Source organism: Sycon ciliatum, chromosome 3 (assembly GCF_964019385.1).
Source record: "Sycon ciliatum chromosome 3, ocSycCili1.1, whole genome shotgun sequence".
NCBI classification, from domain to species: domain Eukaryota; kingdom Metazoa; phylum Porifera; class Calcarea; order Leucosolenida; family Sycettidae; genus Sycon; species Sycon ciliatum.
The window spans coordinates 37,166,106-37,224,478 of NC_088645.1; the positions used below are offsets into that span (position 1 = coordinate 37,166,106).

A 58,373-nucleotide genomic window follows, 5' to 3' on the forward strand; every position below is an offset into this window, starting at 1 on the left:
CGAGATGCGTGAACTGACTAGCTCTGTCCGCATTGCAGAATAGAGGGAATAACCCGGCGCAGGTCATTTGCGAATGTATTGCCATATTCAGCGAAACCAGTGCCTGCAGACACAGTAGCAAAGCAGAACAAAGACAGAGAGACTTTAGTCGTTATGCACGTTGCTATGCACATTGCTATGCACATTGCTACGCGCGTTGCTATGCACTACGCTATGCACTACGCTATGCACTACGCTATGCACTACGCTACTGGCCTACGGTACAGGCCAGTGAGGTACACGACATTGTTTATGCCACATGTGCCTGGTACTACTCACACGATAACACAAGGCACACACACACGCACACACGCACACGCACACAAACACACACAAAAGCTCGCACACGCACACGGACTTGCACACACACACATGCACGTAAACACACACACACATACATACACACATGCACGCGCGCGCACGGACTTGCACACACACACACACACACACACACATACACACATGCACGCGCGCACGGACTTGCACACACACACACACACATGCACGTAAACGCACGTGCACACATACACTTACTCACACACACACATTCACCCACACAGACGTGCATGCACACCCCCAACCCCCCCCCCCCCCCCCCCCACACACACACATTCACCCCCCCCCCCCCCTCCACATACACACATTCACCCCCCCCCCCCCCCACACACACACATTCACCCCCCCCCCCCCACACACACATAATGGCACAGTATGCAGCCACCGTTTTCTTTTTTCTTTACTCTATTTCACGCACTTACGGCTTTCTTCATTCAGCTCTATTTCACGCACTTACCTAGGGTACCCTGTAAAAAGACTCACAGTCTGTGGGGATTGCCCTAGTAAAATAATAAATACTACTACTACTACTACTACACACACATTCACCCCCACCCACACACACACACACATTCACCCCCCCCCCCACACACACACACATTCACCCCCCCCCCCCCCCCCCCACACACACACATTCACCCCCCCCCCCCACACACACACACATTCACCCCCCCCCCCCCCCCACACACACACACATCCCCCCCCCCCACACACAAACATGCCCATGTCTATCCTACGCTCTGAGTCAGCAAGCTTACCGTGCAGTAGGTTGCTATGGAGACGCACGTCTGCTCCCCAATGTTGCGACACATAGCTAGGTTGATGGAGGCCAGCTGAGCTCCAAGTTTCTCACAGAGCTGCACGGAGCAACACAATACAATAGAACTCCTCTTTTATACAGGTGTAAGGATCTCGGCACACACAAGAAGTCGGATCGATAAGGTTCTGAATTACTCTTGAAAGAAGGCTTCAAGAGGCACTGCCCGCACCCCTCTTATACGGGCATGTTTGGACAGGGCACTGCCCGCACCCCTCTTATCCGGGCATGTTTGAACAGGGCACTGCCCACACTCCCCATTATCCGGGCAGGCTGGGACACGGCACTGCCTGAACTAGGAGCAGCCCACAGCTCGGAACACAGGGACACGAAGGAAAGAATTGAATGGTTGCTTGGTTGCGTTTCGTAGATGCGTTTTGCGCTATGGTGTCAGGTCATTGAATGCCTCAGTACCCCGTCAGTCGTTTGCCTTGTCGCATAATATGATCCGGTTACATTAGTAGACCGCTAGTCAACATTTTGTCTTTTCCCACACACAAGAATTGAACGAGTTGTTTGTTGGTATCGTAGTTTGCTGATTCCCCAGTGGCATGAAACTCAGATCAACAACTACTACGACTTTTTTTGCACAAAGAGTGTCTCACAACGATCACACGATCATACAGGATATCCATGTTGATTCCACCTCCACTCAGCCCCTGCATCTATGGGTCACATGATGTCGGCCATGTTGATTCCACCTCCAGTCAACCACTGCATCTATGGGTCACATGACGTCATGTTTGGACATGGCACTGCCCACATCCCTCTTATCCGGGCACACGCAAATGCACCCACACATGCAGTCAACCACTGCATCTATGGGTCACATGACGTCGGCCATGTTGATTCCACCTCCACTCAACCCCTGCATCTATGGGTCACATGACATCGGCCATGTTATTTCCCCTGCACTCAACCCCTGCATCTATGGGTCACATGACGTCGGCCATGTTGGTCCCACTGTCCACATGAAATGATCACTATTCTACAGAAATTTAGTCACATGACAATGATGTGAAGCTACTCTATTTCCCACAGTGCCGCAGTATTGCCAATTGCGATTGCACTCGCTAGAAGTTATGTACTGCCACAAGCTTCTTGGCCACACTTGGCGCTGCCTTCAGGGTAAATGCAGCACATTGCTTAGCGGTATGTTCAGTCCTCTTAATGCCAGCCGTGCCAGTCAGGGAAATCGAGCACTTAAATTTCCAGTCACTAAGACATCCGCTGGCACACATTCTGCCTCATTCCAATGTGTATCACTGTGGAACAGGCTCCAGCCCGACATCAGGAAAATCCCACAGTACGACCGATTCATGCGATCCCTCCCAGCACATGCTGCTTTTCAGTAATGCCACTGCCCGCTGTATTATTATTTCCTTTACTGGCCTAACTGGCTTTTACAATGTAATACTTTACTACCCACTCTACTCAGTGTCATTACCTTCGTTGGCCTTTTATAATTTATTCTCCTTTTTAGTCGATATCATGTAATTAGGCAAATTTGCCTGTTTGTTCTTCGACTCTAAATAAACAAAAAAAAAAAAAGTGCCCACACATTTCATGGTTCACTTTATACTCAGTTATAGGCGATTCAGACTACGGTCAAAATCACGTCTGAACTTGAGTTTCCATGGTGATGCAGGCGTGTTTCAAAATGTTATGTACAATCGCCGATCAAACACGTCTGAGCCATGGAAACGTGGTCACAGTTGGTCGTAGTCTGAATAGCCTATTAGACTAAGCCTTCTGCATCCATAGGAACGCCACCACCTTGCAAAGAACAAAAGGTGCACATACAGCGCCTAAAGTGGTGGGAGGCGAGTAGATCAGACCCACCACCAAGTGGTCGAAGATAGAAAATCCCATTCGCTGCATCCGGGTTTCCCCCGCACAGTACAGTGAAAACAGGTACTCATCGAGTGCAGGGGTCGACATGCTTATCACGACGTACGAACTGAACGGCGGCGTCGGCGATCGGCGATCCGCTCAAGTCCAGATGCTCAAGCTGTGTGAGCGCGGACGAGTTGACTCCTTGCATCAAATAGTGGTCAGGAACAGTGCTGCAGTTGTGCAGACGTTGCAATGTGGCTCTCCTCTCTTGGTCCTGGAAGATCTCACCAACAGCCGATCCAGACAGGAAGAAGCAGAAAGCCATGTCCAGCACCGAAATGTTACAGCATTTGATTACCTGTAGTTACACATATACGCAGCGGGTACGCATTCGTACACACATGCATGCGTGCACACGCAAATGCACCCACACATGCATGTACGCATACACACATTAACGTGAACAAACAGACATGCACAAATGTGAACAAACAAGGAACATGACATTGCACGCACAAAACACACACACACACACACACACACACACACACACAAGGGCACATATACAGACTGCACGTCTTGAACCAAATATTATAATTCTGTACCATGACAAAAACACTTCCCCTCCCTCCACCTCCTCCCCCTCTCTCCCACACCACGCCACCCCTCAACTCTCTCTCCCCATGAAAAGCGCAGAAGGTGACATAGACAACATAAATGAACTACAGTAAAAGCTGGTTAGGAAGAACACTGATAAGACAAATGTTTGCTTACGAAGAACTAGTATTCGTAACTCCATTGGATAAATCACTGTGTATTCATTGGGTATAACATACGGATAAGAAGAACTCCCGTTATTGCGAACAAATATCATCGGTCCCTTGATGTTCGTCCTAAAAGAGGTTTGACTGTAAATACGATTACAATCGTGTACTTACTTCATTCAGGCCCTCACCATTGTAGCTGTTCACACTATTCAACACCAAACTACAGGCAACACACAAGCAGAGGATGGAACAGCAAACACCACATTAGCACTAACATGCCTTTTTCTGCATGACATCATCACTATCATGTATGACATCATGGTCATTATGTATGACATCATGATGATTGTGTGTATTTTGTATGACATCATCATTCGTTTTCCCCATGCGTGAACATTCTTTCTTGGGATCTTGTTGTTCTGAATCTCCGCTTTCCGCCTTTGACTATCAAAATGTATCCACCCGTGGATGCTGTGTTTGTGGCTACGGTATATTACATTTTTCACGGTGCGTGCTAAGTAGGCCAGAGGGAGGACAGTACATGCCTTTGCACAAAGACAGTCGGCAGTGTATTCCGGCGTCACAAAGCATCACCGTCACCACGACAACAGCAACGGACCGTTGTTATAGTAACATGCAAGGCCCATTACATTCGACGAGGAGAAGAGAATTCCGTTGGTTTGACAACGTGGACCAAAATCAAATTTTAAAAGAAACAACAACAAAACCAGCAGCAACAATTTTCGTCGTAGTTACTTCGCCCACAAGTTTCTATCTCTTGTTGGCCAATGGCCCACGTGAGAGTAGAGCTATAATTATAACAACAGCACCACCACCACCACCACCACCCGCAGCAGCAGCAGCAGCAGCAGCAGCAGCAACAACACCAGCAGCACAACCACAGACCAAGAACAACAGCAGCATCAGCGGCACCACCCGCAGCAGCACCACTAACACCACCAGCACCAACACCACCACCACCAGCACCACCAGCACCACCACCACGATGACCTCTACCACCCGCAGCAGCAGCAGCAACAACACCAGCAGCACAACCACTGACCAAGAACAACAGCAGCATCAGCACACTGTTCACAGTTTTCTGCCGCGGTCACGATAAGACTAGCATCTTACCGCTCTAAATTCGGACAGTGAGTGCTCAGTGCATGGAGCGATGGCCTGCTGATCTTTGCCGCTTTGGAGACATTGAGCGAGATCTGAGCAGTTCGAAGAAGACACACGGGAGGCAAATGAGCATTACAAAAACCAACAGCAAAGCACAGGAGAAGTCCAAACCGCAGTGTTTTCCTGACTTCCGTCTGCCTATGACACACACGCAGCACTTTCCTCCTGGACCGTTGCCTTGTGGCTGCGCAGGCATTGGACCTGGAACCGCAAGACATCATCCCGCATGAGTACCCTAACTGAAAAGTACGAACTCTGGAAGTGAGCTGCAGGACTTATCGCACATTCTCCTAGACGGTACACACATGCTTTGGCAGGGGCGTAGCAGCCGGTCCGGCTTGGGCCGGACCACTTTTTTTTTCAACACAATGCCAAAAGTGCCCAGAATGCAGGATTTTGCGTCCCAATTTAAAAAAATTCCACGGGAGACCCCCCCCTTCGGCCGGACCACCTTAAACGGAAGTGCTACGCGCCTGTCTGGCCAAAAGGAGTGTGCAGGCCGGGCATTAAAGTGTAAATCGAGAAGGTGGTTCTCGACCCGCCCTGTAAGTGAACCCAGCTGAGAATATTTATATTCGTATCTTACTCAATCTGCGGACAGAACTGTTTCGTCCTTTGTGGACTCATCAGTGCAGCACAGAGAAAATGAGGCCGAACCTGATAGCAATGAAAAATAAAATTTCCAAAGCCAGATTTAAGCCAGGCCCGAACGTACCTTGCCAGAGTACTCAAACTGACAAGTCAGTGAGCTCTGCATAACGCAAACAGCAAAGGAACGTTATTATTTTAAATGAGAGAGAGAAACCGGACATCGCGCACAACGTACCAGGTCTTTGCCGAGTGCTTGTGCAATAATGGCGATCGTTGCGTCGTCCAGGTTGTGAATGTTCTGCACATCCAGTACGGCAATGCGTCTGTTCCTCTCCACCAGCAACGGCACCAAAGACGCAAAGATGAACCTGCTGTTCTTTAGCGACACGGACGTCAGTGTTTCTGGGCAGTTGATGGCCGACAGGAATGTACCTGCAGCAACAGACGCACACAACAACAACATTGCACTTGGCCCAGAACGTGATTGCATTTCAGCGATTTATAAGTCGCAACCCAATTTTCCAGCTTGAGCCATATCGTTTCAGCATGTTCACATGAGTAGGGTGTCACACTCGATTGTAAGTGGCATCCGCTGCATTGCCATTGAAGTTTAGTTTAGTGAAAAAATAAGAGAGACACGGAGGTAGGGAGAGTGAAAGAGAGAGAGAGAGGGAGAGAGAGAGAGACCGAGACAGAGACAGCGAGAGACAGAAAGACCCAGAGAAAGACACAGAGAGACAGAGGCAGAGACAGACAGAGAAATAGTGAAATGTACCTCTGACAAGTTGCGACATTCCCTTCAGTGTCAGGTCGGCAAGACTTTGCTGGTGCATCAGAAGGCCTTTAAGGCCAGCATCTAAAACATGTGAAACACGCACCCGCAGAAACACAAGGGCACACACACACACACACACACACACACACACACACACACACACACACACACACACATACACACACATACACACACATACACACACATACACATACACACCATGTACCATGTACCATGTATACGCCCGTCGCAAGAGTAGCACGCAAATCTGCAAATGCACCGGATGTGCACCCACAGATTTTCTCTTTATAGCAACGATAGCGGATCTGATTCTGATTGAAACAGATCAAGACAAGCGCCAGATAACTGTCTAATCCACACAACTGGCGAAGCCATGTGAATCGACCCCCCATTGTACACCTGGTCTATACCACACGGAGTACATCGGAATAGGACGGCCAAGACAGTTACCTATGCACACCCTACACTTGCTGAGGTAACCAGTATAGACAGCACGCTGCTTTGATAAAAGCAGACACTAGATGCACTGGCACCTTGAAGTGAAATTGGAGTTATTTTACCAACCAGCCTCGGCAACTGGGTACTGGGAACCCAGGGCCAACAGACGTACCAACAACCTCAGCCATGAAAGCTATATAGTAACGACACACTGGATAGTGGAGCTGAAACTAGTCCAACTTCCAAAATGCTTTGGCAAGAGGGTAGCCTTCCGACACACACACACACACGTTTATAGGTACATGTACTTGAAGTACACAATGTGTCCCATTCACATCATCTTTTAGCACTGCAGCTGTGAGCAAGCACATCCAGACTAGACTTGCTTGCAGAATCCTACTCTTGCTCTCAGCCTTTGGGTCCCAATACAATAACACCTGTACATGGGGAATCCTTAAGACAACGAGGTTATACAATCATGCAGGCACTTTGCTCTACTAGTATCGAGCTCCCTTTGGGTGAGGTAAGTGGAGAAATTTCTACTCCCTCGGCACTTTCTGTGGAAATAATGTTAGCGACGCCATGCGTCGTATCTCTTCCGCTGGACCTCCCGTGAATCCTGGTCAAACCTTATGAGATCCAGAGTTAGACATGTTTCAAAGTTACGGGCACCGCCCGCATGAACGAGTTAAGGGCATACACGATACTAGAAAAGCAGCAGCTTTCGACCTGTTCATGATTGATTCGTGGGCGACGCTGTAGTGCGATGCTGTAGTGCGATGGTGTAGTGCGCCAGAGAGCGTATGCGATGGAGCTTGAACTAAAAGGTTTTAGTGTTCTTGGACAGTGTATTCTCCTTTGCGCTTTGGGTGTGTTCTTCAAGTGTCCCACTCTCTACTCTGAACATATTTTTTAAATGCAAAATAGGGTAAACATTATCAGTGTGCTCTATGTTCAGGGTCATTTCTTTGTCGAGCAATCACCCACCCTCAAGCAGAGCAAGCATTCACTTGTTCATTCCCGTATTGCGTGACCCATTACCCACAAGATGAAAGGAGAGCTTTCGACCAGGCGTTCGGAGAATCACACCAGCTAGAAAGGTTGATAGCAGTAGAAAGGCTCCTTTTTATAAGTTTTAGTTCCATGCCATCATGTTCGGAGCGATTAGCTCAAATCCACCCCACCGGTGTGTTGATGAAATCCAGTCGAATGGGCACAGCACAACTGCATTTATAGTTACCACGTGGGCAATGCTCCGTGCACAGAACGGCTTCTCGGCGGGTAGGGTAATTTCAGAATTGTCACGGGCGACACCCCTGACCTCCCCCCCCCCCCCCCCCCCCCTCTCCTGCCGGTCTACCTCTGACGGCGGTGCTACGCGCCTGCTACACCATTTGCCTCATGCGAGTAATGTGGCTGTACTACGCCTCCGTCTTTGGACGGCAATCTGTCACGCACCCCAAACTCAGCACCTAGCCCTAATCTGAATCGAAATTATACTAGATCATGCCATACCCGACACATTAGGACAAGACGTAACGCGTATCTTCACCAGGTTGCGCGCTTTGCAGCCCAGAGCAGCCAAGACGTCATCGGTGATCTGCGCAAGGAGCGTACACATACGCACACACAGACACACGTGCGCGCGTGCACACACACAGACAATATTGGTGAACTTCATGTGCATTTCATACCCATCACACACTGTGCAGACCTGGCATTTTGATCAAAGCCTGTATTATATAATAATAATCTTTATTTCAGGATTACCCAAAGGCTGATGCCTATCAGGGGGGGGGGGGATCTCCTATTTATATAATAATAGTTACAGTTCGCATGTCACTCATGGAAGGATCCATGGGCTTCTGTCAACGAAATCCAGGCAGAAGAGCCAACAAAAGGCATCTCATTATTGTTAGAACGTATCGCAGTAAGAACAACTACGCAAGCGCAGCACATTTTTCCACAAGCATTAGCCATCTTTTCTTGTCTATAGCCAGTTCAAAACAGTCAGAAATATCAATATTGGCCACGGCTTTACATATCCTATTTGTGTATGTATACAATGAACATTGGAGTTGGGAAAAGAGAAAATGTGCAAAATGAGTTCGGAAACAGAGAGATACTGTACAAAAGATACAGTGAAAGAACCGTGAAACAGTGTACATGTAAATCAATGACTGTGTGTCTGTATAGTGACTATTATAGTATCACGGATTCGAGATGCTGAGTACGTGTATTTTTTACTACACAAGAGAGATTGGAAGCTTTGTCACAACTGTGAGTTTCACGTATTACTACGATCATCAGGCAACTATAATTATATGGGGTGTATTTTTTATTACATTTTATTTTATACGAAAGTCCGCTGTATTCTCGAATATGTGCGAGAAGTGATGGCGGCGCCAGGCTGCTCTGCTGGCCATAAAAGGTCTCGGCGTCTACGCCCACAAAGCGTGCCATAATCATCATAGGGATTATGCGATTACATCATCAGTTGGCATGCAATTACATCATCAGTTGGCATGCAATTACATCATCAGTTGGCATGCAATTACATCATCAGTTGGCATGCTTTGGCAAAGTCGCAGAACAGCGATGCTCTGGCCCCTCACTCTGTATACGTGTGCACAGCGCCCCGTAAGCGGCTCCGCTAGTACCCATAAAGAGCGGTTGCGGAGTTCTGCTGACCCTTCATTATGGCTTCCTTTGCAAAACGTAACGTCTATACAGTCAGACCTCGCATAACCAACCGCACACACTCGTTTTCCAGAACAAAATCCGGATAGGCGAGGGAACCGGATAATCGGACACACATACTGTATGTGTATGTGTGCATGGCATATGCTGTAAATCTGTACCCTGCGATTTTCTTCCGGATGGCGAGGGATCCGGATAAACGAGGACCGGATAAGCGAGGACCGGATAAACGAGGACCGGATAAGCGGCGACGTCTGACTGTACTGTGTTTTCATGTGCACCCAGCTGATACCTCGGTTATCCGGACCCCAAAGTCTTAGTAACGGCCATTACCCTCTACTGGGCGTCCTTGGGGAAAGTCTGGGCGAGTTTTAGTGGAAATATTACTACTCTTTTGTCACTTTGTGTGGAAGTAGCGGCGTCACGTGCCATATCTACTGCATGTAAGTGATTCGGAATTGCGGACATTTCTAAATTACGGGCAGTGCCCGGTCCCGGATCGCCCGGATAAGCGAGGTACGAGTGTACTACTATCGTGGACATGGACATCCAGTTGATTGACCGGGGCCGGCGCCCTCAGCGCGTACAGAACGTTTGCAGGCAGTGCACATGTTGATCCAATGCGACCAGCACGCGGCAGCGCATAGATGATATGTGTGGACGGTATGCGTGCTCATGGCTGCATGGCCAGCGCCCTGGGGCCGCTAGACGTGCGACCTGATTTCCATGTCCACGACAGTAGTATAAGGCGTCGCAAAAAAGGGCACGCGTAATGAGGCCTAAACAGAGGGGCATCTGAGGTGCGTGCTGACCCCATAAATCAACTGTTGCTTCCATGGGTCCAGGCCAGGGTGTGATTTGCAAGGCACCGACTTACCTGCGAGCAACGATCAAGTACAACTGTGCGAAGGTGGGAATCAAGCAGGTGCACGGTAGCCAGCGGTAAAACGGCGCTTGTGAGTAGCTGGTGCGATGCCATACGCTCCAGCAGCACCTCCTTCTGGGTAACGGTCAGCCACTGCAGGTTCGAGGCGGGCAACTTCGCCATGTTCCTGGCGATGCATCGCAGGCAAAGGTCCTCCAGTAGGCGCACCATTGTCAGTCCGGGTGTACCGGTCGGGACAGTCCAACTCCGACTAGCTTTCAGCTAACTCTGGTGAAACATTCACTGCTTAGGTTCTAATGAACGATTCCACTGCTCATACGAATAAAATTAATAGTGCTGCAGGATTCGTCGACATCATCAGAAGAGCAAGGCTTCTAGATCTACATGATTGTACATGTACTTGCTTGCTGATCAGGTAATCATTTTCATTCTCCTGGCTAGCAAGAGCCGGCCACCCCAGCTGCCGCTCAGCTCGCGAAGAATGGTTGTACGTGTCCGCGTCCGTTGTTGTATTTTGGAATCGTAGACTGCGTCTTGCAAGAATTAGATAAAAGCAACATTATGCGCCCTGACTGCGTGATCGATCGACAGAGCGTCGAAGCGATAGCTAGCTAGCGCGTGAAGATGACGACTGACGGCTGAAATAGTAAACCCGAATCATGACTTCATGAGAGAATTCATGACTCATCATTGACATCACTGGCCAGCCATAGCCAGCCTGTTGAAAAGGCATGAGTCCAAATCCGTCCACAAAGGGCACGCGCCTAAATAATTTATGCCACCCAGAATTATTTCCGTAATACTACTAGTGACAATTCGTTGTTTCGGGTCACTCGACCGACCGTCTTTTTTCACCCGACCGCAACATGTTTTTTCTTGATTGTGCATGCAAATGTACGTACATGACTAGGCTAATTATACACAAGGACATTTATAGGCTATGCATGCGCATGTACACACGCGACCCTAAATGGCCTAATAATAGCAGTCCACAATGCCAATGGTCCAGACGTCGATCTCAGAGTCAGAACGACAGAAGCAGCCAAATGACAGGCTGCAGCGCTTGTATTGGTGACGACGTTGTATTCTCCGATCCGCGATCGGTCCTGACACAACATCAGCTCCGCCACCGCGTCGCTGACAGAAAGTTTTGGTGAGAGCTGCTGCTTCGCCAACAAACAAAAAAATTCCCCCCAAAAAAGCGGCGTGCCAAGCTAGCAAGCTTGCAAGGCCCATCGAGCACTCGGAAACTGTGATAGCATGCATGAGCAAACAGATTAAATTTATTTTTAGCACTTTTTCAGGTAAAAAAGCTCAAAAAGGGCGATATTCACCAAAAACCGCAATAAAGGGCGACAGAAACGGGCTTTTCCAAAAAGGGCGAAAAAGGGCGAAAAAAGAGCGAGCACCTTTGGGAAAGGGCTACCTGGCCTGGGGCCGCGTGTATACGTACGCGTGGTTTCTCCATTAGGGAGGTTTAGTCCCACGTAATCCGTGGGTACTTTACGTGTGTGTACCACGTGATACTCAGTGACCCACGTACAGACGTTTTCTGATTCACGACATACCGTGTATGGAGGCTCACCCACGTTCCGCCAGAACGTGGGTGAAAATCAGAATGGAGAGCATTTTGCGAGCTGTGAGGGTGCTCAGCTGAAGAAATTTCCGGAGCACGAAATCAAAATATTGGATGAGCTTCTTAGGGGCCGTTTACATGAGGAAAATAAGCCCGGGCTTATTCGCCTCGGGCTTATTTTTCAACCGTTTACATGACGGTTGTACGGGCCTGAGTTCAGGTGAGTGACTGCGAGTTCTGCGCGCATTTTATTTTTCAAATCGCACATGAACGCAGTGGTAAATGTTCGTGTCTGATGAAATTTGGATCAAGAAATGCCGGCTCAGGTTTCTACTGCCTTTCCAATTGTCACTTATTTTTCGAGAAGGTTAAGGATGGGCTAGGACCTTCCACTGGACAAAAACTAGAAGAAAACATACCAAGAAATTAATAAAAGAGACGCACTGTCCACGGCCACATTCTCTCAGGTTCACGAGGCAAATCGAAAAATACGGAAAAACTCGCTTATAAGCCCTTCTTGACCGTTTAGGCCGATTCCACACTACGCCGAAAGTGGCTTTGCCTTGAAGGCATAAAGTGGCTTATAAAGTGAAGCTGCATTCACACCTACAAGTGTCAATCACGGGACTTTGCTTTGAAGGTTAGACTGTGAGGCTTTCCTGTGCTTGATCTAGCAACGGCGGTAGTGGAGAGGCTCTTTGTTGGGCCAAATCCTCGAATATCACCCATTTTCGCGTGCCCAATCTTGATATTTGACCACGCTAGCGCGCGCTGTGTAGGCGGATTCCAGATCATAGGTCGAATATTTGTCAACCTCGCCAACAGGCATTCCGGTGGCAGTTTTCGTTGTGTATGTCTCGTACAGTCCTTTCGCCTTCGTTTTCATGTTGTCGATTTTGGAATGGACGATCGACGCAGTATATTGCCTCCTCCCGGAGCTGTTCAGCAAACAAATTCAGCTTGATGGCGATCTCCTCCGGCGTAGCTCCTGCGAACTGTACCGGCCGGAGGTCGCCTCAAATATCCGCTCCAAAGCTCGATCAGCTTGCCCTCAAGCTCCTGGCTCAACATGACCCTAGGCATTGTTGACAGCTCACAACTCACCACAACTGAAACACATACATGTACGACAGGGAACACATTCGGAAAAAAATCGAAAGGCTGAAGAAAAGTCAGAAAGTGTCCTGAAAAGGTAAAAAGTTGCCTTGAAAGAGGGTGCTGGTGTTGCTTTGTAGACAACAAGCACTTTTCACTTTCGCGCGTTTCTCAAAGTGATCGCCATGGCAACTTGCCTGAAAAGTGCCTGAAAAATGGCTTTTTAGGCAGGATTTGGTGTAGTGTGGAATCGGCCTTACGTGACAAAATAAGCCCTGGGGGTTGGATAAGCTCGGGGGTCAAGGGTAGGGCTAGTTCAGCTCGGGGCGAGCTGAATAAGCCCGCCTGACCATGTAAACGCCCGCTCTAAAATGACTGGGTGACAGATCAAGGCGGGCTTATCGTAAGCCTAGGGTTGAATAAGCCCGGGCTTATTGTTCTCATGTAAACGGCCCCTTAGGCCCGGGTAGCTTCGTCTTTGACCAGGTTTGGGCCTTTCGCTTCATGCTTTTGTTTGTTCCGTGTGACTAAACACAACATTGCAACGTGGATGCCCTTCATCCACTTTACGTGGAGCACCCACGTACGCGTTTCCGTTACGTGGGAACTAAACCTCCCTATTCTCTATGTACAGCGTGAATACATAGCGGAACCGAGCATACATGTAATTCAGCATATTTGTTGGCATAATTGTGGCATAATCAAAAGCATAATTTGACGATTGGCCGAGCATAGTCCGCCAATGGCTAGTGCAATCCGGCTCACCACTGCAGCAGCACCCTTGCCGCATCCTCCGGTGGAAGAGAGAACAAAGGGGAGAAAAGTGGCCCAGGACCGCTTCACTTCTCGGACTCTCCGATCGTATCGACGTCGTTTCACTTGCTCGTCGTGTCGTAACCTGTACGTCTATACTGATAGGATACTGCAAAGTGTCCGCGAGGAGTATTTTCGTAATCCCCGCGGCGATGCGAGCCTCGGGGACTCGAAAAATAATCTCCGCGGAACCGTGCAATATCCTATACATCTACATAAAAACATTAGAATGGGGCCCCAGGCCCAGGTACAGTGTATAAACAAATCTACAATGATTATGCAGCACTACGTAGGTGCAGGTGGGCGGGCGCTAATTCTGGTAGCGTCAGATATTGGAAGAAAGCTTGCGCGGGCTGAGGCGCTAGGACTACAAAGAGGCAGCTGCTAGCGAGCAACAGTCAGGTGGAGATCTTACTACGGTAGGATGGCGGTCAACAGGCGGGCGTGAGCGTTAGGGGGTCAATTGTCCTCCAAAAGAAGTGATGCTCAGCCTTCATTGGTCCCAGTGTGGACTCGGGATTTCAAAATTAATAATATCCAGCGCAAGAACCAGGGAGTCGTAGATCTACTCCCTGACAAGAACTAAGAGTATCTACGGTTCTGTTGAGCGAACAGAGCAAGTAGGAAACGGGTGGAAAAATGATAGGTGCTGCGCAATGTGGGGCTGAGCCAGTGCGGGGCTGATAGATTCAGACCTTGCAAACCACATGCCGCAATTATTATACCGGTAACCATGATACCAGTGGAAACTCCCTGGTCGAAACCTGTGACAAACGACGAGCATGCAATGCAATTATCTTGGTGATGGTCAAGCCTCAAGGCACATCTTCTCTACCTTTTTTTGGTGTCGATTTCGGATAAAAAGGGTGAGATCACGTGTGCGCTGTGCACATGTGCTGATTGTGACATGTCGACAGTGCTGCGTTCTCTCTTCACGCCTCACCTCAAAGTGAGGCTTGGCATGGCGGTCCTCTCCCGTCAAGTAACGAGGTTACGTAGTTAGTTATCACGTCCCGGTTTACCGTTGTTGCATGTGTCGCTTCGAACAACTCTGGACCCGCCAAATTTCCGCTTATCTACGCACAACGTTAACGATCGTCAGTAGTCGTGTAGATCTACCGAAGGCAGAATTTTCCCTGCTGAACGATTGAAGACTTTGCCGACTTCCAAGAGAGTTTCTGACCCCGGAACAGGAATTCTTCCGCTTCGCCTCACTCCGTCTTCTTGGGTAAGTTTCCATTCCAGTGGAGGGTAATTTGGACGCTACCTTTTCGTTTACGTCCCAATGCTTTAGGTAATAGTGCTGATGTTTCTTGCCTTCACTAGCGTAGTGGTTGCTGGGCTTACGGACTGACTCGAGTGTCTGAGTCGGCGAGAGGCGCGTGAAAGTCGTTGTTAGGAGCATCCACCTTGTTGTCGAGTCTATCAGTTGCCCTTCTTGTTTGGCCATCTTTCATTGGCGTGCTATCGTACTTGCTCGCCGACGCAGGGAAGGTGTTTGTTTTACCGGCAAGTTTGCAAGTGGCAGTACGATAACATACTCTTCATGACAGAAGCTATTTGGCAGTACATGTATTTGCTACATTTTGTCTTCGTTGAATTGCCTTTAGGTCACACGAGATACTTCCGGGCCAAGATGGAGATGTCCATTCGCTTTCTCACCGTTCTACTCCTCGTGGCCGCGGCCGTACCTCGCTCGGACGCAAGCTTCTCTCTCAGCGTTCAGACGCGTCTCGAGAACATCCTGGCACGTATAAAGGTGAGGCGTAGACTACGGACAGTGCACGGTGATCAAAAGGAATTATTGTAAGGTGGCATTGTTCGCTGTGCTTGCGAAATGCCGCGGCACGCCATCAGGGCTGTTCCGGAAAGCCACTGCAGTCGACTCTACTTCTCTCGCGTGTAAAGGATTTCTCGATACGATAATAATTATAAAGAACCATTCTCCATGTCCCTGTCTGAATCCATACACAGTTGACCCTTTGTAGCGAGATGTTTTCGTTTACAACAACAAACCATACAGTAGATCTACGAGAAGCATGACCAAGTGCCCTCCTTCAGTCATGGGTCACATACCACACGGTCATAACATAAGTATCGTGTCCCTGTCAGGATCCGTACACAATTGACCCATTGCGCATTGCAAAATATGGAATAATATGAGTAATGCTTGTGAGTACGCTGGGATCAGGAATGCACTGTTCAACACCCCAGACAACCATGCGCAGGTGGCTGCTGTCTGGGGTGTTCATGGTATAAATTCAGGGCTCACAGCATCACACAAAAGCGTGGGCGCCATTTTGGACAGGCCGCTGTCACACGAGCCAGCCAGCATGCCAGAATCGTGTACATGCGATCAGGCAGATATCTCTGAAAACTTGAAAGTGGGGTGCATTCAAAATGTTCATTTGTACCAATGCTTTTCCCTAGGCCTCTGAAACTCTAGGAACATACTCTCAATACCCATTGTAAGGATTTGTCCGAGAGTTTTTTGTTTTAATCGATACGGTTTGGCATATATATGGAGCCAAAGTATCAGTTGGTGCAGGCGTAATTCTGATTTGGATTATTGTACTAAAATTGAAAAGTCGCTCGGAGAAATTCTTCTAATTTTCCTACTGAAAATTTTAAGCTATTGGCCATCAAAATCGGGCCAGAGACGGGTACAAACGAACATTTCAAAGGCAACCCTATCTGCAGTGCAGCCGCCAGGAAGAACCGCGCGCGCTGCACTTGTTGTGAATGCGGAAACAACACTAGCAGCAAAGCAATTTTTTGAAATGGTTTTGCTACTCGCCTGGCGCTTCATCGCTGTGTCCTCTAGGAGTTATCAAGGCTATGGCAGACCGAAGAAATACATGGCCAGCACAACGGCGAAGCCATTGGACTTGTTCTCTTGCAACGAAACGGAGTGGCGAATCAAATAATTCACAACTCCACATCGTCACCACTGCGCTACACGGCTCTTCGCAGACCAGCCGTATATTTACGTTTACACAACAGGACTTCACGGCGGAGAAACTAAAACTAGAACACGACGTGAGTCATTGCTCCATGCCGTCAAGGAATGCTAGTCCTTTCCCTCTCCCGTCACCCGCGCCTGTGCATCAGCGGCGTAGCTGCCCGGCTGTAGATGTTGAACTCTTTCGTCAACGACTGCAGGATTCTGCTCGGGGCTACTTTTCGCAGGACTCCGTGTGCGGACAGTCTGAATGAAGCCTTCGGCCGACAAGGCCAACACTGCTCGCGAAATAATCCACTTGGAAGGAAACAAGAACTACCGAAATGAAATAGAGATAGTGAGACAGTCTCCGGTCATCTCCTTCACCATTCACGACTCAGTCCTTGTCACAGCAACTAAGCCCAAGCAAGTCAAAATCTCCTTGCGCGACTGCGTTCTACGCCTGCGCTTAGCGGTCACGCGAGTTCGTTTCTATGGTGATCAGATCCAAGATGTCCTCCCACGTAATCGAGGTTTTGGCATGGTTGCTGTGAGCCCTGAAATTACATCATTGTGCAATGGGTCATTTGACCTTTCTGTAGGGGGCTTTCTTCGTACACAACAATTCGTGCAGTATTATTGTAAGGTGAGCATGAACATCAAGCGCACTCTTTCAGTCTCGGGGCCGCATGCTACTCAACTCGTGATGCCAGGCAGGGTGTGCTGCGTGTATGTGTGCGTCTTTCAGAATCTCACTTTCCTTGTCGATCGGGTTGCAATGTACAAATAACTGTTCCCGTTATTTTGTCGTCCTGTTTTTCTGCCGATCCAGTCATTGAGCAATGCAGCCCACAGGCACCGTGGCGGCGGCCATGATTACCATGGTCACCGTCACCATGGCCACGACCATGGGCATGACCACGGGCATGACCACGGCCATCACCAGGGAGGATCGGATGAGGACGTGTTCGGAGGGCTTCTCTCAGTGAGTGACTTTGTGCACATGTACTAGTATCAGTATAACGAAATAACATGTGAACCGCAGTGCTGCTCAATGAAATCCAGTCCCGGCACTCGAGTACAATAACGTATTCGCTGCCTTGTCATTGAGCATTTGTGCTCGTTTGGATTAGCGAATTCAAACAGAATAAAATCTGGTGTAAGCGGTTTTGCATCTAAACCTTTCTGCAAGTTATGCGACTCTTTTCAGAGCTTTCGGTGACAAGAGCACGGAATCAGAATCTTAGCTGGAATAACCCCCCCCCCCCCATTTTAGGCATTTTCAATGCCTAATTGCAACGCTGACGCCGAGACCTCTGGTCGATCGAGTTGCTCCCAGCACACAATACAATGCAATAATGCCCATTCGCACATGATGGCAGGTCCTGGAAGGACCGACAGTGTTTCAATCACGGGGGAGTAGAGTGGCAAGCGAGGTCCTGGCAAGCGAGGTCCTGGCGACAGCGAAAATCTCAGCCGCAGTGGAACACACATGCGTGCGCGCACACACACACACACTCATACTCATACTCACTCTCTCATTCTCTGCCCACAATTACTTTTCCCCAGGCAAACGTAACGGAGTTCGCAAACGGCACCACCAAGGAGAGCGTGGATACTCTGAGGAAGATCAGCGTACCCTGCCTCGGTGAACTACCACTTAGCAAGGGTTTAACTGAAGCTCTCAAGGAGACAGTGCTACCCGAACCCACCATCTTCTTGACTCGTAAGTCCTAGGTACTTAGTTTATTGAAAGTCTTGCCCCAGCGTATTCGCAAGCATTACTCATACAATCCGTTTTGGCAATGCGCAATGGGTCTATACGTCATTGATTTGTTTCAATCACTATTCGATGTAAATCACTACCATCGGAGAAAGGCGTTTTTGCGTTTTTGATTTATTCTTTGAATACAGTCAATTTTGCTAATAACGACTGCGGGTCTAAATACAATTCGCAAATAACGACAGAATTTCCATGCCCAGAGCAAAGTCCCTTCCGACTGTAATACATATAATGAGACTTCTGGTATAAGGACAAGGACACTTTTCTGATGCCCCGCCGAGTGTCGTTATAAGCGAAGTTGACTGTATTCTATTTCATGCATGGTATTACATGTATGTCGGCATCCTTTGTTTTATTCAGAGCTTTGTCCAAGCCCATAAGTTTGTGTGATTTAGTCTGCGCACCTGTGTCTATGTCCATGAATGTGCATGCATATGCAATATTGCTTTATCGATAAACGAGCCCAAAGAAGCTGCTTACCTGCACTTGTCCCTCTGTGTCCGCTGCAGCAAATGTCAATGGCACCAGGAATGTCTCTGTGACACTCTCGTACAAGGATCCTCTGGATGTCGGCGGCGCGGTGTTATGCTCTGCTGTAGTGAGTTCATGTCAAAATTTTCATAAATGATTTTAAGTTTTTTGATTCAAAAATGAAAACACACCTATGTTCACTCTCTGAAAGTTTTGGATTGATGTGTCCCTTGGTACCTCCTTTCCGGGTCAGTTCCTCTGTCCAGGGTCTTATAGAATGAGCTGACAGGCACTCGCCAAATAAGTTTCTATAGGCAGCTGAGCTGAGTAACTGAAATACCTCCTGGTTGGAGCACTACTGGAGAATAACACGGTCAACATCTGTAGACGTCCGAAAAAGTTGGTACTCCACGCCCTCTCCATCACACTCCACCTGTACTTTCAGATACACACTGCGGCACACTGTCTTCCTCAACATACTGTACGGCTTCATATTACCCACACCAAATTTCATCTGCAACATGCTTTTCTCCGCTCTCCTTGTGAATCTAGACTGGATCCGTTCCTGTATTTAGGGTAGTTTAACCCTTTCACCACTGTCGACGTATATATACGTCATGAGGTGTGCACCTGCCCCACTGACGACGTATATATACGTCCTCAGTGTACGTCGCGTTTGTACTGATGCCTCGACATCAGTGGGGCCTGGAACTGTTCCTCAGTGGGCTGAAGACCCTGATCGACGTGTACGCAGCGTATGTGGCCAGTCTGCACAGCAGAACAGCCGCGAGCATCGAGTTTGGAGTGCGTATTTTTGGCATATCGTTCAAATAAATTGTTTTGCTCAAAGTTCGTTTTCGTCATCTTGCCCTGCTGTTTCTCGGCAAGGTAAGTAGCTCAACTACTCTGTGTCGATGGAAGGAGTCCTGTGAAGCAGTGTGAGGCTGGTAATGACTCTGAGGATGATTCTGGAGACAGCGAAATTGTGTCGGAGTCGTTTTCTGAGGATTACGAATTTGCTGCTATTCAAAAAGATCGCAGCTGACTCGGACGCAGGGGATGCTGGAGACCAAAGAGATTTGGAAAGCGATGCTGAAGTCTCTGACACCTAGGCATGGTGTTCTGAGCAGGAGCTATCTGTCGTGAGCCCGTTTGCTGAAGTTCCTCAAGTAAACTGCGATCAAATTTGAAGGTCAGATTTTTGAAAATATTTGAATTTGAAGTCAAGTGTACTGGTCAGACATGCATGCAGATCACAATAGAGATGTGCATACATGTAAATATTGTATGTTGAGTACAGAGCCAGGCACCTACAGGATGGAGATTGCTATCTAATATGAATCCAGAATAATCCAGAATAGTCAACAATTGTGCAATTTTGAACCACTATCAGAAATTGCGCAGCCGATTGTTTCTTGAATTTTCATGCGGCGTACGTACACCGGTACGCAGTATGCACTCGGCTGTTTAGGGAATGCTTCAGACTATTTTGATAGCTGGATTGTCTTGCCAGTGAGTGTCTAAATCAGAGAATGAGCAGCATTGCATTCTCCATCAATATGACTTTACCTGTGCCGCGTACGTACATACGCGTGCGGCCAGAGATGAATCACCCTGGGATGTGCCGAGCACAGTGAGGCAACCGCTGCCACTGCACCGGCTTATATTATAGCTGATGCAGTTGCTGTGGTTGCTACTCCAGTTACTCGGCATCCTCACTGTCCATCATATGGTTTTGTCTTGAAGTAGGTAGGGCTGCTGGAGGATTCAAGCTTTACGAGGCGCCCAAGAAAAAGAAAGACCCATTCTGGATCGCGAAGTCGCATATGATGCAAGCGCCGTATAAAACGAGTTGCTGTACTCTAGTCTAGGTTGCCGTAGAACACCAGGATCATATCAAGCATGTTATATGACATTTCTCCATTCTGAAGTCAACACTGACCAGTTATAGCACTGCTTGCCATTGCTTGTCTGATCTTTGTCGTCAATTGCCTAAATTGAATGAATTTCGAGGAAAAATCGCCGAAAGTCGCATATCTAAATATGGTATTATGAGTCTCGTACAATGAAATCCTACAAAATTTCTTTGGATTCACAGTGCATATGTCCATACCCAACATCTCCAATCAATTTTGGACCAGAATATGCATTTTCAAAAATTGCCATTTTTGGCCCAGTGGGAGGTGATTTTCCGGTCAGGGCTGAAAGGGTTAATGGCACGTAGCAGCAACGAGCTTTGAGTTCATTTCCCGTTTACATGTATCTCGTGAATCTTTACTGACATTTGTTCTCAGCTTGATGCCTTGTGGGCACGGAACATCGATGACCTTCGAGTTCATTTTCCCCGCGAATCTCCTCGTGAACCTCGGCTGAATTTTATTCCTGTATTCAGGGCATGTACAATAATCGATGTGATTTTCCCATGTACAACATTATGTCTCCTTGTGAATCTTGACTGATGTTTTGTTCCTGCATTTAGGGCAGCCTGATGGGTACGGAGTGTGGGGATGTATCCATGAGTGTGCCAGTGCTGGTCACCAGTACAGCGCTAGGGATCACGACGACCTGGGAGATTCCGGACAGCGCCGACTCCCAGGGCAACCTGCTCACGTTCTACATTCTCTTCAAGTGCAAGTTCGTGGACTGAGTCGCTGCTGCAGCGGCCGCGGCGGCTGCGTGCAGGGCTGTGCTGTTGCCCATATGAAAATTGTCTACGTGAACAGCACATCCATGGACATGGGACATGCACGCACCCTCTATCACCTGTTGCATTTCACTTGCGTTCATTTCCTTCTCCTTTGCAGTACTGACATGCTACAAGTACTGCAAATGTTTCACCATTCAACTAAAAAAACCCGAATAGAAAATTTTTGAAAGAACTTTATGAAACCGTTGATCTATCCGACTGTATCTGATAATGTACTGGCTGTACTGTCGGGCCAAACACCCTGGCGCCAGGACCTATGATACTCCTAATACTATTAGTACGTGTACGTACGGTCTGTATGCCTGTACATGTAGATATACATCTACAGTGTAGAGACCGCTGGACAGGCATGCAGTCGGCAGGAGAACAGAAGGAAAGAAGTAATCTTTAACATGCCCGAACTTGTTCGGTGTGCGGTCCGTAGGCGTAGGGTAGGCCGCGACGGATATTGCTGGCATTAAATCGAACGTAGTTAGCACTTTCTGGAAACTGCATGTACATTGTACATGTACATGTACAATGTACATGTACATGTACATGCAGAATTTCGCTACCATAATCCAGCAAGTGTTGCACGAAACTAGCATATTCTTGCGTTAACTAGGATATTATTGCAAATATAGGATTTTCGTGACTTGCAACTACTACCGTGCCTTTGCCTGCTGAGTAATACATGTACTACTGCATCTACAGTGTAGACGAGTCAAACTGATATTGATAAACAAACAACCAAAGACAGCTTGTAAGCTCATTGCCCTAAGCTAAGTTACGAAGTATATGTACATGTATGCCTACATTGTAGCTCATGTACGATGTATGTTATTCGAACGGTTATTAGAACTGACCGGCTACATCATTGCATTACAAAAATGCCTGGTCCACAGACATGTCTCTACCACATAGGCTAAAGTACTAGTAGTACATCATGATTCATAGCCTGGTCTGCATGATTCTACAGTACTATAGACTCAGTAGTACTTAGGTCTTTCCCAAATCGGCCGGCCGAGAAATAATTCGCCGAAAAGTAGCCTTTTCAGAAAATCGCCGATCTTTTGGCCGAATTCTGAGATTTTACCAAGAAATCGCCGAATATACAATGTACATGTACATGTTTTGCAGGGTCGTGACTCGTGGGGAACTGGGCATGACCGCTCGTGCGCGCCTGCATCACGGCCCGTGGGCATTTCCCAAATCGGCCGGCCGAAACATTGGCCGAAAATAGTGGTTTTGAAGAAATCACTGATCTTTGAGCCGAATACGCAATTTTCGCACTGAATTCGCCGAAAATTGATGTTTTAGTACCTCAATACTGTAGCATGCAAATACAATTTCTGTAGCCATTATCTGCGAAAGGTGGCTGCGACTTTAGAGCCGAATTTCCAGCTTTTACAGAAATTTTCAGCCGATTCTGGCGATTTTTTCAGCCGATCTAAAAGCCGAATAGGCCAAAATAAATGGCCGATTTCGGAAAGGCCCAACCGTAGGCTAACGTGGGCCGACGAGTATCACGTGGTAGATCTACACACACTGTATGGATATTTCACCAATTCGGACAAAACCCTACTTCTTGTGAAGCCCGGATTGGAGGAGGAGGCTTCACATCTGTTTGAAGGCACCGGTGTCCGCATTGTCACCGGCAGCACTAAATATCTGGGCTCATACATCGGGGAGCCTGATGATGTTGCCAGCCAAGTGAGGGAGAGGGTTGATGATTGGTGCAAGGAGCTACGCACATTAGCAAAGTTTGCCAGCACAGAGCCTCACGCGGCTTATGCAGCTTTGACTCATGGCCTGCGGGGTCGTTGGGTCTACCTCTTTCGTACGGTTCCCATTCCGGAGGACGCAGTATCATTCAGCGTTGTACAAGGTAATCGAAACTGAGTTCTTGCCGGCTGCAACTGGTCGAGATGCATTCACCACGGAGGATTTGGTGATGCTCAGGCTGCCGACTCGTTTCGGGGGAATGGCCATTCCACACTTTCACAGCATGAGCGGGACAGAGCGCGACGCTTCCAGAGCAATGACAGCAGCCCAGGTTAGTGAAATTCTGCAACAGAACAACACATCATGGACCAAGCAAGCACCGGAACGTGTTCGGCAAGATGCTATGACAGCCAAGAAGGATTTTGCCAGACAACGCGGCACAGCAAGTGAGGCTGAGTTCCGCCAGCTGCGGCAGTCGGCGTCGGCGGATATGGCGCGTCGTTTGGAGCATTTGTCCTCCCGAGGTGTCTCTAGCTGGCTCAACACACTGCCTATCAGAGAACATGGATATCATCTGTCGAAGGGAGATTTCAGGGATGCGGTGGCGTTGCGGTATGACTGGGCATTGGTTGATGTGCCTACTACCTGCTCTTGTGGCCAACCGTTTAGTCCGGCCCATGCCATGTGTTGCCCTACTGGTGGTTTCCCCACCATTCGGCACAATGAAGTTCGCGATATTCTTGCCGACTTACTTACTGAAGTTTGCTCGGATGTCGCTGTCGAGCCTCAGCTTGCTCCGGTTTCGGGAGAGGTGTTTCTGGCAGCCTCAACTATCACCGCCAACGATGCTCGCGCTGATATCCGGGCTCGAGGGCTGTGGACCAGGGCACAGAATGCTTTCCTGGATGTCCGGGTTTTTCATCCCGATGCTCCGTCCTATGCCACCAAACCTCTCGACAAACTGTTGGCGGAGCATGAGAGGAAGAAGAAGCTGCAGTATGCTGAGCGCATCATCAATGTGGACCGTGGGACATTTACTCCACTAGTTTTCACCACGGCCGGTTGTTGTGCGCCAGAGTGCTCCAGATTTGTCAAGCGCCTGTGTGGCCTCATTTCGAGTGGGGACACGAAGTTGTATGCCCAGACAATGACATATGTCCGGTGTCGACTGGCGTTTGCATTGTTGCGGTCGGCGATCATGTGCATCCGCGGTGCTCGATCGTCATATCACCGTCCTGTGAAAGCATTGCGAGAGTTGGCAATCTCGGAGGGCCGGCTGTGAGGTTTTGGAGACGATGGTGAGCAGGACAGTGCCCTTCTATTTTCCTGGTTTTTTTGTTTTGGTGTTTTTTTGTTTTTTGTTTTTTTGTTTCTCTTTTTTTGCGTTTTTTTCACACATACAATTGTTTTCATTTTTTGGTGTTGTGTTCTAATCATTCGCTATGCCACTGTCAATTGTATTCTGTTTGCCCGTAAAGGAGGCCATAGGTTCTTGCTACATGCACTGACATCATCATTGAACAGTTATCACAATTGCATATTCCACCAGCATTGAGTTAGTGCTTACCCTCACACTTCCATTCACACCTTATCCCCACACTTACATCATCTACACTTGCATTGTGTTAGTTATCACCTATGCTCCCCCCCCCCCTATATATACCATGCTATCTACTCCCATTGGGTATCTATTCCTTGACTCATCAAGTTGTTACATGGTGTCAGAAGTCGGATGCTGCAGATTCTGCAGATTCAAGGACCATGGACCAGCTCAAGCCGCCAGAACAGCTCCTGATCAACTGTCCCAATAAGGCGGACGCGTGAAGGCGGTTCAAACAGGCGTTTGAATTTTATTCAATTGCCTCTGGACTCAAGGACAAGGATGGCGCCATCCAAGCCGCGGTATTTCTCCATGTCATAGGAGAAGATAGCCAGAAAGTGCAGTTTGACACAGAGGAGGACAAGAAGGACATTGACAAGCTGAAGGAGAAATTCGAAGAGTTCTGCATCCCGAAAGCAAATACAACAATGGAACGATACTTATTGTTCACCCGGAAACAGGAAGAAAATGAAGACATTGACTCGTATACCATGGAGCTCCGTAGAATGGCGGAGAGGTGCGAGTTTCCAGCCACGAAGGACAGCATCTTACGGGATTGCATCGTTCTGGGTGTGCGGGATGACGGACTTCGCAAGGAACTTCTTCGACGAGACGAGAGTCTAGAAAAAGTGCTGTCCTCCTGCTGCTCAACGACATATTAGACATCTGACCCACGAAGCGGTTGGTTCAGAGACAGACAAACGAGACATCGACGCTGTTAGGTCACAGAAGAAAATACAAGCCAGACCTCCAGTGAAGTCCTGCGGATACTGTGGGGGAACACATCCTCCAAGGCAGTGTCCGGCGTACGGTAAAACATGCACGAAGTGTAGCAAGGTCGGCCACTTTGCTAAGGTGTGCAGAAGTCAGCAAAAGTCACCAGCAGTCACAGCAATAGAGCAGACAGCAGTACAAGAGCAAACCGTTCAGACGCGGTCGTTTGGAACGATCCTAATCGGTTGAACTATCAGCAGACAGATGGAAGAAGACCATTATCCTGAATCAACAACCAACGTTGTTCAAGCTGGACACCGGTGCAATGGCATCCGTACTGCCATTGTCTGTCTTCAGGAGCATACGGCCGGACCAGCAGCTTGAAACAACTACTACCATACTCTCTGGCTTTGATCAGAGCTCGGTTCGACCAGAGGGAACGGCTACTATCAAGACAACTTACCAAAACAAAAGCATACCAGTTACCTATTATGTCAGCCGGAAAGTATCTTGCCCGATTCTTGGGCAGAATGAATGCGAAGCTCTACACCTCGTTCAACGCATATTCCAATCAAGCTCGAAAGCTGACAACCGGGAGAATGTCATCGAGCAATACCAGGACGTATTTACTGGGCAGGGGACGTTCGGTGTAAGCTACCACATTCAGATCGATGCTGACGTTGTCCCTGTCGCACAGCCACCAAGGAAAATCCCGCACAGTCGTCTTCACAAGTTGAAGGAGGCACTAGATGAAATGAAGAAAGGCGGAATCATCACGGATATGAGAGAGCCAGCGACATGGGTCAGCAACTTGGTGATGTCTGAAAAGAAAAATGGCAAACTCAGAATATGTCTGGATCCGAAGCCGCTGAACAAAGCCATCATCCGTGAGCCATTTCCAGCCCCCACACTTGACTACGTCCAAAGCAAGCTGGCGGGCAAGAAAGTAATTTCTGTGCTTGACCAATCATCATCATACTGGCAAGTCAAGCTCAGCGAAGAGTCATCAAAGCTTTGCATATTCAACACCCCATGGGGACGAATGAGATTTCTCCGAATGCCTTTCGGGATACGCTCCGCCAGTGACATTTTGCAGAGACGGAACTACGAGACGTTTGGAGACATCGAAGACACGCACATAATGGTAGACGACACGGTTGTCGCTGGAGAGACAGATGGTGAACATGATGAAGTACTTGAGACTGTACTCGGACGAGCACGAGAGAAAGGAGTCAAATTCAATCCCGACAAGTTTCAATACAAAGTATCGGAAGTCAGCTACATGGGCCACCTAATTGGAGAGGAGGGCATTCGAGCTGATCCTGGGAAGGTCAATGCAATCAAGTCTCTACTATCACCAAAGAATGCCGCTGAGCTGAGACGAATCCTGGGGATGGTCAACTTTCTAGCACTGTACATTCCTAATGAGTCGGCCATTACAGCACCACTCCGGCAGCTACTCAAGGATGACACAAACTGGCTGTGGTGTGAAGAACATACTATAGCCTTCCAGACAATCAAGGAAATGCTGACGACGGCTCCCGTGCTGAAACTATTTGACCCGAAAGAAGACGTCGTGATTCAAGCATATGCATCCAAGGCCAGGACGGACTGGGTGCTTGCCTACTCCAAGCAGGTCTACCTGCTTGGAGTAGGCAAGCACCCAGTCCGTCCTTCGCATATGCATCAAAGGCACTTACTAAGTCTGAAGAGAACTACGCGCAAATTGAGAAGGAGCTACTTGCTATCTGCTTTGCGTGCGATAGATTCCGACAGTACATCCTGGGGCAGGATGTCGTGGTTGAAACAGATCACAAGCCGCTAGAAATCATCCTGCGGAAGCCACTTCATGAAGCTCCTCTGCGCCTACAGAAAATGATGCTACGGTTGCAGCAGTACCAGCTGGATGTCCAGTACAAGAAAGGCGTGGACATGGTGCTTGCAGACCCTCTATCAAGAGCTACAGTAGACTCGGCCTCGCAAACCCTAGAGGACGGCGTCCTGGTCTATGATATGGGCGAGCTCACAGACACCACAGAGGAGAGACTCAACCAGCTAATTGCAGAGACAAAGAAAGACAGTGAGCTGCAACTACTGAAGAAGGTCGTCGAGGATGGTTGGCCGGAAACGTTCAAGGCTACACCGCCCTGTGTCAGACGATTCTGGAGCATGAGGGACAGAATCTCATATTTGGACGGCATCCTCTTTGTGAGTGAACGGTTTATTGTGCCAGCCAGCATGCAACAATATGTTCTACGGATTCTCCACGAATCACACCAAGGCGTGGAGAAGTGCAAATACCGTGCATCGGAATGTGTTTACTGGGCTGGAATCCAGCAAGATATTGAAGACATGGTCAAGCGATGCCCAGTGTGTCAGCGATTCCAACCAAGCAACTGCCGTGAACCAATGCTACCACATGAGATACCAAAACTACCTTGGACCAAGCTTGGGAGTGACATACTGGAGTTCAATGGACGCTAGTACCTGGTCGTAGCTGACTACACTTCAAAGTACCCAGAAGTCAACTGTCTAGGCACGACCAAAACCTCGGCAGCTGTCATTACCAAGCTCAAGAACATCTTCTCTCGCCACGGCATACCGGAAGTCATGATAGCAGACAACATGCCATACGCGAGCAAAGAGATGAAGGAATTTGCAAAAGAGTGGCAATTCAAAATAGTCACAAGCTCACCGACATACAGCCAAAGCAATGGAAAAAGTGAAAATATGGTGAAAATAGTGAAACGAATTATGAAAAAAGCGCTGGAAGACCACTCAATGGATCCAGAGTTGGCGCTGCTGAACTATCGGAACACCAGAATCTCCGGCACAGAATACAGCCGAGCACAGGTGCTCATGGGACGCAGGCTGCGGGACCGACTGCCAATGCCAGCGAAAAAGCTGGAACCCAAGACGGTGGACCCTGCGGCAGGTCTTCAAAAGCAACAAGCTCGCCAGGAGTACTACTATAACCGAACTGCAAAAGAACGACCAGAATTCAGGCCAGGTGACGATGTGCTGGTTCGTGAACGAGAGAAATGGACACCTAGCAGTGTTAGAGAACAACATGAAGCGCCAAGATCATACATACTGACAGATGGAAGAAGGCGCACATCCCGTCATCTACGCACCAACTACGAACCTAAAAATGATGACAAGCAGGAGTCGGCAGCGCGCATGCCGGATACGAGTGATGACAACGTTCCCTCTGGCCCGGAGAGTGTGGGTGACGGCATGACCCCTCCGGAAGCAACAGATGACGCGGATAGATTGGACAGTCCGGAAGAGCCTCGCTATCCGCAGCGCAATAGAAAAGAAAAGAAGGCAGATGACTATGTTTACTACTAGTACAACATGATTGAGAATCTAGACACGCATGCGCAGCTTGACCTCCATGCATCAGCCTATTGGACTTCTAATATTCCCTACATAGTTCATCTTTTACTAGACCTTGCCTGTATGCCTACTCTTAACAAGGTACACTCCTAATCATTAGGGAAAGGAGAGATGTGACATATTCCACCAGCATTGAGTTAGTGATTACCCTCACACTTCCATTCACACCTTATCCCCACACTTACATCATCTACACTTGCATTGTGTTAGTTATCACCTATGCTCTCCCCCCTATATATACCATGCTATCTACTCCCATTGGGTATCTATTCCTTGACTCATCAAGTTAGTTGTTACACTTGCTACATGCACTGACATCATCATTGAACAGTTATCAACTTATCACACTTGCACTGCACTGACATCATCATTGAACAGTTATCACACTTGCACTGCACTGACATCATCATTGAACAGTTATCACACTTGCACTGCACTGACATCATCATTGAACAGTTATCACACTTGCACTGCACTGACATCATCATTGAACAGTTATCAGTTATCACACTTGCTACATGCACTGACATCATCATTGAACAGTTATCACACTTGCACTGACACTGACACTCGCTGGTGAGGATGAGAGATTCTTGCATTCATCTACACACACGTAAAGTACCCACGGATTACGTGGGACTAAACCAGTTCAGTTACCTCTAGCTCTGTCCACGACGTCGACAGTCTACTACATATACAGTACATGTACAATACACTACGGAGGAACACGAATCCGCGATTCGTGTTCCGACTATTTTTCCGAACGAAAAATGCGAAAGTTCGAAAAATGTTTGCGAACGCGAACGCGAATTTCGTCTTGCTAATCCTCCGTACAGGCAGCGTACCTGGCCGTTCTTCGACCTCACCTCAGCCCAGCTTAGTCATCAATCATGTTCTGTCTTCGTCGCGCTTGGGATTCATTGGGGGAAATCCCGTCAACAATACCTCTCTGAAGTGAAGCCTTGGAAAATCCATGTACAGTGGTGTACATGTACATGACTGTATTTATAAAAAAGAAAAAAAATTAATAACTACATACATTCAGTACTGCTGATGTACCAGTCTAGTACTTAGTAGTAGGCTCTCGATCTCTACTACTACTAGTACTACTAGTAGTACTAGTAGTACTAGTACTTAGTAGTACTAGTAGTAGTAGGTCTACTAGTACCGTAGTAGTAGTAGTAGGTAGACTACTAGTAGTAGTAGTAGACCTACTACTACTACTACTAGTACTACTAGTACTACTAATACTGTAGTACTAGTAGGTCTATCATCGATCATGACCATGATGTCTACTCTGAGCGGGTAGATCTATGCCATTAGAGAGGTTAAGTTACACGTTTTTTGCCCTTTTTCAAAACGCGGTGCAAATCTCACGTTACGTGTAATTTTTAGAGGTTAAGTTATACGTGCGACGTGACGTGAAATTTTGCCTGGCAGGATTCGGGTTTAGTTCGCACAAATATCAAATCTTCCAACAAACTCGATAAATTTCCATAAAATTCCGGAAACTCACACAAATTCGGTCGGGATAACCAAGCGAAACGTCCAAAAACTCACGTCATGAACTTACGTGCGGGACAGTCAACTCACGTAAAACACGTCAAATTTTACGTGAGTTTTTTCACTTTTTGACGTAAAAGTTCACGGACGTAAGACTTTTACGTGAAACTTAACCTCTCTATTACGTGAACTTTTACGTCAAAAAGTGAAAAAACTCACGTAAAATTTGACGTGTTTTACGTGAGTTGACTGTCCCGCACGTAAGTTCATGACGTGAGTTTTGGAAGTTTCGCTTGGTTATCCCGACCGAATTTGTGTGAGTTTCCGGAATTTTATCGAGATTTATCAAGTTTATTGGAAGATTTGATATTTGTGCGAACTAAACCCGAATCCTGCCAGGCAAAATTTCACGTCACGTCGCACGTGTAACTTAACCTCTAAAAATTACACGTAACGTGAGATTTGCACCGCGTTTTGAAAAAGGGCAAAAAACGTGTAACTTAACCTCTCTAATGCCTGGCAATATCCATCATTAGGCCTCCGCGGAATATGCTCGTATTTTTACCGATAATTCTTTTGAGCATTGCTCAAAATTTCGACCGATTATTCCCGTAATTCCACCAATAATTCTCACAATAATTATTTTTTTCTTCCCTTTTTTGCAGATACCATACCGCGTACGGGGTTTTTGCCACTTGTACGGGCAAAAAATCACGGTTCGCGTGAAATACCGGGCGATCAACTTCAGGATCATGAGCTTTTTGGTACAAATCAGGGTGTCATAAATGGAAAAAATTGAAAAAAGGGGGCATTGCTCAAATTTTACCGATTATTCCACAAAAATTGCCAATAATTCCCGTTTTAAAATCACACCGATAATTCCCGAAATTATGCCGGCACATTCCGCGGAGGCCTGATCATCACCTCTTGGTAGACTCTACTACCATACTAGGGGAGCCGTAGCCTATACTAGGCTATACTATAGCCTAGTCTACAACCCTAGCCTAGCCTAGGCCTGCGACTCCCTAGCCCTGGTTTGTACGTGTCGTTACACTTACACTTATACTTACAAGTAACGTTAGTTAGTTACAGCCAGGTAGATCTACACGGTCGGTGCGGGTGCAGCGAGAGACCATCAGGCATCACGCATGCACATGCTGATGGGCATCGAACACTTGCCTTGGGCATGGCCCATGCGCCAGCTCTGCCGCGAAGGCTGTACCAAAGATACTAGTACTAGTAAGTAGTTTATCGGCACAGCTCGCTCAGCGGCTTGCATGCCAACGTGATCAACCATGATCAACAGACTAGAAGATAGAGTCTGGACTCAGTCTACTAAAACTGCCTTTCCTGAATGTTCGTGTTGGGAATAATAATATCCCACGCGCGCCCGACCTTGGACCTTTTTTTTCTTGGGACTGTGTGACAGTGTGTTCTACGCTGCCTATCGTCTCTTGTTGAGCTCCGTGCGTAGACGTCATGTAGCGCGCGCTATCGCAGTATCCATTGGCAGTGTAGATCTACTGGCCGTGGTCGGATCGTGCGTTCTTGCAAGAAATATTTTGGCAGATTCCGGTTTTTCTTGCTAGCCCTGCCCCGTGCATCGGCAGAAGAGGAGGGCGAAGTAACTTGCCCTCCTTCCTCTTGATTTCTACCGCGAGTCTGTCTGCTCGCCGTGTTACTGGAGCCGTGTGGCTAGATAGAGGTGAACATCGAGTTCGTAGTTTGCAACTTTAGGCGCGTAATCCGAGTATCATGAACGTGAAGGGACAGGAAAGCGCCGGCAGCCAGTTACCTCATAGGGGAGTGATCACATTGTGTCCTACTGCAAGAGAGCTGGGCCGCGGAAACAGTGCTATCGTCTTCGAGCATGAAGGAGCTGAGGCACTGAAGAAGCTGAGGCCTGAGAGGTGCCATCGAGAAGATGACCATGGCTTTCGTCCAGAGCTCAGACAGCATTACAAGGAAAATCGGCAACGATTCGAAGCGGAGCTCCACTGCGGCCACATCTGCCGTAGCGATCATATTGTCAAGGTGCACGCACGGGCCACTGTTGACGGATGCCCGGCGATCGTCATGGAGAGGCTTGGTCCAACCCTGGGCCAGTTTATCTTCGAGCCTGTCGGTCCCCCGCGACCAGAGGCCACTATCCAGCATTACCTACTGGGAGCACTCCGTGGCCTGAAGGATATGCATCAGAAAGGCTACATGCACCGCGATGTGAATCTCGATAACGTTCTTCTCACTCGGGACGAACGGTACGCTAAGCTAGCGGATCTAGGCAGCGCACGACGTATCCGCAATACTGACTCCTCAATGCGAGAGCAGCTCTCGCCGGCATTCGGTCACCACAATTACTACACAGCACCAGAGGCTTATCCAGGAAAAGAGACGGAGAAGAGAGGAGAAGAGGCTTACAATGAGAGTGTAGATATGTATTCATTTGCCGTTGTGGCCCTGTGCGCACTGACCGGACGTTTGCCCTTCGGTGGCGATGAGGACTGTCGAAACCTAGGCGACCGAAGGGATGACGTACGCCAGCTGGCGGATGACCATCCCTGGAAATATGTCATTGTCCGGTGCCTGAATACCGACGCGAGGCTGCGGCTGAGTGCTGCCGACGCTCTGGCGATCCTGGAGGTGGGTCTGTGTCTGCAGATCTGTGCACGTGTGTGTGTGTTTGTGGATGTTCACATATGTGTGTGCACATGTGTGTGTATGCACATGTATGTGTGTTTGTGTGCGTGTACGTGTGTGTATGCACGTGTATATGTGTGTGCACGAGTTGATGTGTGTAGAAGTATGTGTCATACGGCTATGTGTGAGCATGACTTGCGTAAACGTAGGACGCGAACGAATACAACAGAAGAGTGAACAGGTATCGTTGATATGCATCTTATTGAAGGGCTTCACATTTAGTGTATCAGTAGCACATCTCCTCTGTAGCGTTGTCAATAACTTCCAGCGAGTACAGCCGCACCAAGGGCCCGTCCAATATAATCGATCATTTACACGAAAATAAAAAAAAGTTTCGTTTTGGGTGGGTGGGTCAAGGAGAGTTTCGTTTCGAAAATATTGATGTGTGACATCAATGCATTCTAGCTGTCAAGTCAATCTATTTTTCGTTCAGGGGGTGGGTGGGAGAAATTCCTAACTAAACCTTTTCCTTTCGTGAAAATTATCGATAATGCCGGATGGTCCCTTAGTCCTTGGCGCCACCAAAATAAAACTTCAATCTCTCCAGGGCTTTTGCCAATTTGGATGGACTTGAAGATACGGAAGTTTAGTTCGTTTTTGTTTTTGTTTTGGTGTAACAAAGGACTAGTGCAGTTGTGTGCGCTGGAAGTTATTATGATCTCCGTTTGTGCTCAGATACGTACCCCGGACGGGGCACGGGGCATGTGAACCACCCCCCCCCCCTAAAAATGTCGACCTAGGCTCAGCATGCACATAATGACCATAAATGACATGCACCAGCCATCCAATACATATCCGGCCGTGCACCCCCCCCCCCCTCCCCCCTCCTGAGAAAGGGGGACCAGCTGCGCCCCTGGACGGGCCTGGTGCTGCAGACTACTTGATAACACATGCACTTTTTCTGGGAGCTGTTCTGTTTTTCTGCTTTTCTGTTTTTCTTCATTTTTGTTCTAAATGATTTTTGTTGTGTGTTTTAGGGCCCTTCGCCACCAAGCTATTTTGGGGTCTTTCTCAACCGACTGGATGAGTTTCAGACTAGACAGGAGGAGAAGATCGTGCAGCTACAAGCCGTTGCCGCCGCTACAAAGCAGGAAGCAACCAACGCCAAGGAGGCCTCACTGAGCGCAAGAGATGAGATTTCCCAAGTGAGGGAGGATCTTGCGGACGGCAAGGATCAGCGAACTGCGGAAAGCAAGCCGACCAAGCAAGGCACCGAAGGACAAACTGAAGTGAGGGAAATAAATTGCATTGCATTCCTCCACAATAGCCCGCGATGACGTTTGAAAGTCCTGTTTTGACTGAATTAAACCTCAAGAACTGGGTTGTCAGCCTCCTTGTCGAGGCCGTTCGTATTTTCATGTATTGCACTCTATACACAGTTGGGTCACCATGTGTGTATGTATATAATATAACGAAACCAGTTGATTGTACTTCAAGTATGGGTACTACTGAAGTACAAACCTTTATACAAACCGAGGCGAAGCCGAGGTTTGTATAGGTTTGTAGTACCCATATAATCGACTGAGTAGGTTATATAGCTATAAATGGGATGAAGGCCGCAGACATCACGCAACTACGTTACTTGTTCGACAAGTGTGACTGTATATTTTAAAACTAAAATATTATTGAAACCCAGTAGGTTATATTATGCTTATACTGAGCTGAACACAAACTCCCCTCTCTCCCACAAAAGTGGAGATCGGAGTTCCAACCCACAACCATAGAGTCTTTCTTTCTCCACACCTGTGCAGAGCTAGTATAACTAACAAGTGCAGTGCATGCCGTGCAGTGCAGTGCCATCACACACACGCACACACACACACACACACCAGGCGCGTGCGCCGGTGCCCTTCAAGGGGGGTTCCGGGGGCGTCCCCCGGGAACATTTTCAAAAAAGAAGCAAAATCCTGCATTTTGAGCGAAAAAAGGGGGGTTCCGGGCACCCAGGAACCCATATGGCGCACGCGCCTGCACACACACACACACACACACACACACACACACACAGACACACACACAGACACACACACACACACACCTTGACCTTCACAAACAGCTGCCGTTAAACGGTTAAGGCCGTTATCACACTGCGTTTGTTTGAGTCGCGTTTGCGTCTGCGTTTGCGTTTGAGATTGGAAAACGCAAGACGTGATATCATACTATACTTGTGATTTTCAGCACGTTTCCGTCAAAATCTGTGCGCGCGGGAAAATACAAAAATGTGGGGAATCGATCTCGAGGTGGCCGTGGATGTTGAATTTATTTTCCTGAGATCGAGAAGTGTTCTGTTTCTGCTCCTATGTCCTTTGTCAGTGGTGCTGGGGGAATGGGAGTCGATGGGAAGACTGCAGTCGTTGTGTTGCCTGTGTTGGGGTGGCAGTTCCGTTGTTGAGGCACATCGTCCAGCTAGGCTAGTCGCCGCCAACTAGTCAGCGCAACCTCAGCCAGACAGCCACGAGCTCGCATCAGCTCCATGCCTCGCGAATCCAAAATCAATCAATCAGTACATGTAGTAGAAGTACCCTCGCCGGCCTCAGCAACTAGATGGAAATGAAGATTTGAAAAGCACACTTGAGAATCACTTGAAAACACTCAAAAACAATGCAGGAAGTGCTGCGATAAAGAAAGTCCGATCTGCGTTTGCGGGATTCGGTTTTGACTACCCCCCCCCTCCCCCCAGGTTTGCGTCTGCGTCTGCGGCTGTGCGTCTGCGTCTGCGGCTGTGCGTCTGGGCTCGCGATAACGTCACGTGATGGCATTTCCTAGGCGACCGTCAAAAACCGAAGAAAATGCAGACGCAAACGCGACTTTTGAACGCAGTGTGATAAGGGCCTAAGCTGCCCTCATGAGGAGGGGAACAAAGGGGTAGCATCACGGCGTCGCGGCAGAACATCCAGCCTCATGCCGCTGCAGATCCTGCTGTCTGCGATATCTCTCGCCGCACGCACAGCAGAACTTGAACTTAAGACACTCCCTCGCTGTTGGTCGCTTGCCACGCTCGCAATTGTGCCGTTTAAATGCAGCAGCAGATCGAAAGCACCGGTTACATGACGGGCAGTGGGATGGGCAACAATGTTGGTGTTGAAGCACTAGGCGAGGTGCAGGATCGACTGAGTCAGAAGGCTGTTGGGAGGAACCTGCGAGAGGGCACTTATGTACCTTCAGCCCACCAGCACTCTTGAACCATCTACCACACACACACATGATTTGTGACTAGTTACATCGGAAGTAACAGCTATGCGCCAAGTTTGAACGCGCAATGACCGTTATACTGCGCGCAGATTTCGCCTTGGGCTCTACTCGGTAAAACTAACCTGCTAAAATAAACGCTATTGTTTGCTCATTAGAGTTCGTCTCCTCTCCAACGTAAGAGTAAAATGAGTCAGCACGAGCCTGTTGAATCTCGATTCCTTGTGAGCCAGCTCGAGCCAGTTGAATCGACTCCCAAACGTCGCTTTGGTTCTTCCACTGAGGACAACCACGATGTCGTTCATGATTCAAACAGCAGTTCCTAAGAAAACTCGCAGTGCCACCGATTATGGCGGTGCATGTTCCGTCAGCTCTGCGAGGGACGCGGAAAGGAGAACATCGATTGGAAAACCGTCAGTGGTGAAGTTCTGTCGTCCCTGCTATCTGCATTCTATGTCGATGCAAAAATGCAAGAAGAGTCTGAAAGAAGGTCTGAAAGTAGGTGCAAACGGCCATCAAAAAGGACAAACTTCTGTTCTTCATCGTTGACGGGAAATAGATCCTGAAGTTGGGACCACCGTACATGTCGTAAAACCATGAAGGCGGACTGCCGGGCACTAGTCTGATCCTACAAAAAGTGTTTATATACCAGTCTAAATTCTCGTCATCGAAGCACCTGTTTCATGGAAAATACAAGTCTGGAGTGTTGGGTGGGGAGAGAGGGGAGTTTGTATACAATCTCAGTATAAATATTGGTATGCTGTACTTGGTGAAAGCCTAGCCAGTGGTCGGTCTTCGACACCCGACAGTACTACAGTATGTGATTTCTGACCAAAAGTGCTTGCATATTTGGCACAATGAAGGCGGATGTCATTGAGCATGGCTGCGGAGTCAGCTTTGCGAATAACGGCATTTGGTAGGACTCAGGAGTTGCCTATGGATGTGTGTGTGTGTGTGTGTGTGTGTGTGTGTCCCATATGGTGCAGTGGTATGTGCGGTCGATTTCCAATCGAGAGGTTCCGGGTTCAATTCCCGACGATTATGGTCGCACATGTCTTTCTTCTCTTTCTCATTCTCCTAGCTCTTCGTTCATTCTCCTGGGTGGTTACCAACAGCCAGTGTATGCCGGAGTATGTGGTGTGGTGTGGCGTGTGTGTGAAATGGAAAATGAAAAATGAAAAATAGGGATTCACTGGCCAGAATCAGCTGTGTGGTGGATACCAGGCTAAAAATTAGTGGCGGTCAATTCATCAGCCTTGCAAGCTGTTGAATGGTGTAATCCCAGCACAAGTTGTTATGTCTAACATAGCTGTTCGCTATCATCGATTCCGCGATGGGCATGTGTGTGTGTGTGTGTGTGTGTGTGTGTGTGTGTGTGTGTGTGTGTGTGTGCATGCATGCACGAATCTGTGGGTTTTCGTATGTGCATGCATGTGTCTGCTTGTGTACTCCCCCAGATCACCATGATGTTCCTTCTCCTAGCTGTGATCATCATCTTGCAACGTACATGGAGTCCCGCAGACAACCCCAGATCCTTGGGGCTAACACTATGGCTGAGTCCAAACGGATTTGACGCGCCACGAACTATGATCGCATGGGCACCAGCTGCTGGAGGGTCAGGATCAGAGGCGCCAATGCCGTACCGCGTTGCCTGTATTTCCTGGGTTCTGAAAGACGCAGCAACATCAGCACAACGTTCCGACGCCGTGTACTTCTACCATAAGTTGCCAGTCGAACCGTCAGCACAGCCTGAGGGTGTGCTCCGTTTTCGCTCCTCTCTCCACGCGGAGGAGTTACGCCGCCTCAGCAGACTGGGAACACACTCGCCAGCGATACTACAGGATGGTGGTGGGGTTGAGTGGAACTCAGCGAGACCATCAGGAGTTTCAGGCTTCAATGCAGCCGGGATTCCCTCGCCTGCTAAGCATCCCATGCCAAGTACAGGGTTGACACTCTCGGAGTCGTTTCCCCGTGTGGAGTCGGCGGGGAACTCAGATACATGTAGCGCCAATGAAGCAGCTGCTGCACGCTCACATCGAGCCCACGACACGGTAGCTGCTAGTTCCGTTGAAGCCCACGAAACACCGTCTGAGAATGCAGATCCATCTCATGTCACAGTGAGTGAGAATTCGGATCAAGCCCACGGCACAGATTCAATGACTGAGAATTTCCATCTAACGCACGGCACAGTGGGGTCGGATTCGGACCAAGCCAACGACACCGTGACTGAGAATTCGGATCAAGCCAATGACGCATTGACTGAGAATTCGGATACAGCCAAAGACACAGTGACTGAGAATTCGGACCAAGCCAATGACACATTGACTGAGAATTCGGATCTAGCCAACGACACAGTGACTGAGAATTCGGATCTAGCCAACGACACAGTGACTGAGAATTTGGATCAAGCCAATGACGCATTGACTGAGAATTCGGATCAAGCCCACGACGCATTGACTGAGAATTCGGATCCAGCCAACGACACAGTGACTGAGAATTCGGATCCAGCCAACGACACCGTGACTGAGAATTCGGATCAAGCCAAAGACACAGTGACTGAGAATTCGGATCTAGCCAACGACACAGTGACTGAGAATTCGGATCCAGCCAACGACACCGTGACTGAGAATTCGGATCAAGCCAATGACGCATTGACTGAGAATTCGGATCAAGCCCACGACGCATTGACTGAGAATTCGGATCCAGCCAAAGACACAGTGACTGAGAATTCGGATGCAGCCAACGACACAGTGACTGAGAATTCGAATCCAGCCAACGACACAGTGACTGAGAATTCGGATCAAGCCAATGACGCATTGACTGAGAATTCGGATCAAGCCCACGACGCATTGACTGAGAATTCGGATACAGCCAAAGACACAGTGACTGAGAATTCGGATGCAGCCAACGACACAGTGACTGAGAATTCGGATCCAGCCAACGACACAGTGACTGAGAATTCGGATCAAGCCAATGACGCATTGACTGAGAATTCGGATCAAGCCCACGACGCATTGACTGAGAATTCTGATCAAGCCAAGGACAAAGTGACTGAGAATTCGGATCCAGCCAAGGTCACAGTGACTGAGAATTCGGATCCAGCCAACGACTCATTGACTGAGTATTCGGATCCAGCCAAAGACACAGTGACTGAGAATTCGGATCCAGCCAAAGACACAGTGACTGAGAATTCGGATCCAGCCAACGACACAGTGATTGAGAATTCGGATCCAGCCAACGGCATAGTGACTGAGAATTCGGATCCAGCCAACGACGCATTGACTGAGAATTCGGATCCAGCCAACGACACAGTGACTGAGAATTCGGATGCAGCCAACGACACAGTAACTGAGAATTCGGATCCAGCCCACGACACAGTGACTGAGAATTCGGATCCAGCCAACGACACAGTGACTGAGAATTCGGATCCAGCCAACGAAACGGTGACTGAGAATTCGGATCCAGCCAAGGACACAGTGACTGAGAATTCGGATTCAGCCAACGACACAGTTACTGAGATTTCGGATCCAGCCAACGACACAGTGACTGAGAATTCGGACCCAGCCAACGACACAGTTACTGAGAATTCGGATCCAGCCAACGACATAGTGACTGAGAATTCGGATCAAGCCAAGGACACAGTGACTGAGAATTCGGATCCACCCAACGACACAGTGACTGAGAATTCGGATCCACCCAACGACGCATTGACTGATTATTTGGATCCAGCCAAGGACACTGTGACTGAGAATTCGGATCCAGCCAACGACACAGTGACTGAGAATTCGGATCCAGCCAACGACGCATTGACTGATTATTCGGATCCAGCCAACGACAAAGTGACTGAGAATTTGGATCCAGCCAACGACATAGTGACTGAGAATTTGGATCCAGCCAAGGACACAGTGACTGATAATTCGGATCCAGCCAAGGTCACAGTGACTGGGAATTCGGATCCAGCCAACGACGCTTTGACTGAGTATTCGGATCCAGGCAAAGACACAGTGACTGAGAATTCGGATCCAGCCAACGACACGGTGACTGAGAATTCGGATCCAGCCAACGACACAGTGACTGAGAATTCGGATCCAGCCAACGAAACGGTGACTGAGAATTCGGATCCAGCCAAGGACACAGTGACTGAGAATTCGGATCCAGCCAACGACACAGTGACTGAGAATTCGGATCAAGCCCACTACGCCGTGACTGAGTATTCGGATCAAGCCCACGACGCATTGACCGAGAATTCGGATCAAGCCAACGACACAGTGACTGAGAATTCGGATCCAGCCAAAGACACATTGACTGAGAATTCGGACCCAGCCAACGACACAGTGACTGAGAATTCCGATCAAGCCAACGACACAGTTACTGAGATTTCGGATCCAGCCAACGACATAGTGACTGAGAATTCGGATCCAGCCAACGACACAGTGACTGAGAATTCCGATCAAGCCAACGACACAGTTACTGAGATTTCGGATCCAGCCAACGACATAGTGACTGAGAATTCGGATCCAGCCAACGGCATAGTGACTGAGAATTCGGATCCAGCCAACGACACAGTGACTGAGAATTCGGATCAAGCCCACGACGCATTGACTGAGAATTCGGATCCAGCCAAGGACAAAGTGACTGAGAATTCGGATCCAGCCAACGACACAGTGACTGAGAATTCGGATCCAGCCAACGACATAGTGACTGAGAATTCGGATCAAGCCCACGACGCATTGACTGAGAATTCGGATCCAGCCAAGGACAAAGTGACTGAGAATTCGGATCCAGCCAACGACACAGTGACTGAGAATTCGGATCCAGCCAACGACATAGTGACTGAGAATTCGGATCCAGCCAACGACATAGTGACTGAGAATTCGGATCCAGCCAACCACGTAGTGACTGAGAATTCGTATCAATCCCACGACATAGTGACTGAGAATTCGGATCCAGCCAACGACACAGTTACTGAGAATTCGAATCCAGCCAACGGCACAGTGACTGATAATTCGGATCCAGCCAACGACGCATTGACTGAGAATTCGGATCCAGCCAAGGTCACAGTGACTGGGAATTCGGATCCAGCCAACGACGCATTGACTGAGTATTCGGATCCAGGGAAAGACACAGTGACTGAGAATTCGGATCCAGCCAACGACACGGTGACTGAGAATTCGGATCCAGCCAACGACACAGTGACTGAGAATTCGGATCCAGCCAACGAAACGGTGACTGAGAATTCGGATCCAGCCAAGGGCACAGTGACTGAGAATTCGGATTCAGCCAACGACACAGTTACTGAGATTTCGGATCCAGCCAACGACACAGTGACTGAGAATTCGGACCCAGCCAACGACACAGTGACTGAGAATTCCGATCAAGCCAACGACACAGTTACTGAGATTTCGGATCCAGCCAACGACATAGTGACTGAGAATTCGGATCCAGCCAACGACACAGTGACTGAGAATTCCGATCAAGCCAACGACACAGTTACTGAGATTTCGGATCCAGCCAACGACATAGTGACTGAGAATTCGGATCCAGCCAACGGCATAGTGACTGAGAATTCGGATCCAGCCAACGACACAGTGACTGAGAATTCGGATCAAGCCCACGACGCATTGACTGAGAATTCGGATCCAGCCAAGGACAAAGTGACTGAGAATTCGGATCCAGCCAACGACACAGTCACTGAGAATTCGGATCCAGCCAACGACATAGTGACTGAGAATTCGGATCCTGCCAACGACATAGTGACTGAGAATTCGGATCCAGCCAACCACGTAGTGACTGAGAATTCGTATCAATCCCACGACTCAGTGACTGATAATTCGGATCAAGCCCTCGACGCAGGGGCTGCAAATTCGGGTCCAGCTGATCACACATTGGCGAATTCGGATCCAGGCCACGACGCACAGGTTGCACAGTCTCAAGTCCGTGATACGACGGATTCGAAAGAGATGATCCCTGCTCTACTGGAAGAAGCTAGCATGACAGCTAGGACATTTCCTGATGATGTTGCCGCTCGTAAGGTATGTTGGTGCAGTAAGGCAAGAATAAGAAAATACAGGCGCGTAGGGGGGGGGGGGGGAGGAGCGGAAGGGAGAGGGGAGGAGGGGAGGGAGGGGGGTGCACGTGCCCCATGCGGACTAACGTTACGCGCCCGAGGATAGGATTGGGCTGTGGCAGGGTGTTGTGTGGAAAATTTGTCTGGTGAGGCTAGGAGTGGGGGGTGATGTGACATGCAGAGAGAAGGGGAGGGTAAGTGATACTAGCTGGGGGAAGGAGTAGTTATTTTAGCTTAGGGGTTAAGCATTTTAGCTTGGTGAGAGGGGGGGGGGGAGCTAGTGATGCGAACTTACTTGGTGAAAATTGGGGGGGGGGGGAGGGGGGGAGCTACCGATGCTAGCTGGTGATAAATGGGGGGGGGGGGTGCTAGCTTGGTGAGAAGGAGGGGGGGGGGGGGAGTAGGTAGGACTCTATAATGTACAGGTCTCCAGTAAAGCATGCGCAAAATAGGGGACTGGGGACTGGGTGTGAAAACTGAAAAATGAACAAATGAAAATAGGGATTCACTGGCCAGAAACTCGAAGCCGCTTTAATCAGCCGTGTGGTGTTCACCGGGCTTAGTGGCGGTCTATTTATCAGCCTTGCAAGCTGTTGAATGGTGTTATCCCAGCGCAGGCTGCTATGTCTAGCATAGCTGTTCGCTACTGTCGCTTCCGCGACGGGCACATGTGTGTGTGTGTGTGTGTATGTGTGTGTGTGTGTGTGTGTGTGTGTGTGTGTAAAAAATAGGGGTGAAACGGGTCCATGTTTTTCATGTTCGGGTACCCTAACACCAGCATAGTTTTCCACGGTTCGGGTATCTGTTCCATGTACTCTTTTCTCCAGACCGACAAAATGTGTTCGTGACAATAATTTTGTTTTTGAAAACAGTCATGTTTACGAACAAGAGCGAGACATCGGAGAGTCCATGTGCGAAGACGATAATGACCAGGAGAACCCTTTGGTCCTTGGAAGAGCGGTGATCGTAAGGTAAAATATTGAGTAGACTTGACGCGTACATGCATTTGTAAGAGAACGAGATTTTTCGAGTTTCGGTTCGAAATTTGACGGAACAGGTACCCGATTCTTTTCAGCTGGCGGTTCCAAAACCGGTTCCTTGCCCGAACCGTTTCACCCCTAGTAAAAAATGAAAAAAGGGATTCACTGGCCAGAAAAAGCCAGTTCAATCAGCTGTGTGGTGGATACCAGGCTAAAATTAATGGCGGTCAATTCATCAGCCTTGCAAGCTGTTGAATGGTGTAATCCCAGCACAAGTTGCTATGTCTAACATAGCTGTTCGCTATCATCGCTTCCGCGATGGGCGGGTCTGAGGTGAGGTGTGTGTGTGTGTGTATATGTTGTTGGGGGGGGGGGGGAGGGGAGGGGGGGGGGAGTGGGGGGGGGGGGGGGGGAAGGGGGGGGGAGGAAACCCATAGGGCTTCATCAAAGCCGTTTCAATGATTATGTTTCACACACGTGCACGCCGGGCGCATAGTTGGCATAGTTAAAAGCAGGAGGAAATTCATCCATGTCCCCTTTCTCCTGCTGGCTGTGCGGCCGTGTGCATCCAACTGTTCTGCAATTCCTTATCATAGCTTTGATAGCACGACTGTATCTTATGGATCAATGTGGCCTGAGAGAGAGCGGGCCTGTGATCTCGTCATCGGCTCAAAATATATCTGATCTGTCTTTTTGTTCTGTTCTTTATTTAGTCGTATACAATATACGTGCCTCTGCCAGGCCACATTCGTCGGTACAAGTCATTCGGAGGACGTCTGTTCAGGTTCATCACGGATGGACAGGAGACTGCACTCTTGAACATTATCCTTTCATGTTGTCACATGTTGCACGTTGATACTACAGTCAAATCTGTCGTAAGCGACCGCCCCTTGGTGCAAGAAAAAGCGGTCGCTTACGGCAGATGGTCTCTTACGACAGATGTATGGTAAATCCGGCATACCAGGTATATGCTTCCATGTACTCGAGACTCCCCCATCAACAGTGCCCTCACCCTCTACAACTCACTCCCTATCGACATCACAACCCAACCTCGTAGAAATTCTTTCCGAAACAATGCATCCAGTCTTCTTTTGAGCAGTACCTGCTCCTGCTCCGCGCATCCCCCTGGTTTCTGATATCTCGAACGTGTACTTAACTATCTCGATCACCCCTGCTAACATTATTGCCCCCGCTTGTTTTTCATGATCCATTGCTTCTTGCCTCCCGGTTAATTTCCATCTAGCTGTTTCTGGCTAGTACCAGTTCTATCGCACTTATTAATCATCCTTATTGGCGTCACGCCATCGTGGAATAAAAGAATATAGTACTCAAATCGACGAGAATAATGTGATTTAATATTTTTATTGGATATTCAACGACGACCATACCCGTATAGTACGCGTATGCGACACCGGCAGTAGATCGACACTGCCTGGACTTGAGAGCTACAGCACAGCCTGAGTACAGGCCAGGCGCCTGTCGATCGCACTTGCAAGACAGCGCATTTTCACACTTTGCAGTTGACAGCGCACTGGCAAGTACATTTTCGCACCTTACTGAACCTGGGTCGCGGTCGCTTACAGCAGATTTGAATGCAGCCACCGTGCATGAAATCGCGGTCGCTGGTCGCGCACAGCAGATGGTCGCTCTGGACAGATCAGTTTGTATGTGAAACCGTCGGTGCACGGAAAATCGGTCGCTAACGGTAGATGGTCGCCTACAGCAGAGGTCGCTAACGGCAGATTTGACTGTATTAGTGTATTGTAGTTACGAATTGTGTACAGAACTGTCACATGCTGCAAGGGCAGTATTGTCAAGACATGCTAGGTCGCTTGCAATATTGGTGCGGTGCGTATTACTGCTATGCATTTCGCGAGTGTAATAATTATTTTGTTAGTCTGTTAGAATTACATCACGAGTGCATATCTGTTACGTCTACGTCGAGACACATTTTACGACACAGTAATTGCTATTTAGTATCTCTATGGCTACGATGATCATGCATTTTCTGTACGCTGCATTTTCTCTCTATGCCACGTCTATGCCACGTCGTTGTGTGCATGCATGCAGCGCAAGCCAAATGCACGCACGCTGCACGTTTTGCCCAGGACAGCGATTTGGCGATCGTTGTTCGGTGTGTTCTTTGGTGTTCTTGTTGGAAACGAGTGGTAATGTCGATTAAAGGAGTTTCTGGGTTTTTGTGGTCTGTCTGACGAAGGTTAGTTGCGGGACCAAGTCGCACCGCAACATTTGGTAGCAGAGGATGGTTGTTATCGACGTAATAGTTGTAGTATAGTAGTCACGTCTAGGCAGTAGTACTAGAACTACATTGTAGTAGTAAGAGTAAGACAGAGACTCAGTAACCAAGCAAGAATGCCAGAAACCACGAAGAAGGAAAGAACACTGGCAAAGGCCCAGTTCACCAACAGCAGAAGAGCGCTGCTAGTAGAGATCAACAAGGATGAAGCGGACAAGAAGGAGATACTAAGGGCACTGGATGGCCTCAGTGCTCTTGCCACATCCACCATCGCCTGTTGTGTGGAAGGTGATGCCGCAGACTGGTATGAGGAAGTCCAGCTGTTGGAACAGCAATATGCCGAAGCGGTATCGAGAGCGGGGGATGTGCTGGAGCAGCTGAGAATAGAACGGCCCAGCAAAGCCACCAGCATCAGCCACAGCCCCGCAACCAGAGAACGTGCGGCAAAAATCAGAGAAGTAAGGTCGTTGTTGAAAGAGAAACTGTACGACGAAGATGATGAAGAAGAGGAGGTACCAGGTGTGGATGTAAGTGAGAGTGCAGGTGTCTACCAGAGTAAAGTAAAAAACAACGCACCTGTAAAGCGTACATGTATGTCTGACACGCCCGCAACGTCAACCCAGGGAAGGGTCACGTCATCGTTGTCGGCGGTTACTATGGCAACGGTGTCGCCAGATCCGAAGGCATCTGAGCTTAGCCAAGCCAGAATGAAGCCAGAGCCATTAATAGCCAGAACTATGGCACCAAGCAGCACGGGTTCACAACGGGTACCCATGGCAACGGGTTTCGTGACTATGGCCACTGGCACAGCAGTCATACAGAGTACACCAAGTACATCAGCTACTACTACTAGGGACTTCACCCGGCGTACAGGTGCGCCATTGGCGTTGAGCCAGCAGTACCCCGCACCGAATCCGGCGTACACCGCACCGAATCCGGCGTACACGGCATCGAATCCGGTGTACACAGCACCGAATCCGGCGTACACGGCACCGAATCCGGCGTACACCGCACCGAATCCGGCGTACACGGCATCGAATCCGGTGTACACAGCACCGAATCCGGCGTACACGGCACCGAATCCGGCGTACACCGCACCGAATCCGGCGTACACGGCATCGAATCCGGTGTACACAGCACCGAATCCGGCGTACACGGCACCGAATCCGGCGTACACAGCACCGAATCCGGCGTACACTGCACCGAATCCGGCGTACACTGCACCGAATCCGGCGTACACAGCACCGAATTCGGCACCGCAGCAGCAGTCTCAGTTGGCATACACGTATACGCCTCAACAGTATGCACCGCAGCAGCAGTCCCAGGCAGCATACTCGTACAGTCCGCAACCGCAGCAGTCTCAGCCGTCATACACGTACACGTCGCAACAGTACCTACCGCAGCAGCAGCAACAGCTGCCATCGACGTATACGCCACAATATCAGCCGCAGAACGTGCAACAGCCACAGTACCTGCGAACAAGTCAGCCACAGACAGACATCACCAAGCACATGAAGAAAGTTTCTATTGCCACGTTTGCCGGCGACAAACGGGAATACGAGGCTTGGAAGGCGGCTTTTGATGTATCCATTGATCAGCAGGCAACTTCAACAGAAATGAAGATGCTGCAACTTAGGCAGTACCTGTCTGGCGAAGCTCTGGCGGTCGTACAAAACCTGGGTTTCACGCCATCAGCGTATAGTGCGGCACGCAGACGGCTTGAGAAGAGGTATGGCGGACAGCGGAGGTTGGTGGCCGTCCATATGCAAGAACTAGAGGACTTCCCTGCAGTGAAAAACAGAGCAGCAGACTTTGAGAAGTTTGCAGATTTGCTAGAGGTGGCGGTGGTAAAAATGACGGATGCCGGCATGACCAGTGAACTCGGTACGGGTACTTTGTATACACGTATGCAGAAGAAGCTAGCAACGGAAAACCTCGTCCAGTATCATCGCTGGGTGCAGGAGACCAATGCCAATGAATCTGTGACGACTCTTCTAGATTGGGTGAACCGAGAAGCCGAAATAATGGCTACTGCATCGGAAACCATTGACGGCATCGCCAGTACTGCCAGCAGCAGACAGCGACGTGGTGGTTTCAATGACCGGAAACCGAGAAACGCAGAGTCGTCCGGAAGAGTCTTCCTAGCAGAGAAGAAGAGCGAGAGCTGTGCCGCTTGCAGCGAGCAGCACCCCGTCTGGAAATGTCCGTCTTTCAAGGCAAAGACCATGGATGAACGATGGGACCTGGCAAAAGAGAAAAGGCTATGCTATCGATGCCTTGGGTCAGGTCACTGTGGAGCGCAGTGTCCCAGAACCAGACAATGCGGTGTGGATAAGTGCAGCGACACCCACAATTGGTTGCTGCATCGTAAACCGAAGTTCGACAAGGTACACAGCGAACCGGACCGCAGCACTGAAGGGGAGCGACCTTCAAGGCACAACGTCGGCAACGTTATGTCAGCGAGTAACGTCAGCGCAGCACCAGGGTCACTGCGCACTGTGCCAGTGTTGTTGAGCAACAACGAGCGGACCATACGGGTCAACGCGTTCCTGGACGACGGCGCAACGCAGACGCTGATCAGCGCAAGTGCCGCAGGTGCACTTGGTCTCCGCGGAGAGACGAAGAGGATTACAATGTCTACTCTGAATGGGCACCAAGAAACGTTTCAGAGTATGCCAGTCACCGTCACACTGTCTGACGTGACCAAGAAGACAAGCGTGGACATCTGTGCTAACACGGTACCAGCAGTATCTCGGTCGCTAACACCAGTAGACTGGAAGATTGTCAAGAAGAGCTGGCCACACTTGGAGAATGTCAAGTTCCCGAAGCTCAGTGATTGGTCGACAGTGGACCTTCTGATTGGTATTGACAACAGCAGCCTGCATGTATCGCTAGAAGAAGTCATCGGTGGTCCAGGTGAGCCAAGTGCCCGGAGAACACCACTCGGCTGGACATGTGTGGGTCCCATCAGTCAAACGGCGGGAGACTCCCGGGTGTCGGCCAGCGTGCACCATTGTCTGATGACTCAGTCAGACGCCGACCTCACTCAGCTGGTGAGGAAGTTCTGGGAAGTAGACAGTCAGCCCGCGGCAGATGGAGCGGCACTTCTAACCCCAGATGAGCGACATGCACAGGAGACGGTCGCAAAGTCGATCAAGCACATTGGAAGCCAATACAGTGTTGGCATTCCATGGAAGGATCATCCGCCCGGAGCTAATGCTAGCTACCACACTGCTCTGAAGCGTTTGGCCAACACCGAGCAGCGGCTGAGGCGAGACGCAGCAGTCGGAGAAGTCTACGCCGCTACGATAGCGGAACACATCAGCCAGGGCTATGTGCGCCGGGTTGACGCCGCAGACGTCAACGACGGAAACGCGTGGTACTTGCCCCACTTCCCGATAGTCAAGCCGGACAAGACCACAACAAAAGTACGCATCGTGTTCGACGCCGCAGCGAAGTCGAACGGCAAGTCATTGAACGACTTCATCTTGCCCGGCCCCAAACTACAGCAAGACCTGGTGAATGTACTGGTTAGGTTCCGTCGTGAGCCGATAGCACTGGTCTGCGATATTGCCCAGATGTACCTCCGTATCAGCCTAAATCCAGACGACCGGCGCTACCATCGATTTCTGTGGCGCACAGACCCAAGTAAGCCACCGGAAGTTTACGAATTCTGCAGCGTGGTGTTCGGTGTCAATGCTTCGCCATTCCTAGCGCAGTACGTGTCGCAGCAGCATGCCAGATCGCTCAGCTCAGAGATGCCGCAAGCCGCTAGTGTCGTGCTGGACTCCACATACATGGATGATAGCATGACGTCAGCACCTGATGTTACAGCAGCCAAGTCCTTATATGCGGATTTGTCGGATCTCTGGGGCCAAGCGAACATGCACGCGCGGAAGTGGCTCTCTAACTCGGCGGAGGTTCTGGCGGAGATCCCACAAGCGGATCGGGCAAGTCAACTGGAGCTCACGGACGAACAGCTGCCGAACATCAAGACGCTCGGCGTCCTCTGGCAGGCCGAGATCGACATGTTTACATTTCAGTACAAGGTGCCAGATTTCACACGTCTGACGAAGCGGCAGTTTCTGCGTATTCTGGCAACCATATTTGATCCGCTCGGGTTTCTAGCTCCGTACATCGTCCGAGCCAAAGTCCTGTTCCAATCCATGTGGATCGAAGGCTTCGATTGGGACGCCGACTTGCCAGAGGATCTCGTCAGCGCAGCTGAAGCGTGGTGCGCCGAGCTACCGGATTTGAAAAGAGTTCAAATTCCGAGGTGCCTGCGACAATTAGCAGCGACAACAGCAACTAGCAGCGTGGAAGTGTTTGTGGATGCCTCCGAAAAGGCGTTCGGCCCAGTCGTCTACATCCGGCAGCAGTTCAGCGATGGCAGCGACTCAATGCGTCTCGTCGCGTCGAAGATGAAAGTCGCCCCGCTTGCTGTCCACAGTATTCCTAGGTTGGAATTGATGGCCGCAGTTCTTGGTTTGCAGCTAGTGAAGTCTCTTCTACCTTCGCTTGATCTCACAATGAGTACTGTCACGTTCTGGTCTGACAGTGCTGATGTCCTCTACTGGATTCGTGGACAGAGCCGAAAGTACAAGCCGTTCGTTGCCCACAGAGTCGGCACGATTCAGACAGCGAGTGATCCCGACCAGTGGAAGCATGTAGCTACTACCCGCAACCCAGCCGACCTGTTGACGCGTGGTATGTCTGCAAGTCAGCTCGCAGATTCCCAGTTCTGGTGGTGCGGTCCAGACATGTCCGGGTTACACACGCCGTCCCCAGGAAAGGCATTGTCAGCAACAGCGGCGGCAGAGCTGAAGAAGCCTGCAGTTGAGATAGCTCATTTCAGTTATCTGGCGATCGCCGCCTTGCCCGCATTGGATCCAGAGCGCTACAGCAGCCTCCTCAAGCTGGCCCGGGTCATTGCCTGGATCAATCGCTTCTCAAGCAACGCAAGACGCCTGAACACTGAGCGAGTGTCAGGCCCCCTGTCCGTAGATGAGATCCGCAGCGCCGAGTATGTCATCATACGTCAGTGCCAGCAGTCAGCCTTCCCAGAGGAAATCAGTGCTCTACAGCGGGGAAAGCCTATCTCTCCTAAGAGTGTGCTGAGCAGCTTACAGCCGCAGCTCGACGAAGATGGTATTCTGAGGTGTGGTGGTCGGTTGCGCTATGCAGAGCATATTTCGGATGATGCCAGGTGCCCGATCATTCTGCCCCGCTCGAGCAGAGTAACCACTTTGATAGTGAAACGAGCACACGTCCGCCTGTTTCACGTCGGTGGAACCAATCAGACCTTGGCAGCGCTCAGCCAACGGTTTTGGATAGTTTCGGCCAGAGAAGCTATTCGTGAGTATGAGCAGCAGTGTCAAGCGTGTCGACGGCAGAAAGCAAAGACCCTGCAGCAGGTCATGGCTCCTCTACCGAGTCACCGTACGAAGCCGTCATTGAGTGCGTTCGCTACAACCGCGGTTGATTTCTGCGGACCATTCTTCACGAAGCAGGGTCGAGGACGAGCCCAGTGTAAGCGGTACATGGCTGTCTTTACTTGCACCGCTACGCGAGCAGTTCATCTCGAGCTGGTGAATGACCTCACCACCGATGGATTTCTCAACTGCTTGAGTCGGTTTGTCAGTCGTCGTGGAACGCCTACAGATATCATCTCGGATAACGGCACCAACTTCGTCGGCGCAGTCAATGAGCTGCAACAGTTGGTCGGCGAAGTTAACCAGCAGCGAGTAGCCAACAAGTTGTCTGCTATTGGAGTGACTTGGCACTTTAACCCACCAGCAGCACCTCACTTCGGAGGAATTCATGAGTCCATGGTCAAGAGCGCCAAGAGAGCAGCCTACGCCATACTCACCCGAGCAGATATCACCGATGAAGAGCTAGCAACGTGCTTTGCCTCAGCTGAAAGCATGCTCAACTCGCGTCCCCTAACGTATCAGTCAGCTCACCCGTCGGACGACATTCCATTAACGCCAAACCACTTCCTCATCGGCCAAGTCGGTGGTCAGTTCGCACCGGCTTGCAGCGAAAGTAGCTTCAGCCCGCGCAGGCGCTGGCGCGCTGTGCAGCATCTGATTGGTCAAGTGTGGACTCGCTGGATGAGAGAGTGGGTGCCTCTTCTCAACCCAGCCAAGAAATGGAGGCAAGAGTTGCCAGACCTGAAGGTCAACGACGTGGTTGTAGTGGCATCTAACGATACACCACGTGGGCAATGGCCGTTAGCACGAGTAATGGAAGTCTATCCCGGTAAGGATAACCATGTACGAGTGGTGAAGCTGCGTCTAGCAACCGGTAAGAGCCTTATGCGGCCTATTGCTAAGCTATGTCCGTTGTGTTGAAGCCCCCGCGGTTCATCAAGGTGGGGAGAATGGACAGGAGACTGCACTCTTGAACATTATCCTTTCATGTTGTCACATGTTGCACGTTGATACTATTAGTGTATTGTAGTTACGAATTGTGTACAGAACTGTCACATGCTGCAAGGGCAGTATTGTCAAGACATGCTAGGTCGCTTGCAATATTGGTGCGGTGCGTATTACTGCTATGCATTTCGCGAGTGTAATAATTATTTTGTTAGTCTGTTAGAATTACATCACGAGTGCATGTCTGTTACGTCTACGTCGAGACACATTTTACGACACAGTAATTGCTATGCGTGTTCGTACCACGCCATGTTCACGAGCGGAATATCTTGTGAATTGTTCTAATGTATTATATAAGTAGAATTGTTGACACACTAATTGGTTGCAATGTACATGTACTTACTAGTACTTGATCCGTTGCATTATCGCCATCCGCGGCAACTCCGCTACGATCTACTTGGCGAAACTTACTCTCGCTGACAGGGTGTGCTGTCACCCTGTCGCTGGGTGCAAGCACCCCTTGACAGACACTGTTTTCACCTCCGTAAACAACAATTCTTTATTCTTTCACTCCAGCACATTGCAAGTCATTATTAGTTTCTGCTTGTTCTGCATTTCAAATTATTGCTTTTCTTTTCGTTGCATGCACTCGTACTCGTCCGCGCTGCACGCGGACTTTGGCAGTCGCCATATTTAGTATCTCTATGGCTACGATGATCATGCATTTTCTGTACGCTGCATTTTCTCTCTATGCCACGTCGTTGTGTGCATGCATGCAGCGCAAGCCAAATGCACGCACGCTGCACGTTTTGCCCAGGACAGCGATTTGGCGATCGTTGTTCGGTGTGTTCTTTGGTGTTCTTGTTGGAAACGAGTGGTAATGTCGATTAAAGGAGTTTCTGGGTTTTTGTGGTCTGCCTGACGAAGGTTAGTTGCGGGACCAAGTCGCACCGCAACAACGGACTTAGCAATCGTCCTTCGAATTGACTACACCGAGGACATCCGCGATGCACACTCCGTGTCCTGGGAGAAAGTGTCTGTGCCGCCCGGCGTAGCATACTGCCACAAGGTCGTCGCAACCAGCCAGCACCTGTATATGTATGCCTCTCCCGCGGAGGGTTCTCCGGCTCTGTACATGGTGGGCACTGCCGGCGTCGAGCAGGTATCGTTTGCAAATAAATGCCCAAACACTGCAAAGCCCGTCAATACGCAGATGATGTGTCTTTATACAGGGCGGGGAAGAATGTCCAGAACTTATGCAAAGACCTCACAGAGGACATCATCAAAGTAAAGGAATTCTTGGCAACGAGAGGTCTTATGTTGAACTCCTCGAAAACCCAGCTTGTTGTGTTCAGGCCAAAGTCGAAACCTCTTGACCCCGATGTCAACGTTCAGATTGAAGATGTCACCATCACCCCTAGTGCACACGTGAAATACCTCGGTATAGTTCTTGACGAACATCTCTCCTTTGGAGTTCACATTGCACAATTAGAACGTAAAATAGGCTGTAAGTTAGGAATGTTTAGAAAGGTCCGAGACCATTTAACGATCGATGCTAAGAGGGCTTTCTACATCTGTTCCATTCAGTCCATACTTGAGTATGGGTCTAATTCCTTTGCTCACTGCCTTTCTGCCTCCCTCCATGACCGTGTTGTCCGACTTAGTAATAGAGCGCTGCGTATTGTATTTTGCATGCCCCGCCTATCTGATGTCTCCCTTGTTCTTGCCCGCTACCATATCATTCCCTTGTCTGTCAGGTACCAATTCAAGCTGTACGTTCTAACGTACCGTGCGCTTCATGATCTGGCTAGTGTCTTTGTTGCTAACTGTTTCTGTCTCCGCTCTAATTCTACCTGCACTAGTTCTCGCACCCGCTCTCAAGTGTCCTCTTCCCTTGCTCTTCCGACAGCCAAACGTCGCTATGGTTTATTTTCTGTCACTTTCCTTGGCTCTGACCGCTGGTATGCCCTCCCAGCGGAGGTCCGCTCAAGTTCTTCCTTGCATACCTTCCGTAATTCTGTTCTTCATTTTTTAGGGTACCCTGTCAAAAGGCCTTAGGCCTGTGGGGATTGCCCTATCAAAAATTTAATAATAATAATAATAATAAATCTCCTCGGCCAGTTCTTCCCGGCTCTGTACGCCAACGAGAACATGGCGATCGCGTGCGGTGGATACATAGATGCTGACAGTGCTCCGCTGACGGCTTGCAGTCATGTACGCGTGGACACACGCGACGGTGGATATGCAACCTGGCAGAAGTCAGGCGTGGCGCATCTACCTGGTGCATTCCTCGACCCGGAAGTCGTGGTCGTCCAGGGTGATGCTTATCTGGTCGCCACGGAATCGAGCCGTTCCGAGAGCCACCTGTACAAACTGGATCAGACAGGGGATGTGCTGCGATTCCAGAGATTACCCGGGCTGAGCGGCCGCCGAGTGAAGTTCCTGCCGGGCCTCACCAGTCACGGCGACTACATCATCTTCGCCGGCGGTCGGAACAGCAACCTGGCAAGCTCGCACAGCCTCGCCGCCTTTGCCCTGAGCGTCAGGGACAACTCCGTGGTAACGCTGCCACCGCTACCGGCGCCCGTTGGCGTGACGAGCGCCGAAGTCTTCCAAGGCCGGTTGGTCGTGTCATCGAGCCGGTCACTCAGCTTGTACGTACTCAAGATTGAGGTCTAGACACCCCTAGTATGGTGGTCAGTGTGTTGCTATTCTCCTCCAGTCTCACCAAGTCCTCAAGGTTACCGATTGTGCTGCATTTGACACACACACATGCACATGCACACGCATGCTTGCATACACCAAACTAGGACTAGCTTATAGAATTTGTTTTTTTGGATAGACCTTGAGTTTAAAAAGTTATACAGTCGTCCCTCTCTAATCCGGCACTTTATAATCCAGCACCCTCGATAAACCAGCACAATTTTCAGTAGCCAAAATATCCTCTTCATGCACATTGCAGCAGTAAATCAGATTTGTAAATCCAGCACCCTCCCTAATCCAGCAGATTTTCGTGGCACAAATGGTGCCGGATTATAGAGGGACCACTGTACATGTAACACTGATATTTTGAAACAGTGCATTTTTTGTCCAATAGTAACCACGAGTCGTAACCGGCACTGCACAATACACGATGATTTTTGTTTTCAACTATTTCGCTACCTCAGCCACTCCCCCTACTTCTCTTGATGATTTTTTTCAATTTATGATTAGACCAGCCCAAATGCTCAACAGCAAATCATGGAGTGCCGTGTGTTCTGAGGCCAGAGAGCCTTACGGGAGGTGGAGGTGTGCGAGCCTAGTCTTGGGCACCAAGAGTTGTGCAATGTGTATATTTACCCCAAGTTTTAAGATGGCAATGCACAGAATCAGCTGAAGCGACATGTTACGAAGGTTTTACTGAGATGTAAAGTGGTGATGGACAAAGAAATAACGGTGATGGAGATGTAATGTGAAGAACAATCTTCCACCCTCTAGGATCTAGGCGCAGATGCAGCTCCTGAAGCGGTGGGAGGTGAGTAGATCAGACCCGCCAAAGTGGGCAAAGACCGAAAATCACTGTAGGCATGGACAATATATCTATAATCTGATGAGTGCCTGAGATGGCATGAAACTTTAAGTTGTGACTGATCAAGCCATCTGTTGTTCTGACTAGTGGATAACGTATTATTAAATGTCTCGCGACTGGTTTTGGGTAGGATCTTTGCGAGGGAAAGGCGAGGCCTCGTCAGCCTGAAGCATGGCCCTATGACTAGGATATGACTGATTCCTTGAGGTGTCACAGGAAGGGTGGGGGGAGGGGGGATAGTATCCATTACCACCACCGTTGCAACACGAGGTTCCTTCCGAGTATTGCATAACAAGTTACCACTCCTTCTGACAGCTGTAACATACACGGACAATGTTGGTGCTTATTTCGTTTCCGGTCATTCAACAACTTGGCCTTCTCTGATGAGGTCTCAATGACCGAAACCGCTGTCAGGACTGGACTCACTGGACTCATTATGATAGTATTTCAATAACCTGGTGGAACCCCATGTTGCTATTGTGGGAAGTGTAGTACATGTACATGTGGTGACTGTGCATGTGGTCAACCACAGAGCACCATGGTGGTGGTGATGACGTCAACGCAGAATACGATACACAACTTTTTTTTTCTCACTGGTTTGAGGGAAAGACACAAACGAGAAAAGTGTGAAGAAAAAAAGTATTTTTCTTTAGAAAAAAAAGTAAGAAATAATTGAAGAGACCTCGAGGAAGTACTGTAACATAGTTAGTTGTGGAACAGCCTACCAGCGACCATTCTACCAGCAGTGCCGCAACCCAGACAGCCCCAGTCCTTCAAGGAAAAGTGCAACATGTATCGGCTGCACCTGAACTGGCAAACAGCCACCGACGCCCTATGAAACGGTTTAGACAAGTGCCTCACTAGAATCCTCTCTCCTTCCTTACCATAATGCCGGTGATGTTATTCTTTCACTCTGCTTCTCTCCTGACCATCTACTAGTACTAGGCATTGACGGATAATGCTGGAAAAGGTGGCAGATTCTGCTCGAAAAGCAGTGAAATTGGCAGAACCATACAAACCTTATGGCGGGCAATTCCTCGAATTCTGCTCCATTTCTTTATCCACACACCAGACATGCATGAAACGCACCGGAAAAAGTACCGAATTCTGCCAATTTTTCTGCCGGCATTATCGCAAAGGCCTACCTACCCATTGTCAGACTATTATTCATTTCCCCTCCTTCTCCCCCCCTCATGGTTTTACTGCATTATGGCGCGCTTTGTCTGCGTAGACATATTCGGGAATATAGTGGACTTTCGTACAAAAAAAACAAAACAAAACGTTGGTTGCTCCCATGCATGGCCCACACAGCTCAGTACAGTGGAGCCAACGCTTTTCCCACCGACCTGACCTGCATGATCCACGAAGCTCGCGCACTGACCATACCAGGTCTCACTCCCAGTCCCAGCCATCAGGACTTCACTACTGTACCTGGGGCCTAGGCTGGGTGCTCCAAAGCTACACGACATACACGAGGCATGCAGCTACATGTACATGCACATGTTAATAGGTACAGCTTGTATGACTAGTACAGGCTAGTACAGCACTACAAACCACAGTCATGTTCCAACGTAGGCAATGGCAATGTGTCGATGATGGCAACAGCTCACTTGTACTATCTCCGCTCGTTTAAACACTTTATGGAATCCAACAAAGAGACGGCGTCACACGCTAGCCATGCACACTACAGCATCACGGTAGTCCAGAATCTCACAATCACCTACCCGGCTACCGTGCCGACCGCTGGACCCAGTGGTTCTACAAATCGGAGATGTCGAACCATTGATCGTCCTTCAAAATCAAAGCCAAAGGCTTGTAGTAGATCTACCTGCACGATCGAGGATGATGGCTTGATGCATTGAGGGCGGCTGTCCACATCATGTTCCCCGCTTCGCCATTACATGACTAATCTTAGTTCGGACAGGCCTAAGCAGCACTCTCCCTCAGTCCGCATTGTATTTTGTTGAGATACTGTACCCGTATACCAGGTACTGTAAATATACAAATTTTCGGCAGCTATTTAATTTCGGCTATATTCGGCACCGACCCAAAACGCCTAAATTAAAACGCCGATGAAATTTTTCACAGCATCTGTCGCACTATCATGCCCTCCACCCCACGCCGAAAATAAATCGCCGCCGAAATGTCAACAATCGTGAAGTGCCGAAATTTTGCAGCGCCGAAATTTTGTATATTTACAGTATACAATACTGTTGAACCACACATGCACAACAAGGACATACATATAATTGCTGAACGAGTACTCTGCGCTCACCATGGAGTTCTCAATGAAATCCAGTCGCGTCACTCAAGTACGCGCCGGACTTTCCGCAGCCCTAGACCTGCGAACACTGGGCTGCGAAATTGTGCAAGGCGCAAACTTGAGTGACGCGACCGGATTTCATTGAGCACTCAGCACTAAAACTTGTGGAAGCAGATTACATTCATCGACGAAAATAATCGTGAAAACCCGACTTCTGTCAAACTGCAGTACCTGCTGTCCCGTGGGGTGGATGGAGGAACATGACTGTCCTCGTCGAC

The 58,373-nt window shown here is 49.2% G+C and overlaps 4 protein-coding genes and 1 long non-coding RNA gene across 5 annotated transcripts in view; 3 read left to right on the plus strand and 2 right to left on the minus strand.

The window, feature by feature from the left end:
- LOC135812097 (uncharacterized) overlaps positions 1-10,961 on the minus strand; it is a 14,175-nt gene extending 3,214 nt beyond the window's left edge. Inside the window, exons 1-9 of the mRNA XM_065325426.1 lie at positions 10,383-10,961; positions 8,321-8,405; positions 6,347-6,427; positions 5,807-6,003; positions 4,930-5,012; positions 3,967-4,015; positions 3,150-3,386; positions 1,134-1,232; positions 1-103 (exon numbers count right to left, since the gene is read on the minus strand). The exon at positions 1-103 is cut by the window's left edge and continues 20 nt beyond it. Coding sequence (XP_065181498.1) covers positions 1-103; positions 1,134-1,232; positions 3,150-3,386; positions 3,967-4,015; positions 4,930-5,012; positions 5,807-6,003; positions 6,347-6,427; positions 8,321-8,405; positions 10,383-10,601 — 1,153 coding nt within the window. The 5' untranslated portion in view covers positions 10,602-10,961. The remainder of the gene's footprint in view (positions 104-1,133; positions 1,233-3,149; positions 3,387-3,966; positions 4,016-4,929; positions 5,013-5,806; positions 6,004-6,346; positions 6,428-8,320; positions 8,406-10,382) is intronic.
- A 4,003-nt stretch (positions 10,962-14,964) lies between these two features.
- On the plus strand, positions 14,965-21,966 carry LOC135812098 (proton-coupled zinc antiporter SLC30A5-like). Its single transcript, XM_065325427.1, has 6 exons — positions 14,965-15,103; positions 15,486-15,634; positions 17,649-17,801; positions 18,386-18,542; positions 19,109-19,197; positions 21,550-21,966. The coding sequence occupies exons 2-6, from the start codon at positions 15,512-15,514 to the stop codon at positions 21,715-21,717; spliced, it is 690 nt and encodes a 229-aa protein (XP_065181499.1). The 5' UTR covers positions 14,965-15,103; positions 15,486-15,511; the 3' UTR covers positions 21,718-21,966.
- A 6,165-nt stretch (positions 21,967-28,131) lies between these two features.
- On the minus strand, positions 28,132-29,378 carry LOC135812099 (uncharacterized). The gene is made up of 2 exons (XR_010552748.1): positions 29,343-29,378; positions 28,132-29,091 (listed from the first exon to the last, which is right to left on the minus strand). It is a non-coding gene; the product is annotated as an uncharacterized LOC135812099 (long non-coding RNA).
- Positions 29,379-32,068: 2,690 nt separating this feature from the next.
- On the plus strand, positions 32,069-45,901 carry LOC135812100 (uncharacterized). The gene is made up of 4 exons (XM_065325428.1): positions 32,069-33,337; positions 34,372-34,623; positions 38,041-42,615; positions 44,344-45,901. The coding sequence occupies exons 1-4, from the start codon at positions 32,453-32,455 to the stop codon at positions 44,578-44,580; spliced, it is 5,949 nt and encodes a 1,982-aa protein (XP_065181500.1). The 5' UTR covers positions 32,069-32,452; the 3' UTR covers positions 44,581-45,901.
- A 2,010-nt stretch (positions 45,902-47,911) lies between these two features.
- LOC135813043 (uncharacterized) lies at positions 47,912-52,240 on the plus strand. The gene has a single exon (XM_065326262.1). It carries the CDS (start codon positions 47,912-47,914, stop codon positions 52,238-52,240), a length of 4,329 nt encoding a protein of 1,442 aa, XP_065182334.1.
- The last annotated feature ends 6,133 nt before the right edge of the window (positions 52,241-58,373 follow it).

Bases quoted from the DNA above. Each gene is read 5' to 3' on its own strand.
- LOC135812098 (XM_065325427.1), top strand. From the start codon at position 15,512: ATGGAGATGTCCATTCGCTTTCTCACCGTTCTACTCCTCGTGGCCGCG. The intron at 15,635-17,648 runs GTGAGGCGTAGA...CTGCCGATCCAG, and splicing joins ACATCCTGGCACGTATAAAG to TCATTGAGCAATGCAGCCCA. The intron at 17,802-18,385 runs GTGAGTGACTTT...ACTTTTCCCCAG, and splicing joins TGTTCGGAGGGCTTCTCTCA to GCAAACGTAACGGAGTTCGC.
- LOC135812100 (XM_065325428.1), top strand. From the start codon at position 32,453: ATGAACGTGAAGGGACAGGAAAGCGCCGGCAGCCAGTTACCTCATAGG. The intron at 33,338-34,371 runs GTGGGTCTGTGT...TGTGTGTTTTAG, and splicing joins ACGCTCTGGCGATCCTGGAG to GGCCCTTCGCCACCAAGCTA. The intron at 42,616-44,343 runs GTATGTTGGTGC...TTCTTTATTTAG, and splicing joins ATGATGTTGCCGCTCGTAAG to TCGTATACAATATACGTGCC.
- LOC135813043 (XM_065326262.1), top strand. From the start codon at position 47,912: ATGGCTACTGCATCGGAAACCATTGACGGCATCGCCAGTACTGCCAGC.